General features: G+C 35.0%; 4 protein-coding genes and 1 long non-coding RNA gene across 5 annotated transcripts; 3 read left to right on the top strand and 2 right to left on the bottom strand.

The window, feature by feature from the left end:
• The first annotated feature begins 21,040 nt into the window (after positions 1-21,040).
• On the top strand, positions 21,041-25,114 carry LOC136224543 (scarecrow-like protein 3). The gene is made up of 2 exons (XM_066012904.1): positions 21,041-21,345; positions 23,576-25,114. The coding sequence occupies exon 2, from the start codon at positions 23,578-23,580 to the stop codon at positions 25,015-25,017; it is 1,440 nt and encodes a 479-aa protein (XP_065868976.1). The 5' UTR covers positions 21,041-21,345; positions 23,576-23,577; the 3' UTR covers positions 25,018-25,114.
• A 681-nt stretch (positions 25,115-25,795) lies between these two features.
• On the bottom strand, positions 25,796-35,894 carry LOC136224143 (protein trichome birefringence-like 38). The gene is made up of 5 exons (XM_066012401.1): positions 35,360-35,894; positions 29,557-29,728; positions 28,040-28,215; positions 26,919-27,077; positions 25,796-26,183 (listed from the first exon to the last, which is right to left on the bottom strand). The coding sequence occupies exons 1-5, from the start codon at positions 35,665-35,667 to the stop codon at positions 25,892-25,894; spliced, it is 1,107 nt and encodes a 368-aa protein (XP_065868473.1). The 5' UTR covers positions 35,668-35,894; the 3' UTR covers positions 25,796-25,891.
• A 7,562-nt stretch (positions 35,895-43,456) lies between these two features.
• Positions 43,457-47,018, top strand: LOC136221739 (uncharacterized). Its single transcript, XM_066009175.1, has 4 exons — positions 43,457-43,702; positions 43,799-43,920; positions 45,213-45,334; positions 46,354-47,018. Exons 1-4 carry the CDS (start codon positions 43,618-43,620, stop codon positions 46,643-46,645), a joined length of 621 nt encoding a protein of 206 aa, XP_065865247.1. The 5' UTR covers positions 43,457-43,617; the 3' UTR covers positions 46,646-47,018.
• A 2,757-nt stretch (positions 47,019-49,775) lies between these two features.
• LOC136224142 (calmodulin binding protein PICBP-like) lies at positions 49,776-52,683 on the bottom strand. Its single transcript, XM_066012400.1, has 2 exons — positions 50,112-52,683; positions 49,776-50,016 (listed from the first exon to the last, which is right to left on the bottom strand). Exon 1 carries the CDS (start codon positions 52,503-52,505, stop codon positions 50,112-50,114), a length of 2,394 nt encoding a protein of 797 aa, XP_065868472.1. The 5' UTR covers positions 52,506-52,683; the 3' UTR covers positions 49,776-50,016.
• A 13,523-nt stretch (positions 52,684-66,206) lies between these two features.
• On the top strand, positions 66,207-67,733 carry LOC136224174 (uncharacterized). Its single transcript, XR_010686313.1, has 2 exons — positions 66,207-67,040; positions 67,512-67,733. It is a non-coding gene; the product is annotated as an uncharacterized lncRNA (long non-coding RNA).
• Positions 67,734-72,089: the final 4,356 nt, after the last annotated feature.

Genomic DNA, 72,089 nt, shown 5'->3' with positions numbered 1-72,089 from the left:
TCAGGCTGAGAAACGTCTTGTGGTGCCTCTTCTTCTTCTACGTTCTGATTCGGGATCACGCGGCTAATTGGAGAGTCCTGGAAACTTTGCCAATCCAAGAGGAGTACCTCATCCATATCGGCATCCTCGGCCTCCAGCTTATCCCACTTCTCAGTCAAATCCTTCTCGGGGATGGGAACTTTGGGGCGATTAAGTACTCGATCCGGATGCCCATGCTCATAAGCGGCATGAATCCGCTCCCCATACCAATAGATACGAGCGCTATCTTCGGCTACGATCTCCTCGGCCCTCCTCTTTTGCATCTCTAGGTCCTCCTTGGATGAATTTAGATCATCAAGGGCCTTCTGCAGCTCATCGGACTTAGCCTGGAGAGATTGGAGAGCTTCCTCCTTCTCGCTCATGGCCTTCTGACAAGCACCTTCCAGGGCCTTTACCTTGCCTTGGACGTCATCAAAGAGCGACTTTTGAGTCACCAATTCAGTACCAAGACTCTCCAACTCTTTAGCGCGCTCGGCGTCCCTCCGGAGAGCACCCTCCGCGAAGTTAATAATCTGCATAAAAGATGATTCGCAGATAATAAGAGCGAATAGAAATATGCGGTTACTACGAATACAAGATCCTTGAAAGGGAATATCACAAGCAACAATATACCTCTATGGCCCGCTTCTCAATCCCCTCCATAGCAGTAGGAAGAGGTACTTGCTCCCGTACGCGGGAAGCAGAGGGGAGTCGCCCAAGGACATTGCATATGGAAGAAACAATGTCCTTACAGGAGAAGCTCACAGCCATGCCAAAGGTCCTAGTCCACCACCCGCTGATATCGGGAATTGGCTGCGAATGCATAAGGAGAAAGATCAGGAGAACAACAGATAACTCATGAGAAAAAATTAACAACATAAAAAAGGGGAATAGATCAAGATACCTCGTGGATTGGAGTACTGCTTTTTCCTTTGGCCGAGGCAGATACAGGTGTACAGCCAATAGTGAGGGACACAGAGGTGTTTTTCTTCCTGGGACGAGAAGATTCTATATCCGCAGTATTCTTCCGCTTCCTAGTTAAGGGAAGGTCCTCGGAAGCAGAAGCTGGACCTTGTGAAACGGAGGCCCTTACGGGAGAAGCCGCCTCAATAGAAGTAATCGCCCCTCCAGGAGAATTCGCCCCTGCAACAGAAGTGGTTCCCTCCATCCGCCTCTTCCTTCTCGCTAGGGCTTTCGCCTCCCGATCTGCAGCGAGTTGAGATAAAGGATCACCCCTGCAAAGGGTTAACAGAAATCATCAACTTGGGAATAAAAAAGTACCTTGTACAAAAACGCGATAAGGGATATAAACAACGCGATCTCCCTCGCGGTAGGAAATCGCTACTCGGCTCCTTAGCATGTGGAAGGCCTGATCATATGTCCATACAAAGGGAGGAGTACTCTTCAAAAACTTGATAACGACGGATTCTTCCTCGCTGGGGTAACCAAAGTTCAAACTCTTCACATTGGGTCGGCCCCAACGGCGAAGGAAATTCGGATTCCCTTCATTAAACTTGATGAAAAAATAAGATCGATCCCACTCGCGGATTTTGTTCAGCTTCTCGTCAAAACCATAGTAACCGCTCTGACGGATGAAAGTGAAATACCCCGCCGAACTTTTGAAATGATGAAGCTTGGAGAAAATTTTGAGTGAGAAAGGAACCTCCAGACAATTCGCCAGAAATTTGTCCAGAGTTAAGTCGGCCCATCCATTGGGGTGCAATTGACCGGGTGCGATTCCGTAACCGCCCAGGACAGAGGCAATCTCATCCGCCAGTGGAAACGTGAAACCGCAGATAATTTGGGCGACGAAAATGGTGAAATACCCCTTTGGGTAGTCGCCCGGTCCTCATCCTCCCCGGGAATGAGGGTTTCGAGACCTTGGAGCCAAGGATACTGCTCCCGCAAATCATCAATTGTCTCACGACAAACTAGACTTCCCGACCTGTCCTTCTTCGGTAATAAACGAGGGGTTGGGACAGGTGGCGGAATCAACTTTTTAGGGTCAAAACCTAAACCCTCATCGGTTGTATTCGCCAGGTGGAGGAAGTCGGCAGGATGAGAATCAGGCCCAGGAGAGCTGGTTGAAGCTTCATCAACCATCTCCTCGACCTCATGGGAGACCTCACGGACGTAATTTTCGTCGAACGGTGCGAAGTTGAGGTCAGGGTTCAACATATTGATGAAGAAAAATGAACTGAAGTAAAGAGTCGAGCGAGGTACAAGTTATGGAAAGGAAAACTTACATATGAAAGACGACACAGAGGAGAACGGACGCAAAAAGGTTGATGCCGAAAAATAAACGACGGAAAAGGTTGATGCCGGAAAAGAAACGACGGAAAAGGAAAGTCACAATTTTCGAATTTTGAAAATCCAGACAAAAAACGAAGAGTCCCCTATAAAAAGACCCTAAAGGGCTCTTGCCAAACTAAGGGGGAGGCATGTGATGACCCGCGAAGCCAAACCGGGCCGAATTCATTACACGGGCCCAGCCCATACTTAGACCCATGGTCTAAGATCGGATGGGACCCGAATAGAGGAAGCGGGTGAAGTGAGTAACCGCCCCGAATTCCTAAATGGAGCATCAAAACTCCCACTCAGAACAAACGATACCACGTTTGTTGCCACGAAAGCCACGAAAGGGGCATGGCCTAAAAAAGGGTAACCGCCCTCGGAACGTGGCCTGGAAGGAGTAACCGCCCTCGGCGGTTACTTAAGAGCACTTATAAAAAGCCATAAGGCCAAGGGGGAGAGGTACGTTCACATTTTTTCCCCGCAATACTATTATTATCAACCTTCCTACAAAGAAACTGAATTGATCGTCGGAGAGTTTTCCCGGAGATCCCATCTCCGGTTCTGTTTTGCAGGTAACTACGGCGGAAGTCATCAAATCGGATCTAGCAAGTTATCAAGTCCTCATCGAAAATTATTCGTTTGAACAGTTTCAGACTCTCTTCCCCAAATCTATTTTTAGCGAACATATAGATCATTATAATTCATGTCAAATAGTCACAGTTTCTAATTTTAAGATAGCATAAGGACTCACTTGGTGATTTTTGCTTAGTTCAAATACTTAATTGATGATTTTAATAGTTTAAGGTTCTAATTGACTTTGAAATTTTAGTTTAGGGATCAAACGAGTATTATGTCTAAAATAAAAATAGAAAAAGAATTTAAAGAATCAATAAGATATGAAAAAGTGGGTATAAATTAAATTAAATTAATGTTGTTGTAAGTTGTTAAACTCCCACTATAAAGATTCAACAATATCTGCTATTTATTACATGATTAAATGATGTGGTATAGCACTAGCCCATGTGATGGAAAATTTGCTTTGAGGATTGATTTTGTTTTGATTAAACAATGATTTCATATATAAATTCCATCATTAAATTTTTTATTTAGAAAATGATAATGTAACAAGCTGGTCTAATATTATGTAAATATTATCCGTTTTAATCCAAATTCAATATATTATGCCTCACGATTTTAAAATACGTATGCATCTATTGGATTCTCATCTTATTACTTTCTACATTTCTGATGTGAGATTCAATTCATTCATATCGTTATCACCATCCCTTAGAGTTGCTCCTTGCTCAAGCCTTCTACTCCGGCGCCACCTATTCTGAACCGGGTATTTACATGTCCACCAGCTTCTGCCTGGTTTGTCCCTGAACCACACATCGTACGTGGAGAGTCGGCTCTGATACCAATTGTAACACCCTAGTCTCATACCATGTAGATATTGTCCACTTTGGTCCAAATCCAACACCTTGGGCCTCACGGCTTTAAAACGCGACTGCATGTATTGGATTCTCATCCTACTAATAAGTCTTAGTCACTCTCTTTCCATTTCCGATGTAGGATTCAGTTCATTTTTGCCCCCCATCGCCATCCATTAGAAGTGCTCCTTGCTCAGGCCTTCTACCCCGTACCATCCACTCTGGACCGGATCGCTATAGATAGTGTAAAAACACTCCTAATTTTGATAGCTAAGAACAATTTTATTTATAACGTTTAAAATAGTGCAATTTAAACTCTAACGTTGATAGTGAAGAACAATTTTACCCATAATGTTGACATATTGGGCTAATTTAAGAAATAATTTATCAAACTGTCTTTTCAATCATGAATATTGTCGTCTCCACTGCACATGTGCGTAATTTTTTACCAATTAGTAACAGATCACATACATATACATATGTATACATGCAAAACAAATTAAAATTATAATGTGTTTGTTACGAGTTGGACAAAAAAAATTTAAATTTCAAATATTTAATCAAATTTAAAAATATATTAATCTCCGATTATATTATAAAAGTATAAAATATGAAAAGAAGAATATGTAGAACCAATTGAACATAATTATGTCATAATTTCTGAAATTGATGTAATTTGCCTATGTTAGGGGTAAAATTGCTTTTGTCTGTCAATGTTAAGAATAAAGTTACACTATTTTAGATGTTAAAGGTAAAAATACTTTTAATTATTAATGTTATAGATATTTTTACAGCCTACTCATTTAAAAAAGTTTAGTAACTTCCCAATTTCATAAAATTTAATAACTTATAAAATGTAATTTAGGAAAAAGTGAAAAAATTTGATGTAATTTATGGCTGGGAAAGAAAAACTAATCAGCCTCCTGAATTTACACAATATTTGGTTAGCTTTTCAAATTATTTAAAGTGACATGATTAATTTCCTAAGTCCATAGGGTAAAATAAGAAAAGATTTGAACAAATCGAAATTTATATCATTTTGGAAAGGCAAATAGTATAATTAAACCCATAAACTTTACATGTTTTAAAGATCAAACCCTTGATAAATTATTTTTCCATATTGAGCCAATAATCATTGATTTTATTATGGATTTGACCCTTATTTAACTTTTCCGTCGAGTTTAGGAGATGAGAAGATTGATTTGGCGATTCTAATGTTGAAAATCACAAAATAGGTGAGGAGAAAATCGAGTTTGGAAGAATATACTCGAAATTAATTTCTATAATTTCATTTTGGTTTTTAATTTTGTTAACAGGTGAGGAAATTCCGATCAACGTCCGTCCCTGTGGGGGGCGTCGTTGGGTTCGACGGGGGGAAGCTCCGATGCCAAAGTCAGTAAAGTGATTTAAAGAAAACAAACTGAATTGACAACGACTGTGAGAATGTGTGTGTACCTTGATAGCCTAGGGGATCGGGCTATATATAGCTGGAAAGTTGTAACCTTCAGGCAACTAGAAAGCCTCCATTAATGCTTCATTAATGGCGGTTACGAGTTATCTTTAACCTGGCGGTTTAGCTAATTAATAACTCATTAATGATCTTTTATGGCCGAGTCGGCGGCCAGCCGTTATAGAGGCGAATCAGGTGAATGGAGAGGTTCGCCTCATCGATCCGCCAGTGGATCTCTTAGAGCTGATCCATGGAGATCCGCCAGTCAGCTTCCCTTTGGGGATCACTACGTGGCGTACTTTGAGGTGAATATCCATTTTGGTCCTCAGGATAATATCTCGATGTTATCAGAAGCCTCCCCAAAATGCCCTTAAAGTCCTTTAGGGCTTTTGAACTTCCGCGCGCCGTTATAAACACTTGTATTAATGATCACACTGCTCGATGCCATTGGACGATCGACACGTGTAGTGGACACACTGTCCCAGGAAGGAGAAAACTCTTTTCTTCTTCTTACGCTTTCTCTTTCTTCCTCATTTCTTCATTTTTCTCCTGCGCTCGAAGCTTTTTTCGGGATTTCTTTAAAGTTTCGCACCGAGCTTCCGATTTCTCATGTAAGTTCATTTTCTTTCGTTTAACTTTTTCCTGGATGTTTAGAAGTTCGTCTTCATCTTCTAGATCAACTTCAGAACTTTTTAGTTCAACCTCCCATTCTGAAATAGAAGTCGATTTTAGTTGGACCACCTCGTCATCGGAGAACTCCCATTCTTCAGAGGACACGATTAATTCCGATTTAGCTGAGTTTAATAACTCGGCGCGTAATCATTGTCAGACTCATTCCACTAGAAATCCATCCCCTTTTACTTCTATCTCCGGCGCCGTTCCGTTCGGTGCCCACAGGTGGTTTCCGGGATCAATGGCATCTTCTTCGATTACTCCTAGGAAAAAGAATCCCAGAGCGGAGTCCATTCCGTCTCGTATGAGCGCCGCGGATCTAGTGGATCTGGCGAATCGCTTTCCCTGGATTAAAAACTATGAGACTCAGCTCGCTGCCTCTCATCAACGTCCTTCCTGTCCGCCTAGCGGCTTCCTTACAGTGTATTGCAGTCATGTGGAGAGAGGGTTCCGACTTCCTCTTCCAAAGATGATGGCGGACATCCTCTCTTATTTTGACATCACAGTCAGCCAGCTACATCCTAACTGCTGGTTGGACATAGCTTTAGACTGCTACCTCGCCTCGAATTTAGGAGTTGTATATACGGGCCGTGTCTTTAGAGCTTTTCACAAACCTTCAAAAAGGAAGTCTGAATCCTATCTCACGTTCGCCAAATTCGGAGTATATTCGCCCTTTAGTGACAAAATGTCCAATGTCCATTGCTGGGACGAGAAATTCTTCTACGTGAAGATAAAGGATGGCGAGCCACTGGGTTTCCCTTCAGTCTAGAATCCCAGGCCGCTACATATGGCGGGTGACATGCGTATCCTAACGGATAGTGATGAGAAGGTGGCAGAGCTCATGAAGCAAATCAAGGCGGATGCATGGACATATGCGGATGCCTTAGCCTTCATGATGAGTGATATCCCATTGATTCGCCGAGAAGGGGATCAATTCATTTACTCAAAGATTACGCAATTTGACCAAGGTACCTTTCATTTCTTCATGAACCTTGATTATTTTAATGTTTCCTTTGGCAGGGGTTTATCTAAGGCCAATCACGCTCTTGCAGAGACGCGTAGGAAGTTTTTGGAGGCTGAAGTACGCAAGAAAGATCAAGCGGCAAATCCTCAGGCTGTTACTGGCAAACGTCCTGCGGAAACGGGGGTTGACCCGCCGTTGAAGAAGAGGAAACCTAACACCACTGGAGTTCCTAAGCTTATGGCGGATGCCATGAGGTCCGCCAGACCTGTTGGGGAGATTGCACAGGTAGGTTACCTTTGATTTCCATTTGTTTATCAAGCTCTGGACCGGAGTTCTAACTCTTTCATGTTTGTGTAGACGGCAAAGCCCGATATTGGTGGATACTGGTCCGCCAAATTGGGAGCCCAAGGTTCTTTCGAGAACAAATCCATCCTAAATGATTTGGATGAGGCCTTGGGTCAAGTGGGCGAAGTGTAGAGGAACTATAACCAGATTCCTGGTTCAATTCATGCCCAAAAGGGGAAGACGGAGCTCATTTCGGTGAGTTTCTTTAGAAAGGATGTAGTCAATACTAATTCCTTAACCTTTTTTGCTTTTTGATCGAATCGTTTGTTTTTGCCAGTTGTATGCTCGCCTACGTACCATGGAAACTGAGCTCATTCAGAATGTGGCGGATAGGGCAACTATCGAGAGATTAGAGAAAGAGATAGTGGAAGCCAATTCCACTATTGCTTCTGTCAATGCAGGTCTTGCCTCTGCGAATGCAAACCTTGCTTCTGCCACAGCCGCCTTAGTTCTCAGGGATGAGGAAATTAAGAGTTTAAAGGCAAAGATTGCGTCTGATGCCAAGAGCCATGAAGACGCCCTTGGAGAAGCTGAATACACGGCGGGTGTGCAAGCTTTTTATTATGGTGAGATGCTTATGGCCTACTTTTCCTTGGCGCATCCTGAGATTAACTTCACGGATCCGCAGTTCGCCGTCCCTGAACCAGAAGATGTGGCGAAGTTTAATAAAATGCCAGACGCTAGAGAGTACCTCCGTGATTACGTTCGGAGATGGATGAAGGGGCCTGTGGAAGAAACCAAACCCTCTACTACGGTCTCGGCGGATGAGCTTGATGAAGTGCCCCTCAAGGCGGATGCAGAATCAATCCCTGATCAGGCTCTTCCCATTGGTCCCACAATTTCGGGGGATAAGGAGGTATCTCCTGATGGCGAGTCAGCGGGTGTGGAGAAGGAGAATCCCCAAGCAAGCTCTGTGGGCGAAGAAAGCTCAAATGAGGATGCTCCTATTGCTGTTTAGCTTGCTTTTATTTATGACATTGTAAAAACATTTTTAAGTACAATTTGTTTTGATCCTTTATGGAAGCTATGTTATTTTACCTTTACCTTTGCGTAAGGAAATATATAGGCATCTAGGATTTGAAGTAGGTGGCCAGCCATACTTCATTTTATGAACCTTTGTGAAGGTTTAGAAGCTGTTCTATTCCTTCTAGAGGAAGTAAAGCTGCCTAGGGGATCAATTTGCTACCTATCTTTGAGGTGAAATGATCCACCCGTAGGACTTGTGAATCCTTCTCTGGAAAGGATAAAAGAGTGTAAAGACCTTGCGTCCAAGGATCGTTTTAACTCTGTTGGAGATTGGGATCCGCCTAGAGACGAATCCGCCCATAAGATTGACTTTCTTATGTCCGCAAGGCGAAAAGAACGTAGCTATAAGATAGCGATCCGTTGTAAATGTGGAGAGCGTTGGGTGCCCCCCCTCTTTTTAAGACTGGAATATTGATATTGCTGCAATAAACGATAAAAAGAGTATAGATAATAGAACAAATGATGTTTATTAATGGGAAAAATGCCTTATTACAGCAAGTAGGTCTTATAGGTGAGCCTCGTTAAAACCTTTAATAAGAAAAACCACATGGGAAAAAGCTTATTAAAGGAAAAAGAGTACTCAAGACCATATGTACACTTTATTTTCTGACAAAATATTTGCGGAGATTTTGGAGGTTCCATGTGCGTGGCAATGTATTGCCCTCCATGTCTTGGATTTTAAATGTGGCGGATCCAATCTTGTCCACTATCTGATATGGACCCGTCCAGTTGAGCCCTAACTTGCCCTTGCCTTCTCGAGACTGGACTTTGTCCGCCTTTCGGAGCACAAGATCACCCACATTTAGATCCACAAGCTTGGCGTTTTTATCATGGTAAGCTGCAATTCTCTATTTATACGCCGCCATGCGCACATAAGATTGGTCATTGCGATCCTCTATCTGATTTAGGTGCTCCCTTAGCCGTTTGCCGTTGTCCTCTTCACAATAAAAGGCCACTCGATCACTGGGGACCTGTATTTCAACTAGGATCACGGCTTCAACACCATGAGAAAGGGCGAATGGTGTTTCCCCTGTGGCCGTCCTTGGGGTGGTGCGATAAGCCCATAGAACACTTGTCAGATGGTCCGCCCATTTCTTATCATGCTCTCCCAATCTCTTCTTTATCCCCTTTATGATCGTTCGATTGGTGACTTCAGTCATGCCGTTGGACTGGGGATAATAAACGGAGGCGAATCTGTTCAGGATGCCCAACCCTTCACAGAAAGCTTTGAATTCGCCACAGTTGAACTGTGTTCCGTTATCGGTGATGATGGTATGTGGAACACCGTATCTTCCTACGATGTTGTCTTTGACAAATTCCACCATTCGTTCTGCAGTAATGGAGGAAACAGCTTCGGCTTCTACCCATTTGGTGAAATGATCCACTGCCACTACCACGTACCTCCTTTGTCGGCGAGTCGGAGGAAATGGGCCAACAATGTCTATTCCCCAGAGGGCGAACGGACGTCCTTCTATGATTGGCCTTTGTATATGTTTGGCAGTATGTGATTCATTCGCATGAATCTGGCAACTGTGACAAGATTCTACTAATTTTTGGGCATCCAATTCAGCCGTGGGCCAGTACAAACCTGCTAACCTGGACTTTTTCAAGATGGCGGCGGATGCCTCATGTGCCCCACATGATCCCTCATGTAGCTCCTTGAGGATTTGTTGTCCTTCTTCCGGTAGAATACACTTCAACCAAGGATGACTAAAGGACTTTCTGTAAAGGCAGTCGTTGATCACGGAGAAATAAGCCGCTCTCCTAACTATCCGCCGTGCTTCTTCTTTGTCCTCAGGTAAGGTTCCATTCAGCAGATATTGGCGGATGGCCGATCTCCAATCATCTTCCACTGTTGTGAGTAGGGAGACTTCCTCTGAGGCGAATGCTGGAGCAATTTTAACTTCGAAGGGACAATCCGGATCCGCCCAGCTCTCCTCACAAGAGGCCATTTTGGCCAAATGATCTGCCTCTGTGTTGGACTCCCTTGGTACGTGAAGCAGTTCCCATTTAGTTTCCTTAGCTTCAAGGTGATCCAGCAACTTTTTGACTTCTGCTACGTATTTGGCCAGAACCTCGTCTTTTACCTCGTAATTCTTGATTACTTGGTTGACCATTAGTTTAGAGTCGCTATAGATCACAATCCGCTCTGGAGTGATTTCTTTGAGTAGGCGTAATCCCAATATCAGAGCTTCATATTCAGCAGCATTATTGGTTGCATGGAAATTTAATTTTGCTGCATACCGTAACTTTATGTATTGAGGACCCTTGATCATAACGCCTACGCCAGCTCCATCCGCCGAGGAGGCGCCATCGGTGTACATCGACCATTCCTCTATCAGTGGCTTGGGATGATCTATCCCTTCATCAGTGAATTCATTCACGAAGTCCGCCAGGACCTGACTCTTTAAGGCTGACCTGCTTTCGTACCTCACATCGAATTCACCCAGGCGGATTGCCCATTCCATCAGCCTTCCCGAAGTGTCTGGTTTTTGCAACACCTTTCTCATTGGTATATTTGTTCGAACCACTACAGTATGCGCCTAAAAATATGGCCTAAGGTGGATTTCCGTGGTTACAACAGCCAGTGCCATTTTATCAAGCTTTGAATACCTGGTTTCGGCGTCTTTCAGAACCTTGCTCATGTAATAAATTGGAAACTGCTGGCCGTCCTCTTCTCGTATCATGACCGTGCATACAGCTTTGTCCGTAACCGATACATATATGTAGAGGTCTTCTCCCTTCAAAGGTCGACTCATCATGGGTGGCTCCGTGAGGAACCGCTTGATTCCTTCGAAGGCTCTTTCACAATCCTCATTCCACTCGAATGCCTTTTGCTTCTTAATGACATCGTAAAAGGGCTGGCATCTGCGGGCTGAACAAGAGATAAACCTGCCCAAGGCTATGATCCGCCCGTTAAGGCGTTGTACTTCTCTGATATTCCGTGGTGCCTGTATTTCCAGAACTGCCTTAACTTTGTCCGGATTTGGGCTAACTCCCTTTTCGCTGATCATGAAACCTAAGAATTTTCCATACGTTGCCCCGAAAGTGCACTTCTCTGGGTTCAACTTAATGTTGTGGTGTCGGAGTACGTCCAGTACCTCCTTTATATCATCCGCGTGCTTTTCTATGGTCGTACTTTTGATGATCATGTCATCTACATAGACAGAATAGTTATCCCCTTTATTATCTGCAAATATCTTATTCATCATCCTCTGATAAGTTGCACCTGCGTTCTTAAGCCCAAAGGGCATGACTTTGAAACAATAAGTGGCTTTGTGTGTTACGAACGAGGTCTTGATTCTATCAGAGGGCTCCATAGGGATCTGATGATAACTAGACTTTACATCAGTAAAAGAGTACATTGCGTGACCGGCAGTTCCATCTACAAGCATATCAATACATGGCAAAGGATAGTTGTCTTTGGGGCAAGCTTTATTGAGATTTGTAAAGTCAATGCACATGTGGTAAGATCCGCCAGCCTTTTTCACCAAAACGACGTTCGCCAACCACTGTGTGTAAAGCACTTCCTCAATGGCATCCGCCTTCTGGAGCTTGGCGATCTCTTCCTCTATCACCTTCTGTCTTTCCGGGCCATGATTTCTCCGTTTCTGAGCCATGGGAACTGCATCTTTATCAATGTTGAGCTTGTGAGTGATCACGTCTGGACTGATTCCAGGGAGAATTTCATCCTTCCATGCGAAGACATCTTCCGCCTCACAAAGCACTTTGGTGATTGCATCTTTAATTTCACCCTTGAGCCCTTTAGCCATTCGCACCTGCTTTTCATCCGCCATAAGGTACATTTCAATTTCGCCCAAGGCCATTGTGACGTGTTCCTCTTCATCTTCCTCCTTAGATTGCGGGCGAATCATTAGTGATGCCGAATATGTCTCCTGAGCCACCTTTTGGCTACCTCTGATCATTACACCTCCCTTGGTCGTGGGAATGTAAAGTGCTAAGTGGCGAATGGAGATAAGAGCTGCAACTTTGGAGATAAAGGGCTATCCAAGGATGATATTGTAAGCTAACTGACCATCCAAGACAAAAAATTCTAGATCTCTCTTCCAGATTTGATCATCATCTGTAAGCTCACAATCCAGAGTGACTTGGCCTTTTGTTTGAATAGTATGTCCCGTCACTCCCAAGATATCAACCATAGTTGGCTCTACTTGAATAGGATCAATTATGAGTTTGGCGAAAGCACCTCTAGTGATGACATTGCATGAACTCCCAGTATCAATCATTACCCTTTTCATCTCCCAGCCTTCCACCATCATAGTGATGACCAGTGCATCTGCATGGGGTAATATTTCAGGACCTATATCGGAAAAGGGGCGATTTAACGACGTCCTGTCAAGGGCGGTAGTCTTTGCCTTTTTCAATGTTGGCTGGTACCCAGGCCCGCCTGCTATGACATTGATGGTACCCTTTCCTTTCCTCTTTGGGTCCTCCTTGGATCTATCACCATCTCCTTTCTTGTCCTCAGTTTGGATGAACCGATCCAATTTGCCCCTCTCTATGAGACGCTCTATTTCTCGAGCTAACTCCTAGCATGCGTCAGTGTCATGGCCATTTTTCCTGTGATATTTACAATAGTTTTTAGGATTTTTACCATTATTGGTGTACTCCCCTCCCTTTGGTTCGGGGTATGAAATGCTCCGTTTGTGTTGACTGTTCTCAATCCACATAAGAACTTCACTTTTAGAAGCATTGAGAGGTGTGAAAGAGGTGACAAACGTTGATTTGCCCTTAGAATCTCTTCGCCTGTTTCTAGAGGAAGAGTCCTGACGCTTGTCCCTGTCTCTATCTCGAGGACGAGATTCACCCTTGTCCTTTTTTGGCGATGATGGTGAACCTCGGCGAATGTCATCCACCTCTATAAAATCTTTACAGCGCTCCATAAACTCTGCCATGCTGGTGGGTTTCTTTCGAATGAGATCTTCTTGCAAACTCTTACAGGTGGTGTTTCTTACGAAACATTCCACAGCTACGGAGATATCCACATCAACGATTTGTATGCACAACTGGTTGAAAGTGTCCACATACTCCCGAAGGGACTCATTCGCCTTTTGCTTTAACTCAAAAAGCTTCCCAGATTTCACCACTGCAGGAATACAACCGGCGAATTTAGCGCAAAATTCCCTGCTCAACTGATCAAAGCTGTTAATCGAGCCTGGAGGTAGAGATTGAAACCACAAATAGGCTGGGCCCCCCAGCGTGGTGACAAACATTTTGCAGAGCACGGGCTCAGTAGCTCGGTTGAGCCTAGCCAGTATTCGATACTTTCGAACGTGAGCTTCTGGATTATCCTTGCCTGTGTATATTACGAGATTGGGAATCTTAAAAGCTCTTTCCATCTCCTCCGCCTCAATCCAAGCTGCGAAAGGCGAATCCCTATTGGCGAACAGGTTGTGCCTGGCATTTTCTTCATTCATACGGAGCACTAGGGCCTTTACTCTATCATCGAAATTTTCCGGATCCGCCCTGGGGCGGCCTCTTCGTGGCGATCTGCTTGGAGAAGAAGAAGAAGAAGAAGAACTTGAATCAGATGATGGATCTGATGGCGAACGTCTTCCTCCATTACCGCGTTCACTTCCTCCTCCGCCTCCTACTCCACCACCACCTCCTCCACCGTTTCCTCCACCTGGGGGAGTCGGATCGTTTCCTCCCCCCTGGCCTCCTGACGGGATATGCCCAACAGTTCCTGAAGGCGGCAGCGGTGGTGGTCCACCTACATGGGATGTTTTTTCTGGCCTTTTACTTCGTCTACGGCCAGTAGATGGGGGCGATCTACCACGATGGGAGGATCTCGCTCGCCGGGGCGAAGGTGACCTTGTCCGTCTACCTTTCTCTTTTCTATGCTTCTTGTGAGTTGGCCCTTTAGATCCGCCAAGGGATAAATTTGTCCGTGGACGCCTGGGTACATTGGACCCACCAAGATTCAACCGTGGACCCCCAGATCCGCCAGGAAGGGTCGTGTCATTTCTTTGACTCCCTTCAGCGCTATCAGGAAATAACTCACGATTGATGTGCCGTTCACCAGCCGACGTCGTGGTGGTTATCATAGAATCCGTGATGTGAGCTTGGAGGAATGAAGAACTCAGGGCACCTGGTCCAAAGTTTAACAAGGGCCGGGATGATACAGCCGATGTGGACGCCATGCTCCAGTGTGGAGGCATAGTCATGAACGACCGCAGGCGATTCCCTGTCTCGGCTCCAAACCGCTCACCAATCGCTTGTGCACACATGCTGATGAAAGCATCAGGGTTCATACTACTTTCAATGTGTGTTGCAGGAGCAGTTGTGTCTGTGCGGCCAGCACTAGATGGTGTAACTAATGGTGTTTCGATCCCTGAAGAGGGATTCTGATCTCCAGTCGTCATAGTTTCTTATTGTGAACGAAAAACCTTTTTTTTATTAAGGATCCACCTTCACCGCACCAATGTTAACAGGTGAGGAAATTATGATCAACGTCCGTCCCTGTGGGGGGCGTCGTTGGGTTCGACGGGGGGAAGCTCCGATGCCAAAGTCAGTAAAGTGATTTAAGGAAAACAAATTGAATTGACAATGACTGTGAGAATGTGTGTGTACCTTGATAGCCTAGGGGATCGGGCTATATATAGCTGAGAAGTTGTAACCTTCAGGTAACTAGAAAGCCTCCATTAATGCTTCATTAATGGCGGTTACGAGTTATTTTTAACCTGGCGGTTTAGCTAATTAATAACTCATTAATGATCTTTTATGGCCGAGTCGGCGGCCAGCCGTTATAGAGGCGAATCAGGTGAATGGAGAGGTTCGCCTCATCGATCCGCCAGCGGATCTCTTAGAGCTGATCCATGGAGATCCGCCAGTCAGCTTCCCTTTGGGGATCACTACGTGGCGTACTTTGAGGTGAATATCCCTTTTGGTCCTCAGGATAATATCTCGATGTTATCAAATTTTTATCTCTTCTAGTCAAGGAATTCTTATTTTTATTTGTCCATGTCAACAAACCGAATCGCCCTAATGATGTATGCAGTCCAAACTTGACGAAAAGTTAAATAAGGGTCTAATCCATAATAGAATCAATGATCAAGGACTCAATATGAAAAAATAAATGACCAGAGGCTTAATCCTTAAAACAGCTAAAATTCAAGGGCTTAATTATGCTTTTTGCCTTTTGAAAAAGTTCAGAGAGGCAATAGACCGTTGTAAGCAAATTTAGGGGGTCAATATGTAATTTTAAATACATTTGAATGACTAATATCTCATTTTAAGCAAGTTCAAAGAGCTAACAAAAAAACTATGTAAATTCAGAGCGTCAATCAACTTTTTTATCAAACAAAAGCCTCATGTATTTTGCAAATAGGAAAAACATGGAGATAAGGTGTAAAAATACCCCTAACGTTTATAACCAGAATTAATTTTACCATAACGTCTAAAATGGTACAATTTTACCCTTAACGTTGGCAGCAAAAATCAATTTTACCCCTAACGTTGGGAAGTTGGTTCAACTTCAGACATTATTATAAAACACAAATATTGTGTTCCTTATTCCGCCCCAATTACATGTTGGTTCTAGAAAAAAAGATTTCATATTTTTTATGATTTAATAATAGAATTTGAGACAAATATTTATAAATTCGACGAAATATATCAATTTTGTTTGTTCAATTTATACAAAACACAATATATTTTTTTAATTTTTTTTTAAACTTTTTTTTTTCACGTCTAATCATATATTTGTTATCTGTTACTGATGAGTGATAAAATGACACATATGTAAAGTATATATGATAAGATTCATGATTGGGAAGACAGTTTGATAAATAATTTCTTAAATTGACCAAATTTGTCAATATTATAGGTAAAATTGTTCTTGGTTGCCAATGTTAGATGTAAAATTGCACAATTTTAAACGTCAGGGATAAAATTGCTCCTGACTGTAAACGTTAGGAGTATTTGTATACCTTATCCAAAAAACACGGCAAGATAGGGTGTAGGATACCACATTGGGTTGATTAATGTAATATATTGATTTTGATGATGTAATAAATTGAATTTTTGTATCTTTGTGACGTGATATGTTAACATTTGTAACCTTTTCTTTCGAGGAAAACTTTTACAGCGGAGCATTTTTGTATTTATAAACGTTATTATTTAACTGAAAAAGCTGGAAATAGCAAATACAGATTAAGTGTTAATGAGTTATGGTAACTTGCAAACTATTCAAGCTCGGTTCGGTTAAAAGTTTGGCTCAAGAGGACTTACTTTGAGCTCGGATCGGCTCGAAAGATCAACGAGCCGTGCTTGCGTATCTTTAAGTTTGGCTTGAAAGTTTGTGAATAAACTCAATTATTTTTTGATTACTATATATAATTTATTAGTTTTTAATTCAAAATAAATTTGTTGAAATTATATGTTAAATTATTATTTTTTAAGTTTAAAGTTAGTATTTCCTTTATTAGAAAGCTGTAATTAAATATTAAAATATTAAAACATGTACATTTAAGTACAAATTTGAATTCAATATCATTTCTCGAGTCATTCTTGAATCGAACTATTTTAGAGTTGAGCCCAGTGGCGGAGGCAGTCCAATGCTTAAGGCCCGAAACCACAATCCTCCAGCGAATCCTTGAGTAGAGTGCTCCCTCCGCTTTAGGCCCTATTTTTTCGACCTTCTCCCTCTTTTTTGAAATCTGAACCATTTCTTTCTTTTTTTTTTCTTTTTTTAATCCTCTCTCTTTCACTGTTTACTGCGTCGCTCTGCCCCTCTCGCAGCCCCAGTGCAGAATTAAAATTAGCTCCCCTGATCTCAAATCCTGACATCACCACTGGTTGAGCCTGTGTTTATTTATCTCGACCTATTCGAGCCTGAATTTTTGAGCTGAACGAGCTTTGAGCTCGACCTCACCCATTTTTTGAGCCGAGCCGAACCAAACCATCCTGGCTCAATCTCGATTCAACTCGTTAACGTATGAAACCATAATTAAACAAAATAGACTCCAAATGACCTTAAACTTTGTTTGATTAAACAATAGAAAGAAAAGTATATAGTGTTAAACAAGAAAAGAGATGAGAAATTCCAAGACCAAAAAGGCTCCCACAAAAGAAAGATAAAAGTTGCTATCAAATTTGGCTTTTTCTCATACCCTATTTGTCTCTTTGTCTTCATTATAGGTAAGAAAGTACCAAGTGGATAGTCTAATTGGTCCCATGCTTTTTATAAAGATTAAAAACGTACAAGATCCCTTATCTTTATTTTTAGTTGTCGTAAATCATAAGCAGCATCCTCAACTTGTCACTGTTAGTCATTTTACCCTTTAAACTTATTGAATGACCTATTTTCCCATTCAACTATTTAAAAATGGTATTAGCAATCCCCTCTTTTCATTATAACGGAAACAATCAAAACATATTCTCATTGCAAATATCAATGTCATAATAAAAGTGAATTACTATTCATAGCCACAAATTCCCACATTTAGCCTATTACAAAGACGAAAATACCTTTGAGTTAAATTCCCAAATCCTGTCAAATTCTAAACTTAAATCCGGACAAAAAGTATGGATCGGGGAAGGGGCGGCAAAGGAAAGGGATTAATGGTATGTAATTTCGACTCGAACGGTTACTTTTTTTACGGTTTTGTGATTGAAATTTTTGTTTATGAATTTTTGGAATCGCGGGCTTGGGGCGTATGGGTTTCACGCCTCTACCTGTGGAGGGGCGTATGAACATCACGCCCCCACACAGGTAGAGGCGTGATACCCATACGCCTTTCCTACGGTGGAGGCGTGATACCCATACGCCCCCACCACAGGAATGACGTATTAGCAGTTTCCCTATACCCATGCGCCTTTCCTACGGTGGAGGCGTGATATATTTGCTGAAAATGTGTAATTCATTTCGTATGTGTTTGAAATTATATTTTTTTTACAGTTTGAAATAAGATTTTACAGTTTCCCTATAACCACATTACACATATCAAAAACTACTTTCAAAATATGAAAAATACAAAGTTCGAATATAGATTAAATGAATAACACTCAGTCAACCGAATTTTATGTTGAAATCTGATTTTTTTTTTCATCAGTGATTTAATGTGATCAAAAGATAAAAGATAATATATCTAAATAAAAGGATAAAGTGCAAAAATACCTTTAACATTTATAGTCAATAGCAATTTTATCTCTAAAGTTGGCAGTAAATAACAAATTTGCCCCTAACATTGGCAAGTTAAGTCAATTTGAGAAATAATTCATTAAACTGTCATCTCAGACATGAATCTCGTCATCTATACCTCACATGTGCGTATTTCATCACTCATTATTAACAGATCACAAACATATGAATAGATGTGAAAAAAATTATACTGTATTTCGTACGAGTTAGATAAAAAAATCCAAATATTTCACCGAATTTAAAAATATTAATCTCCAATTCTATTATTAAATCACAGAAAATGTAAAATATTTTTTAGAACCAACTGATATGTAACCGGTATAGAATAAGGAACAAAATTATCTCTGTTCTTACAATGATATATGAAATTGACTAAACTTGCCAAAATTAATTTAACTGCCAATATTAGGGATAAAATTACACATTGGGGAATAAAAATACCCTTAACATTTACATCCAGGAGCAATTTTATCTCTAACATCTAAATGTGCAATTTTACCTCTAACATTCGCATCATATGGCAATTTCAGACATCATTATATAACACATGTATTTTATTCCTTATTCTATACCAATTGCATATCCGTTGTTTAAAAAAAATCATATTTTTTAAGATTTTATGATTGAATTAGAAATTAATATTTTTAAATTCGGTGAAATATTCGAATTTTTTTTGTCCAACTCGTATAAAATACAATATATTTTTTTTTACACGTCTAATCATATGTTTATAATCTATTAATAATTAGTGATAAAATAACGCATATATGAAGTGTGGATGACAAGATTCATGATCGATAAGACAGTTTGATGAATTATTTTTCAAATTGACAAACTTTATCAACCTTAGATGTAAAATTGCTATTGGCTGTCAATATTAGGGGGTAAAATTACACTATTTTAGACGTCATGGATAAATTTGCTTCTGGTTGTAAACGTTATGGGTATTTTGACATCTTATCCCCGAGTATTTTTGCACTTTTTTTCTCTTAAATAAAAGATAAAGGGCTTAATAAATGAAAAAAGAAAATATGAGGGGTCTCATGATATTTTTAGCTTTCTAGAAAAGAGAACAAATTGTGATTTTGTTGGGATATGTTAGTCTTGACATTGCAATGTCCACAATCACCCACTAAGAAACAATAAAGAGTGTAGCTTTGTTTTGTTTGGGCATGTTTGGATTGATGTTATGTTTGAGCATGAAACCAAGTTTTTAGCCAGCTCTTATTCCCCATCCACTTCACTTCATGACAAAAAGGAACTCAAACTTTTATGAGAGAGAAACAAGAAAAAATTCAGAGTTTAGAGAGAGAATAGAATATGGGTTTTTCATAAAGATAATATTTTTAGAGTGAGAAACAATAAAATAAAAAAAAGGAAATTTTATACAATTCTATGATAATTGTGAGTGGTATTCTACTTAAAACTAATTAAGAGATGTATTCGTAACGTTTAAAATGGTATTACCGCTAATATTGGTAAGTTGGATCAATTTTAAATATTATTAAAAAACATTTCATATTTTTTATATTTCATAATACAATTGGAGATTAATATTTAAAAACTCGGTGAAATATTTGAATTTTTTTTGTCCAACTCCGTATAAGGATAATATATATTTTTAAATTCTTTTCACATGTAATCATATGTTTGTGATTTGTTACTAATGAGCGATAAAATGACACACATATAAAGTGTGGATAACAAGAATCATGACCAAGAAGGCAATTTGATGAATTGTTTCTCAAATTGGCATTACTTGTCAACGTTAAGGGTAAAATTGCTCTTGACTGTCATCATTAGGGGTAAAATTGCAATATATTAGACGATAAAGATAAAATTGCTTCTGGATGTAAGGATTAAGGGTATTTTTGTACCTTATCCTAACTAATGATGAATGAGGATGTTCCATTTAAATAGGTTCCATAATAAAAGAAGTGTGATCCTTTCATTATTTTAAAAATGTGTTACAGGATACATTCAAATCAAGTATACTCGTTAGTAGTGTCGAATATAAGGTTGATACGTTATGAGATTAATTTTTTTTGCTAAATCGAACTTGTTTTTTTTTTTTTTACGTATATATACATGTTATAATCTAAGTGGTCTAAAATAAATTTTTACATACCACTGTAAAAAATTTCAAAATTAAGCTAGATTTGAACTGAAAAAAAAGTAAAATCGAATCGTTTTGAACAAATGAAAATTTATCGTCTCTATCATATATTAATCACATATATTAATCAATATGAATTTTGTATACAAACTCAATAAGTTAATTAACCACTCTAATTATAATGTATCAAAAACAGGAGAGCCGAAACCAACAAAGATGCCTTCAGATCCCTCAGTCTTAATTGTTAGTTTCAAATACGATGTTACCTTAAAACTACGAGAGAATGGTATAATTTCTAATGATATGGGGTTTAGATAGAGAATATGACAAAGGGTTTTGCATAAAAGATAACATTTTTAGAGAGAGAAACAAGAAAAAAATAGAATCTAGAGAGAACATAACATGGGTTTTGCCTAAAGATAACCTTTTTAGAGAAAGAAACAAGAAAAAGAAAGAGGGGATTTATTTAGAGAGAGAATATAATATGATTTTAGTATAAAGATAACATCTTTTTTTTCTAGAGAGAGAAAGTCATAGGATTGTATTTCAAGAAATTCCATATTCTTCTGATCACTCCAAGGGACAAGAAAACAAATGACGACAAAAACAACCTCTTGTATTGTCGCCAACGCAGCCATGGAAAAAGTCCTTTAATTCCAAAAAATTTCACACTGCAACAAAACCCTAAACTTAGCCCCACTGACTTAAAACCTACTACTTTTCATGGATTAGGTGAACTGGGTTTTTCAATTTTCGAAATTTCTTCAGGGGTTTTGTTTGCTTCTCTCTGAATTTCATAACCCTTTTCTGAATTTCCATTCCCTCCTGATTTTTCAACATTAATCCTCAACTGAACTTTCTCTGGTAATTTTCCCTATCTCTGCCATTACTGTGTTTTTTAATTGTGTTTAGAAGAAACGACGAAGTACTGGTCTGCTTTATGTTCATGATTTTTCCATTTTCTGTTTGGTTGCCGAGAAAATTTGGGGAGAATATGGAATTGAAGTTGTTCAATTGGTTAAGGGTGTTTGAATTATGTTTCTCTTTGATGTACAAGTTTTTTTAATGTGTGTTTGGTAGCTGGGAAAATTTTGCCATGAATTTTCTGATTTTTTAAGTGATGAAATGATGTTCTTTATTATGTCTAATGTGAAAACAGAGAGCATTTCGGTCCTATGTTGCACGGAAACTCTTCATCGGTAGCGATTCTGCGTTTTTTGTGTCCATTTATATCTTTTCTGCATTTGAGGTCGTATGTTGCACAGAAACTCTTCTTTTGAGTAGCCTTTTTGTGTTTTTCATGTCCATTACGGCGTTCTTATTATGTCTACGGTGAAAATAGAGCATTTGGGGTCCTATGTTACACGGAAACTCTTCTTTAGTAGCGTTTTCCGTGTTTTTTGTGTCCATTTCCATTTCAATTACTGTTTCCTAGCTAAACTTTTATAGAAATAATATTTTGGGGTTTCTATAAGAAATTTTCAAAATTTCTTCAGGGGTTTTGTTTGGTTCTTTTGAATTTCATATCCCTTTTCTGAATTTCGAATCTCTCCTGATTTTTCAACATTAATTCACAACTGAACTCAACTTTCTCTGGTAATTTTCCATATCCCAGGGGTTTTGTTTGGTTCTCTTTGAATTTTTCAACATTAATTTTCCATATCCCAGGGGCTTTGTTTGGTTCTCTTTGAATTTTTCAGCATTAATTTTCCATATCCCTGCCATTACTCTGTTTTTGAATTCTGTTTAGAAGAAACGATGACATACTCGTCTGCTTTTTGTTCATGATTTTTCAATTTTCTGTTTGGTTGCCAAGAAACTTTCGGAATTGAAGTTGTTCAATTGTTTTGGATTGAATTGTGTTTCTCTTTGCTGTACATGTTCTTTTAATGTCTGTTTGGTAGCTACGAAAACATTGCCATGAATTCTCTGTTTTTTTAAGTGATGAAAAGATGTTCTTATTATATTTAGTGTGAAAACAGATAGCATTTGGGGTCCTATGTTTCACGGAAACTCTTCTTTATTAGCGCTTCCGCCTTTTTCGTGTTGGTTTTCATTTCTATTAAGATGTTATTATTATGTCTACTGTGGAAACAGAGCATTTGGGTCCTATGTTTCATGGAAACTCTTCCTTTAGTAGCATTTTCGCGTTTTTCGTGTCGGTTTACATTTCTATTCAGATGTTCTTATTATGTCTACTGTGAAAACAGAGCATTTGGAGTCCTATGTTGCACGGAAACTCTTCTTTAGTAGCGTTTTTGTGTTTTTCGTGTCCTTTTCCATTTTTATTAAGGTGTTCTTGTTACGTCTACCGTGAAAACAGAGCATTTGGGATCCTATGTTGCACGGAAACTCTTCTTAAGTATCGTTTCTGCACTTTTCGTGTCCGTTTTCCATTTTCATTACCGTTTCCTAGCTGAAATTTTATAGAAATAACGTTTCGGAGTTTCTATTTCCGTTTTAGTTTCCGTGCAACATAGTTTGGGGATAATGAAGGAAGATAAGAACATAGATCTCTTCTCATTTCGTTATTCTTTATCTCTTAGCAAGCAAAATGAATTGAATTTCATAGCATCAATCAATCCGTTTATATCTTTTCTGCTATTGTAGTTAATCTAATGCTTTTACGGATGCCGATTTTTGACACGATAACACGATTTATGGTGATGATTGAATGCGATTACTGTTTTTCTTGCATTTATGTCACGTATAATAATATGGAACATATAGATAGTATAACACGATAACGTGAATTAATCACCCCTAACTTTATTGATTTAGCTTTTAGACTATGTTGCACGGAAACTATTCTTCATTAGCGTTTCGTATCCGTTTTAGTTTCTTTTCCATTTCCATTACCGTTTCTTAGCTATATTTTTTTAGAAATATCATTTTCTGGTATCCGTTACCATTTCAGTTCCGGTTTCTGTTTCTGTGCGACATAGCTTCTAGATTAAGGATAGAATCACTGATGTGCTATTACCACTTTCTGTATATGTTCCTTTTCGGGGTTATTCGTAATCTCGGATAATTGTTAATGTCAAAATAAGTTTGATTTTGAAGTACTTAAATTTCTTTTTATTGTGAATGACAGGAATGGCTCAAGAAGATGGAGCATCATCTGTAACGTCACCACCGCTTCAGTTCTTTCCTTGGATGTCATTATCTCCGGGTTACGGGTCACCATATCCGTGGCTGAGGGAGCTGAAATCTGAAGAACGGGGTTTGTACCTGATTCATCTTCTCATTGCTTGTGCTAACCATGTTGCTGCTGGTAGTGTTGAGAATGCGAATATCAGCCTCGAGCATATCTCCCATCTCGCCTCTGCCGAAGGTGATACCATGCAACGAATTGCTGCCTATTTCACGGAGGCACTTGCCGATAGGATACTTAAAAAGGGTTGGCCTGGATTGCATAAAGCCCTCACTTTTACGAAAAAATCTTTGCTATCCGAAGAAATTCTTGTTCAGAGACTGTTCTTTGAGCTCTTCCCGTTTTTAAAGCTCTCGTATGTGATCACGAATCAGGCGATTATAGAAGCGATGGAAGGAGAAAAGATGGTACATATTATAGATCTCAATTCATTTGAACCTGCACAATGGATCAATTTACTTCAAACTTTAAGTGTACGGCCAGAAGGTCCGCCTCATTTGAGAATTACTGGTATTCACGAGCAGAGAGAAGTGTTGGAGCAAATGGCGCTTCGGTTGACAGAAGAAGCTGAAAAATTGGATATCCCTTTTCAGTTCCATCCGATAGTGAGCCAACTCGAAAATCTAGAGATCGAAAGTTTACGCGAAACTCTGCGTGTGAAAACCGGAGAAGCTCTTGCTATTAGTTCAATACTCCAGTTACATTCACTTTTAGCAACAGACAATGAAATGCTGAGACGGAGCTCTCCAACAGGCTTGAAAAAGCCGAATTCTAACCACTTCCAACGAGCAATGCAGATAAACAAAAACCAACGAACATTAGGCGAGTGGCTGGAGAAAGATTATGTCCATGTTTACAATGCAAGTCCAGATTCAGCATTATCTCCGCTATCACTACCTCCTTCACCGAAAATGGGCAGCTTTCTAAACGCACTCTGGGGTCTATCACCGAAACTCGTGGTGCTTACCGAGCAAGAATCAAATCACAACGGATGTACTTTAATGGAGAGAGTAACTGAAGCTTTGAACTTTTATGCTGCACTTTTCGATTGCTTGGAGTCTACTGTATCGAGAGCGTCAATAGAGAGACAGAAGCTCGAAAAGATGTTGTTCGGGGAGGAAATTAAAAACATTATCGCGTGTGAAGGGCCCGAGAGGAAAGAGAGACATGAGAAACTTGAGAAATGGAACTTAAGATTCGAGTTAGCCGGGTTTGGTAGAGTTCCGCTGAGTTACCATGGGATGTTGCAGGCGAGCCGGTTATTGCAGAGCTACGGGTACGACGGGTATAAGATTAAAGACGAGAACGGATGTTTGTATATTTGCTGGCAAGATAGACCTCTTTTTTCTGTATCAGGTTGGAGATTTAGAAGGTGTGATTGATATGTTTGAAGATTGTGTTTTTTTTTTCTCTTTTTGTGTATAAAGGATGCTTAAGGTTTTGTTTCAGTGAAAAAAGTTCAAATAACTTTGGCTCCTTTATTCCGTTTTCTCGTTCCCTCGGTTTTCGGGTAAGTTATAATGGCGGTGGTTGAAGTTTGAGGTTCGTTTCACAAAGGTAAATGAGATTTATTTTCTTTCAATAAAATCTATACATGAGTTTTTACGTTTCGGTGAGTCAGTCACGTGTTTTTACATTTGAAATCAGTTTTGTACAACATGTGACACGGTTAAAATAAGCATTACTCTGAGAAAGAATCTCGATAATATTAGATAAATTAGAGAACCACAACAGTTGTTCTTACATCTGACAGTACTGGTGTTGAAACTGTTGTCAAATGTCACTGTCAAATGCTAGTATTGACATTAAACCCGGTGATTCAATCACGAGTTTTTATATTTGAAAAGGGATTAAACTATTGAATAAAACAAAAATTAAGGACTAAACATTGCATTATTAAAATAAATACGAGTACTAAACAATGTATTAGCCAAAAATGCGGAACTAATAATTAAAAATAGATAAAAAGCATCTTGAGACCCTGATCTTTCTTTTTTTTTTTTGGTACATTATACCCATAATCTTTTATTTGGACACATTGAATCCCTAATTTTTTATTTTCTGTCACATTAAACCCTTTCATATCAAATTGGTTAATTGTGAATATCTAATCTCCGTTATCCAGAAAATCAAACAAAGTAAAATAAAATGTACAAAAAAAAAAAAAAAGTACCAAATCTGATTAACTTTTGAATGTTGTTGTATACATATTTGAACTAAATCTACATCAATTAATCTAAACACTGAATTAAAATTCTAATTAATAAGAGCAGTATAGAGAAGATCATTCCAAGTATCAGGAAGACCAGCAACACACCAATGAGTACAATCCATTCTTTTAAAAGCATTAAACGGTCCCGTATGAGCATCTTTTCTCAGCTGTGAAAGAGTCGTTATGTTGAGCAGATGAACTGGTTTTTGAATACTATTTATTACATCTTCTATTACTTTTAAAGCTAATGGTAAACCAGTTGGATATGTTGTTCCACTTAATGGTTCTGTCTCTTTCGCACAGTTTGTCTTTCCTGGATCATTCCATTCCATTCCGCTGTCAAAACAAATTTAAATAAGATCATGTTAGATACTAATCATTTCGCCTTTACGAATTAATCGTAATGACAGTCACCAATGGCGGATTTAGAAATTTTCGAAAGGGAGCGATTTGAGAGGTAAGAAAACACCATGTAAAGGAGGCATTCGGGTGAATGCCTTTTAACAGTAGCGGAACCACAAGGCCAGGATGACAAGGGGGGATTCCTTTTAACGCAAAACTTCAATGACCAACAATGCATTTAAGTGGTGAATACATGATTGCTCGGCTGGGGTGCCATTTTACAAGTGGTGTGTAAAAAAAAAAAAAATTACTAAATCAGTGTCTAATAGAAAAAATTCGGATTTAGAAAATGTCTAATTAGTGAAAAAATTAGAAATTTAGATTTAAGGTAAGTAAAAAAAATAGAAATTTGGATTTAATACGAGCCTAGAAATTAAAAATTTAGACTTAGATACCCAAAAAAAATGAAATTTTGGATTTGGAGAGATCGTGACCTGAACCAATTTTGGGGTACTAATATAGCACCCGAGCTAAATTTTTTGGAAACAGAGGGGCCGGAATCACCACAACCTTAAATTTTGTGGAGACAGGGGACTAAAACTACTTGTGGCTATAGTGATTCCGACGGCCAGAGGGGGCCGGGCCCCCTGTCTCCGTCCTGATGCGAATTATTTGTTATATATATATATATATAAATTAAGTAATATATTGAAGGTTTAGATTACTTACTTGTAATGGGCAGGAGAAATTCCTTGGAAAAAGACTTTAGTTTTATTAGTATCTACATCTGAATCAACCCATTTAGACCATGTTGTTAAAGCTTTATGAAATGCTTCCATACGATCCATGTCTTTCACAATTGTCTCCCCATCTAGAATATAATCCCATCTGACAAAAAAAAAATAAAAAACAAAAAACATTCATGTTAATTACAGATCCAATGGGCTGGGCCCAGGCTCAATGGGCTTTGATATAAAAAAGCTTTGGGAAATTAAATAAGTGTAATAATTAATATTAACAGACAGACGATGAGAGTTAGGACAACCCATCTTGTTTTTATATTCTCACGTCCATCTTAAAAATAGAGTTGTAAATGATTCGAGCTGCTCATGAAAAGTTCAATGTTCGGCTCGATAAAAGCTCGACCGTATTCAACTCGATTTATAAACTAGTTGAGTTCAAGAAAAATGAAACTATGGGCAAAAAACTGGGAGAGCATGTTTGGTTATATGTTCATGAATAAACTTGCTTATAATATTTATGAAGACGCTCGTGGACAAGCTTGCTTCGATTATTTTTTAATAATTGTACAATTGTATACACCCTTAGCTAGAATTCTAAATTTTAGAGTGCAATCACAGCATCCGTGACCGCTTGCCATGATAGATGCTATAAACCGATGCACTCCGTTTCTCCTGTAGAAAAATAGCTCTCTTTCAATAATCACATATTAGTTTAAAGGGAAGAAGATGGATAGTGTATATTAGTGTTCAAAGTCCCACATTGGAAAGTTATACTTTTAGGGGGAGTTTGGAACACTATATATTTGGGCTTGGGTTTTAGGCTTAAGGCACCCCACAACAAGCCTCCTCTAATTTTTAAGGCTTAGTTGTTTTCTCCTCCTTTCTCTATTGTAATTGCTCATTTGCAATAATATTTAGTATTGTCCGAGGACGTAGACAATATTGGCCGAACCTCGTTAAATTTTGGTGTTTTTTCTATTTGTTTTATACTTTAGCTTTCAATTTGCTAGTCGTTTCCGCAACATGATTACTAAGTCAACTATAATTAATAGAGTAATTAAATTTTAACCACAGTTAAAAAGGTTGTGTTTATGGAGAATATCATACGGTTGAGAAGGTCCTCTTCTGTTCCACCATAGCCAAGAATTGAAAATTAGAACATCCATTTGCTTCCAAATATTACCACCATTAATGGATTGGAGTTTCAGAACTTTTCCAATCTCTTCTTGTTCAACGTCTACTAAGAATAGAGAACTATACAGCATTACTGATACCCCATAATCCTGCAAAAAAGAAAAAATTATTCAAGCTTAAGGTTTATTTAAAAAATGTAAATGTACCTCATTTTCTTTCAAATGGTGAAAAAAATCTCTAACATTTACCGGAGCAATTTTACTCCTAATGTCTAAAATTGTGCAATTTTAACTCTAACATTGGCAGTCAGAAGCAATTTTATCTCTAACGTCTAAAATGATACAATTTTACCTCTAACATTGGTAGTCAGGAGCAATTTTACTTCTGATTTTGACAAGTTTAGTCAATTTCAGACATTATTATAAAATATAGATATTTTTTCCTTATTCTGCACAAGATGCTTATCAGTTGGTTCTAAAAAAACAGATTTCATATTTTGTGGTGTAATAATAGAATTGTATTTTTTTGTAAAATTCACCAAAATATTTGTATTTTTTTATCCAACTCGTACATAATACAGTATATTTTTTTAATTTTTTTTCTATGTCTAATCATATGTTTGTGATATGTTACTGATTAGTAATAAACCAATGCATATGTAAAGTGTAGATGACAATATTCATGACCGAGAATACAGTTTGATGAATTATTTCTCAAATTAACTCAACTTAAACGTTAAGAGTAAAATTGTTCTTGGTTGCCAATGTTAGGGGTAAAATTATACCATTTTAAATGCTAGGAGTAAAATTACTCCTGACCGTAAATGTTAGGACTATTTTTGCACGTTATCTCTAAATTCATTGAACTTCATATTTGATTTCAACAGTAGTGCTCATGATCCTGATAGACCAAATTAATTTGATCATTTGCGTTAGATCTAAACTTATTAAATCTAAATCTTGAGATGGTTTAAATCTCTATTATAAGATTCTAATAGACTTAAATCTAACGGTGAATGATTAAATTCATTTGGTTATTAAGTAGGGCTGTAATCGAGCCGCTATAAAATTAACGAGCTCGAGCCTGAGCCGAGCTGGCTATAAAATTAACGAGGCGAGCCCGAGCCGAGTTTTGGCTTTCTCAACGAGCTTGAGCCGAGCTTCGAGCTTGTTTCGAGCCCAAAGCTTTCGAGCCGAGCTTTGGCCTGCTCAAGCTTGGCTCATTTATGAACCGAGCCAATAAATCATGTTCACAAGCGGCTCGTTTACAAATCGAGCCAAGTCGAGCTGAGCTTTTATCGAGCCGATCACCGAGCTGCTCATGAGCGGCTCTGTTCATTTACAGCCCTATTATTAAGTATACAGGTGTGAACCAGTGTTGATTTCAGACTAATTCTAAGTCACGTGTGTATGACACATTGGCACATCTTAATTAAACCACAAGAATATTAAAATATAAGATTTCTCAAATTATAAAATGACGAAACTAACCTCAAAAATGACAGTAGGAATTGAGGTATCTGTTGGCTGTGAGATAAAGGAATTAGGGACAGCAGCATGAAGTGAACATAATAATGAATCATAATGGTTTAGACTCAGTGAGTCGCCTATCAACATTATCTTCTTCCCCTGAAATCTCTCCAGAAAATCTTCCCCGTCGAACCTGTTCATTTTTTCACAATTAGCCCAAATTAAATTAGTCATGTTCAGTGGCGAATTCAGAGCAGCTCCGCTCGGAGATCAATTTTAAATCTACATATACGATATAAAATTTTACTACATTTTTTAGTAGATTTGGGAGGATGTCTTGCACCCCGAACTCCTAATCTGCCAGAAATAGGGGAGTCGGAACCACACCTAGTAGGAGGTTCCGAAGGCTGGGGGCCTGGCAGGGACAGATTCAAAGGGGATCTAGGGTGGGTTTCAGCATTAACTGGTCATTTAAAATTTCTTAGAAACCGTATACAAACTGTTTTTTATAAAAAAAAAAACCAGTAAAAAAAATATCAATTTAGCATTTATAAATCACAAAAAACCACTACAAACATCCATTATCAATGAATCCTGAATTTGTCACTGGAATTAGAACCTGTGATTCCCCTATATACACCCTTGGTCAAAGCATGAATTTTTTAGGTAAAATATATTAATGGCCCATGAATTATAGTGGTAATATAATAACATTATGGCTTTTAAATTTCATTTTGTAATATAATCTTTTTTAGCACTATAATAATATTAAAAATTAAATCAAAGAAATTCGGCAAAAAAAAAAACAAAAAAATAACTTGAAAATATATATTTGGCCATAACTTGTGGAGATATGGATTAAAAAAAAAAGTTAACGCTGTAATACAATAACAAGTTAGTTTTTTTTTAATGCACGTAGTTCTAGTTTTCCAAGAATTTTAATTTTAAATTTTTGTATTTGTCTCTGTGTTTTGTAACATTTTCAAAGTTTATTTTCTAACAATTATATGAAAAATAAAAAAATTTTAATTAATCAATATATTAACTATATATTAATTATATTTATAATAACTTATATAATTAAATGGTGTGTAGTGTTTAAAAAAATGGAGTGGAGTATAATTTTGTTAATTTTTTAAATGAATTATTTTTTTCAGCTTTAGTGTTACAATATTGTAGAGTTTGAGAACTTTTATATTTACAAAATAAAATTTAAATATCATAATATTAAAAAATATTTATAGTTGAGAGGTCATGAATTTATTTTATCCCTTTCTTTCAATATTTCAAGCATATTGCAATTTTTGTTTATAGTTGGAGGGTACGTCATCGTTTTAGTTGGAGGGTACGTCATCGTTTTGTCACTTTCCTTTTTGTACGTTTTATCTTCAGCAGAAACGATAAAAGAGAGAAATGGCTTTCGTCATATTTCATTGATATTTTTTTTTTTGGAAAGAATATTTCATTGATATTTATTCATTATTTTTAATTATTTTTTTATTATATGAAGTTTTTCAATTATTTATTTTTATATAATATTTTGAATTAATATTAATAATATATTTTTTATAATATTGTTTTAAATTTTTTTGGTGGTAAGATCGAGATTTTTTTTAAATAAGCCAGTAAACGATTTAGGGGGGTGTTTGGTTGCTACTTTTCATGCTACGGTTTGCATTTTTACTTCAAAATGGAGAGTTTTATTAGGTGTTTGGTTATTGATCTCCTGTTTGTCTTTACACCTGAAAAGTAGCATTTTACAAAAGTAGAGAATTCTTGTTTTTTCGAAAAACTGTTTTTTCCAACAGCAAATAGTAGACAAAATAAACGGATCCTTAGTCCCTGAGAAGTGCAAATTTGTTCTAGATTTTTTTTTTTTTTTTGAAGAAATGTGGATTTATATTTAGGGTTGTGAAATGTTTACTATAGTTAAAAAAAATAACCAAAAATATATGAAAGTATTTTCAATTTATCAATAAATTTATTTGGAAGGTTTCGTAGGAAAGTTAAATAACTTTCAAACCAGTTGGTTCAAATTTTTCATTATGTAGAAGTAAAATTAAATTCACTTGAAAATATTAAAAGTAAATCTGTATTTTTTTTAATAACAGAGTAAATTTGGACATTATTCCTATTATATTTATGGAAATTTCAATAATGACATAGGACTGGAGGAGGAGGATACACGAATCGCTTCCTTACCGTTGAGTAGACCTGCCTACAGATAGGGGGACCTGCCCAGACCTGTAAGATCTTTAGACCGTTTTTTTTTATAGATTTAAGAATTCAATAATGACACTTTAAACAGGTTGATGTAGAGGTGGCAAAATGACACACGAACACGACACGGATTTTTAATGTTAGTGTTGAGCTTAATAGGTAATGGGTCATTTTTGGGTTGACACGAAACTGACATGCTAATTTTTGGGTTGGGTTAGTGTTGATATGTGAACCCGAAAATGACACGAAATGATACGGATATTGAAAATTATTGTTATATTCTCTCATGTTTTTTATGTCGCTTTATTAATAAAGATAATAAAATTATAATTATTAATTGCAAATATTGATTTGAATTTCGTAAATTGTTATAAACACATTATATGACCCTCTAACATGATATTATCGAACTTTTCGATAATTATTGTTAACATACTAATCTAAAAATGATATAAAATGTTTAAAAATAGTACCATATCTTCTTATATTTTTAAGAATTATTATTAATATATATACATAACAAAATTACATGTAACCCGAAAACACGACACGAAATAGACACTAACCCGAACAGGTTAACACGACTTTGACACGAAAGTTTTTGGGTTGGGTTTGGGTTTACTCTTTTTGACACGAACCCGAAATGACACGACACGAACACGACTCGAACACGATAATTGTCAGGTCTATTGATGGACTAATGAAATACTATGTAAATTCAGGGGGCAAATCAAGTTTTTCAACTAATGTATTAAACCTTTAATTAACATTAAATTGAATCTAAACTCACCATCATTAATTATATGATCCAAATTACTCTAAAAAAATGAAAATACAATATTCACTAATTAATCTTATAATTATTGTATCTTTGCTTAATTATGGTATCCCAAAATTCCAAAATGATCACTTTCCTCCTTAATGGAGTTTTCACCATCACCACATTATTAGAGTTTGACTTAAACACTCCAACAACCTTTCACTCTCAATTACAAAACAATTGATTCAATTATTTAAAATTCTTGTTATGTACTTCAATCATGGCACTAATAATTGAATAAAGATAATCCTAATTCCGTTAAAACTTATTATCGTGACTATTTACTCAAAAAAATAACAATTTAGAACAATTAAAAAATCTGACTCAGTAAATTAAACTAAACCACAAGTATTGATTGACTAAAAATTGACCTACTAATCTTTTAACTACAAATTTTATAAAGCACATAATATCTGTACAAACTTTTAAACCACGAAAACTGTCTTTACAAATCCAACAAATTATAAATTTTTTTTCTTTTTTTTTTTAATTTTGTGTTAATTATATGGTTTTTGCATCTTTGCTTAATTATAACCAAAAGTTCTAAAATGATTACTTTACTCTAAATGCTTAATTGTGTACTTCAATCATGGCACTAATAATTGAATAAAGATAAGCCTATAATGGCATCCCATTTATACACTTGAAAGTTGAAAACATGTCATATAATAGCAGCATAAACTGCGCTTGTTTGAGTTCATTAAAATACAATGGCCCCGTCCGAGGGAGGGAGGGGCGCGTGGAGGCCCCGGGGGCAGATATAAGGAAAACTTAGGAGTTTGAGTAACCATTGGTTGTCGAAAACGTTGAAAGAGTTCCATGAAAACTATATACGAGGCTTTAATTTTTTTATATAAAAACACCAAAAAAATATCAATCTAGCACTGATAAATTATGAGAGATCACTGCACTGAATCATGGATCCGTTGTTGGAGGATCCATAACACCAGTCGCTTGAATTCACCTTCCAATGGATAGTTTTAATCGAAGGGTTGGAGGATCTCATTGTCAGTTTGACATTCTACTCGATCGTATTTGGCTCGATTTATAGACGAGCCGAGGTTGAACACGGTGAAACTAGACTCGAACGCTCGCGAGCAGGCTCGATTATAGATTCATGAACATGCTCAAAGACAAACTCAATTATAATGATCATGAACAGGCTCATGAGCAAGTTCGGTTCAATTATTTTTTTAATAATGATAATTTAGGAAAGGGGAAATGTAAAAATACGTAAAAAATTTTTTATGAAACTTTAGTTTTATAGGTTTCAAAATTATGTAGATTATGAACAGAATAATGAGCTATTTAACAGCAAAGTTCATGAACAGAAGTAACGAACTTCTTGCAAACTAAGCTCGTGAACAAATAAATGACCTACTCTCGAGTGCCTCACGATTAGATAATTTTCTTAATAAACTGAGCTTGAACAGGATATTCAATTGAGCTCGAACTCCAACTCGTGCTTGTCTATTTTATGCCAAGCCGAGCATGAGCACACTAAAACTCTACTAGTCTCGGCTTGCTTATTTACCGTAATTTCATATAATTTCTTCATAGATTTGATTCTAATCAAGGACCGACTAGAGGGGCTCACGGCAGGTAAAAACACAAAAAATTATATTTTACAGTCAGAAATACGTCCTAAACAAAAAGACAGTCGGTAATAATTTGCAAGATTTGTAACAAATTCAGCAGTACGTGTGGAATTAGCGACGCATAATACCGTCACTGATTTTAATTCCCTAAAAAATCTGTTTTCTTAGTATACTTTCATCAACTGACCCTCAAGTTTTTAGTTTTGGTTCCGCCACTAATCCTAATATCAAATCAGCTACAAATTCTTAAATAGATCAAGCTTTTAGTTTTGATTCTGTCACTAATCCTAAAATCAAATCAATTACAAATTTCCAATCGACAAATATTACCGACGAAAATTATACATTTAAAAGCAAAATGTCACCTAATTCTAAATTTTCGTTATTTTATCCCTAGATTCAAGGTGGACGGACCTTCCACGACGCCCGAAACTATTACTATTAAAATCTATGCTACACAGAAAGTCTTCTTCATTAGTGTTTCTCCATTTCGTTTCCATTTCTGTGTCCTAACTATATATTTTTTAGAAATAACGTTTTTCGGTATATCCGTTTTCGTTTATGTTTCAACTTCCATTTCTATTTCCGTCTATTTCCGTGCAACATAGATATGAGTTGCTAAATACCGCTCCCTTTTTACTAGTCATCGTCCCCATTTGGACTTTTTTGCCCTTCTCATAATTTTGATCAAAAACTGAAAATTCTCTCCAAAATCACAAACCCGAACAACAATAATTAAAATAATGAAAATAATTGATATGTGACAACCTGAACCCCGAAAATTGATGATTACAAATCGGAAACATTAAAATTTACGTTTTTTTTATCAAAGAAATCATGAAAATAAAGCATATTGTTTATGACAATTTTGTATTTTTCGTCAGTAAAATTGTATGATTTCTCATCGGCTAAATTTTGGCCGATTCTCTCTAATATCCAAATTTTCAGTAATGACATTTTTTTATGAAAAGGGTAAAATTGTCCAAATGGGAGTGGTGAAAAGTAATTTGGGGCGATAAATAGCAATACCTCACGAAAATGGAAACGGACACCGGAAAACATTAATTTCTATAAAAAAATCTAGGAAACAGTAATGGACACTAAAAAAACAGAAACGGGAACAAGAACAAGAACAGACACGAAACACGAAAAAGCTATTCGAATGAAAATGAAAGAAAAGGAGTACCTGGGCAAGTCGCAGAGAGTAGGCTGCCATCTATACTGAAGATAAAGATGATCAGGACGCCCATACTTCAAACAATCAAATTCCTTCCTTATAAAAGGACAACTCGCCGAGTCATAAAGAGGATACGACGAGTCGTATACCCAACTTCCTTCATAAACATCACAATCACTACTTATTTCCTTCTGTTTTCTGCTACAATCTCCATTGCTTGAATTTGCTAAAACAAGACATGAAAATAAGATTCTGAAAATACCCAATTCAATTGAAGGAAAGCTCTTTCTTCTTCTTCTTTTGTTCTGCAATTCCATGGCTTCTAGAGAGAGAAAGTTCTCTTCTTTTTTCTATGTGTTTCTCTCTCTATATAGTAGTAATAAATGTCTTGGCATGGAAAGTGAGGTGGAAATTACTTTTTTTTTTTTTAGATTTATGGAATGTAATTATTGATTGGGATTTTGAGGGTTCAAATTCTGGTAGATCTATGTGAGAAAATTTAGGAAAGAGTATATCTTTTGGATTTTGTTTGAAATAAAACAAGATGGTTGCTTATTCAAGAGTTTTTGTAAGGGGATAGCCAAGTCAAAAACAACCTTAAAAAGAATAAATATCTGAATTAAGGGTAAAAAGGTCATTAAAATCATCGATTTAGTCCAAATCGAAATTTATGTATCATTCAGTCACCCGAATACAATCAGTTTTAATACCAAAAATTTAAAAAAATTGGGTCAATTTGTAAAAATTTGCCAACTTGATGGCTGAGTTGACATCTTCAAATTTTGACAAATTAAGCGCAACGGTAAACATTGTTGTAGTGTGACCGAGAGGTCACGGGTTTGAGTCTTAAGAGCGGTCTCTAGCAAAAAAAAGTTGACAGGAAAAGGCTTGCTCATTACATCCTTATGGTGGAACCCCTCCCCGAACGTTTGTTTAACGGGGACGCGTAGTGCACTGAACCTTCCTTTTTACCATGGAGTTATAAGTTTTAATATAAAAAAATTTACGAAATTTGGATCAATTTGTTAAAAATTACCTAACTTAAGATGAATTCATACCTAAATCTCGAATTTGGCTAAATTAATCAAAATTGCAAAGTTTGAGGATCATTTTGACCATTGATTCAAAAATATCTGCTTCTAAGATTTTTTGGTAGACTATAAATATAAACTTTGTGGTTGTAATATTTGTAAACATGCTTTCTTTAATTTAAAGTAAATAATTTATGGGATAAAGTTTAAATTTACTTCAATGGAGAAATGTTGATTTACCTTTTTAATGTATTAAATGATACAATTTTATTCTTAATATTTTTTAATATGATCAATTTTATCCTTAACTATTAAAAAATCTAAACGGATTAATTTATTATTTAATTTATTATTTAACTGACCTTCTAAACATCAATTATGCTTTTGTATTCTGAGATTATATTGATTTTAGAAAGAGAAAGTTCTCTTTTATTTTCTCTATATTTCTCTCTATATATATATATAGTAATAATAAATGTTTTGGCATGGAAAGTGAGATGGAAATTACTTTTTTTTTTTTACATTGATTGAGATTTTTAGGGAAGTAAATTCTGGTAGATCTATGTGAGAAAATTCAGGTAAAATAAGATGGTTACTTCCTTTTTTATTTAAGAGTTTATGTAAGGAGATAGCCAAGTCAAAAACTACCTTAAAAAAGAAAAATATCTACTCCAAGATTTTTTTTTTTTTGAGTTAAATACAAAAATAATTAATAATTGTGAGTTTGAGGTTTTCTCTATTTAAGATAAATAATTTATTAATTCTTATGTTTTACATATTAGATTAGTGAGTATAATTAGATAAATTATCAAATTAAACTAGACATTTACATGGAACGGGTTCGGATCGGACCAAACAGACTGTTTTATATAAATACTCAATCCAAGTTTAGCTCAGCTCGATATTAATTTAGATGGATTCGGATCGGCCTGGACTGGACTCAAGCTTAAAAATTCAAATCGCAAACCCAGTATATGTAAATCCACCTAAAAATGTATACATATTATTAATTATAAAAAATTAAATTTATACTTAAAAGTAAATAACTAATATATAAATATTTCAATTAATTAATTAGTATTAATAAGCGGGTTAGGTTGGACCATCCGTGCTATTTTTATCAATTACAAGCTCAACCAAAATATCACTTTAAGAGTTCGAGTTCGGGTGAAGGGAGTAGAATGAGATACAAAGTACGGACGAAAATGTGAAGAAAATGCACAAAAATTCCTCATACGGCGTGTCAACCCTCCCACACGTCATGTGTAGTGGATTCTGGTTCAAGTGGAGCCTGTGACAAGGCTTGGAAGGGCGGGATTCGCACGTCATTGGGCAGAAACTGACCCACACGCCTTGTGTGTTCACTCACACGCCGTGGGAGTTGAAAATCCTCCACATTTGAATCTTGAGGCAAAGCTCCCAATTTTTTTTTCCAATTTGAAAATTACTGTTTTGCCACTCATGTATTTACTGTTAATAACTTAGATGACATTTGTGTATTCCTTTTCCATTCTACCCCTATCACTTTCTATTATGTGTAACCCTAATCAGAGCTTTTTGGTCTTTTACATTTTATTTGGGAGATATATATATATATATATATATAAGCTTATTTCTTTGTAAGGATATACAACTTTTATCAAATCAAAATTATATCTTCTTTTTTGAAGTTTTGTTCAGGTCAGTCACCTTTAACAATTGGGGATTTATGATTTCCTAAAAATTTAGTCCGTAAAACTCGAGATTAACTCCTTAATCTTTTTTATTGATTTAAGATTAAAATCATCTCCTCATCTGTATCAATGAAATATCAATAGTTCAACCAATAAAAATAAAAAAATTAAGAGCCTCATTATGGTATTATTTTTCAAAATAAAATAAAATAAAATAACTCTTACAGTTTGTTTTTGTTTTTTTATAATGACTCTTAAAGTTAGTTGGACATTTCACACCATGATTAGATTCACAAAATTGGTGAAACAACAAACAAGAAATTATTTTTTTCATTTTCACATGCTACCACATGGTGAACAATTATGTAGCCAGTCAATCTCGAATTACTTTTTGGGCATAATTTTATTATTGGACTTAATACATCATTTGTAAAACTTGTCCAAAAAGTCTGATTGGCCTCTGAACTTTTAAAGTGTTTCGATAGCCCTTCAACTTGTATAAAATGTTCAGTTAGCCTCTTGAACTTGCGGAAAATGTAATCAATTGATCACTCGGTAGCAAAAAAGTAAGTTAAATATGAAAGATGTATTCCATGCATCTTAGAATGTTATTACATAATTAAAAAAATAGATTAAAAATGAAGTTATTGCTTGCTCAACTATACAACTTGTCTTCTCTAATATTAGAACCGTATACTCCGATTTTGGTCATTTTACTTTGTTTAAGACTCGTGCAATACGTTTTCCGCATTTAACTTACTTTTTTGCAACCGAGTGACCAATTGGTTACATTTTACGCAAGTTCAGGGAGCTAATTGAACATTTTATACAAGTTGATGGGGTTATCGAGACACTTTGAAAGTTCAAGGGACCAATCAAGCTTTTTGGACAAGTTTAGGGGACAAATGATGTATTAAGCCTTATTATTTTCTTTGCCATTTTACTTTTATTTAATTGGATCTTTGGGAAACATATATATACATATCAGTCTTGATCACATGCACCTTAATGAGCATGTAGAATTTGCTCATTCACCGTTAGATCTAGACTTATTAGAATCCTAAGGTGGAGATTCAAAGCATCCTATGACTTAGATTCAATAAGCCTATATCTAATGGTGAATGAGCAAATTCACTTGCTCATTGAGGTGCATGTGAAAATTTCTGTATATACATATATATTTTTTGTGGTAAGTTATGGGACGTGGCATTTAAGAAACCAGAACTAGTACTCGGAGAAAGGGAACATGTGGTGCCAGTATAGAAAAATTGGTCAATACAGCTCTTTATTAGAAACCGTGACTCGAGAAGTCTTGAAAGACGTCAATGATCCACCCCGTTAAAGCAATCGCGTCCAATCCCGTGAATCGTGAGTCTAGTGGCCTTACGGGATATCTGACCCTAATATCTGGATACACATTCATGTATCAATAGGTGAGACATAGCACATCTAGTTCCTATACTCATAACCGTCTTCTTTAGGTTGATCACAATATAAATAGAGTAAGCACAACCCAATATATCATACTTTGTTCATTCATTAAGCTTACATCTTAGCTTTAATTTACTATTTTGTCCATCTCACATCTTATCTTACATCGACTTAAGTATCAGAACGGGTAACTGGACAACGACCCCTCCTTGACCTTGTTTCTCTCCAACCACAGGTTTCCAAATAGATTTAAGGATTCAACCACATCAATGCCAATTAAAAGAAGTTTACTAACACTTTTTTTCTTGTCATCAAGTCAACATGTTAAATCATCGCGTCAATATGTCACGTCATCAAGTTTATCAAAATTCAATATTTATTGTGCCGTATAAACAAAGTCAAGAAGTCAACGTGTTATATCATTGAAATACATCATATTATCAAAGACGAACATTATTAACCATATTTATTTATTTTTGTTAAATTTGTAAAGGAAATGTTTTTTTTTTTTTTGCAAGAACAAATACTACCTTCCCCTATTTGAAAATCAATAAAATCAAATGGTTTTTTTTCAATTTTTTCTATCTTTTTTCTATATATTTAATTGTATCCCCATATACTATTTTCATCTTTTATATATATATTTATTAAATAGTGAAAGGTTAAAAGAATAATTTAAATAAATAAATAAAACAAAAAGTATACAAATCCAATCAAAATACAGAAGTACAAAAACTAAATCATTAAAAAAACAAAGTGGTATGAATAAAAATATGAGAAGATCTTTATATTATAATTAAGATTACATGGATGGAATGAAGAATCACATGAATTAATTTTATTCTGTTTTAGTGCTGGTTTGAAAATGATTAATAAATTATTAGGATATTGTTAATTTGATTCTTAATTGCTTAAAAATGTTGATAACCATAATTACTAGAATTCATTACATTTTGTGTCAAATGATTTGATGGGTAAATTACATCCATGGCCACTGAACTTTACACTTTTTTTTAATACCGATGGCCTTCAATTTTAACTAACTTCTCAAAATGGCCGTTAACGACCTCAAAATGAATATATTCAAGAATTAAAGTTGTTAAGAACGACATTTACCATGAAACCACATTTTTTATTTTCGAAAATCAGATTTTTTGGAGCTTTTTCTGTCTAAAAATTCACTTTCTCTCCCCTAACCAAGCAACACCCAAAGGACCTCAAAACGAAAATTTTCAAGAATTCAAGTTCCTTATAATATCATTAATGATTTGGAGTTTTTATTTTTAGCCGTCAACGGTCGTTTTGAAACATTAAGTGGCCACCGATGTTAAAAAGTGTAAAGTTCAGTGGCTATACTGGGAAAAAATGAAGTTCAGTGGCTATAATGTAAAAGTGGATAAAGTTCAGTGACTATGGGTGTAATTTACCCATGATTTGATTTGACAGACAATCAGATGGGCCAATATACATCAAGGAAAATTAGTTAAGAAAATGGTTTTAAATACCACTTCTTTGAAACGTGCAAGAAAGTGGAAACTTTTTCTGTCAGTGATTTCTATTTTTAAAGATATAAAAAGATGCTTCCACATGTCAACATTATATTTTGGGCATTACATCGGTTTGGTCCTAAATTAAAGCTTCAAAATTATTTAGAATCTTAAATTATCAAAACTATCGATTAGTTTTTTGAACTAAACAAAAATCATCAATTGAATCATCGCTATATCCTAAATTCAGAAACTGTGACTATTTAATATAGACTGTAATAATCTCTTTGTTGGTTCAAAATAGGTTTAGAGAAAAAAAGTCTAAAACTGTTCAATCGACTGATTTTAGATGAGGCTTCAATTGAAGATTTTTGTATATAATAGGGACTCAATTGATGATTTTTTTTAATTCAGGGATCTAATTAATGATTTTAATAGTTTAAGGTCCTAATTGACTTTGAAATCTTAGTTTAGGAATCCAAACAGGTATTATGCTTTATATTTTGAAAATTGTGATTTTTTTAATAATAAACTGATACCTATAGTTCTTACCAGGAATTTTCACATGCACCTTAATGAACAAGCGAATTTGTTCATTCACCGTTAGATATAAGCTTATTAAATCTAAGCCTGATGATGTTTTGAATTTCCACCTTAGGATTCTAATAAACCTAAATCTAACGGTGAATGAGCAAATTCTACATGCTTGTTAAGGTGCATGTGATCAAGACTGAGCTCTTAATCTTAGAAAAAAAAATTGTAATAATATTAAAGTTGAATTCTTTTCTGTTCAATCACTTTTTTTTTACCTAAATATTTCATTTTGTTATTTTTTTTCAGATAAGTTAAATAACTTCAATTGTGGTTTTTTTTTCGCTAAAAAATTTCACCAAAGAAAAGAATTTGAATTTCAATAATTATACATTAATATTTAAAGTGAATGCTTATAGATTAAATGTAATTTCTTTCTAAAAAATCACTAATGATTAACCGACATATATTGAAGCAATAAATTAACCGATATACGGTTAACGGGATAAAACCGATTGATATTTTTTATTTATGAACTGGTTAATTGATCATATACATTTTTATTGCCCCCATCAACTTCGACCGTGTTAATATTTTTTTTCTAATACTAAAAATAAGAGGAAATTACATAAAAAAAATTAGATTTTTATTTTTATTTACAATTATGAAAATCGTTTTTTATATATTTTATCAATATATGATTTTAAATTTTAAAATATCAGAATATCATAATTTTATTTTTATTTTTGTCAAATTTTCAGTCAATCAGTTGCAGGGGAAAAACAGTTTTAAAAAACCCACCAAATTTGACATTTAAATAAATTTATTTAATAGCTTGAGACACTTATAAATAATTTACCAGTCCTGATTATTATGTATTTTACCCTAAAAATATGTAAAAACCCACCAAATTTGACATTTAAATAAATTTATTTAACAGTTTGAGACACTGGTAATACCAGTCCTGATTATTATGTATTTTACCCTAAAAATACGTGCTTTTTGCAGAAAGATCATATATGAATACAAAATTACAATTAAATCATATTACAAAACTTAATTCTCAATACATCACAAATCACAAAAAAAAAAGTATGATATTATTTTATAATTTATAAATCTCAATTCATAAATTATAAACCTTAATAAATATATTTTAGATTGCTAATTCATAAAACTTAGTTTTTAAAATTAGGGATGGCAACGGGTACCCGGTACTACCCGACCCTAATGGGACTACTCGTACCCTGTATAAAAGGGTATGAGATCAAAACCATTACCCGTTAGGGTAATGGGACGGGTATGGGAAGACCCCCTAGGGTACCCGATACCCGTTACCCGCTATAAATTTTATATATATTAAAAAATATTATTGTGTTTTAGATGTAAGATGTGAGATTTGAATACTAACCTTTTGTTCTTTAACCATTAAGTGATACCACTAAACTATTTTATTTTTACTGATTAAGGTTTAATTTGTTCAATTTTTAAATCGATGATTTATTAAATTTATACTTTGTTAAATTTGTAATATTTTTTATTTTATTTATTGATTCTTAATGGGTAAGGGTACCAGCGGGTACCCGCGAATTAAATGGGAAGGGTATGAGATGCAAAACATATACTCATTAGGGTAATGGGAAGGGTATGGGTAATTAAAAAATAAAAGGGTAAGGGTTTAGGATTGACATTATCCGTGGATACCCTACCCGTTGCCATCCCTATTTAAAATATATAAAAAAAAAAAATTTGTTTAGTTTGACATTATTTATATTAGTATTTGACATAATTGTAAATAATTTTTCAAATCTGAATTTCTATGTAAATTTCCCTGGAACAAGCATACCATTTCAAATTCTTATGAAATGGGCTTCCGTTAGAGCCCAAGAAATGGGCTTCAGCTAGGCCCAATTGCGGTCCACAACTTCTCATCCAAGAATCCAAGCATCCGCATCCGCAACTTCTTTCTCTATCTTGGCCGTTCCCGCCGATAAAACTCCTCCACCACTTCCCTTTCCTTCCCGCCGAATTATCTCCGTTTTTAGTTGACCAGAAGGTTGCTCTTCAAAAGAATAAGTTCAACACTTGGTTTCTGTTCTGAATTGAAGATATAGATGGAAGGAAGTTTCGCGAAGGAGCTTTACTCGGAAAGTTTGCAGCATTCAGAAGTAGCACAGAATCCATCTCACGCCGCCATCGGTAAGCATCTCGATTCAGTGTATAATGAGTTAAAAGGTTCATTCCAGCTCTTCTTTTTGCATATGAATTTGAGCAATTTAGCTCACTCTGCTTCAGGCGGTGATGTAGCTGATTTGAAGGATGAAGATGGATCGTTTTGGGGTGGTTCCGATGAGGAATTGGATAAGGAATCTGATTTGAATAGGGAATGGGAGAGAAGAAGCAAGGAATTTCATACGGTAATCTTTCTTATTTTCAGTTTGGGATAAGGTTTGAATTTAGCTTCATTCAGTAGCGTTTTCGTTTTCATTTCCGTTTCCATTTCCATTTGTTAGCTATAATTTTTAGAAATAACGTTTTCTCCTTGTCCGTGTCTGAATCCGTTTCAGTTTCTGTTTCCGTGCAGCATAAATTTATCTCTATGTTTGGTTTTTGGGGAGAAAAGTTTTAGACTACAGCTATAAAGCCTATGTTAGTACTAAAGTTATGTTGATGAAGCAATTTCATACTCCGTTAACGAAGATCCAATAATTAATTTTCCATTAATTTAGTTCCATACTCAAATTTAGCTCCATGGTTATCAGCAGAACAAATTTAAACTCTACTTATGAAACCATGCCATGTTAGTGTAATTTAGGTGGTGCATACATGGAACTAAATTAACAGAATGAGCTTATGTTAGATCTATCGTTATGGTGTTTGAAATTGCTAATTTTTCTATCTATAAAATATTAGTATTGACATTGCACAACGTTTGGCAATTTCAGACTCCATTATGCTAGATCCAACAGTCAATTTTTTGTTAAGCTTGTTTCATATGTGCATCACCCTATGCTGCACAGACAATCTTCTTTGATAGCGTTTTGTCTGTTCTCGTTTGAAGGCTATCTTATGAAGGCTATGTTTTATAAATAACTTTTCTCACAGTCAATTTTTTGTTCAGTTCGTTTCATATATGCACCACCCTATGCTGCACAGGCACTCCTCTTTCCTAGCATTTTGTGTCCATGTCTGTTGTCGTTTGAATGGTATTTTATGAAGGTTATGTTTTAAAAATAACGTTTGTCGTATCCGTGCTACATAGGCACCACCTAAAATACAAATTTGACCCCATGATTATCTGGGAGAACAAATGCAGACTCCATGTATGAAACAATGCAACCTAAATGTAACTTAGGTGGTGCACCAAATTAATGAAACATGAGTTTATGTTGGATTTACGAAAAATGGAATCTGGAATTGCTTCATCTACAAAATACTAGTGTAGACATTGTACGGTTTTATACATGAAGTGTAAATCTGGGAAAATTTTAGACCAATCAATTCATAACACATGTATATATATTTTTTCTTTCTACCCATCATGCCCATGTAGTGGTATTCAAAACGATTTTGATTGGTCGGAAGTATTACTTCCGGAGTACTGTAAAATTTCTCGTAAATCTGTTATCCCTCAATAGCTATAGGACTAATTTTATACTTTATCCCTTCCATATTTTCCTAAAAAACTTATCGTTTTGATTGCTCTCAGATTGGGTATCGTGATGGCATTATAGCAGGAAAAGAAGCAATTGCACAAGAGGGATTCAATGTCGGTTTCAGAGAATCAGTGATTCCAGGATATGATTGGGGTATTGTTAGAGGTGTCACCAGGTAAATCAATTGTTAAAAAAAAAAAAAAGAAGGCAAAACACATATTTGAGCCTCTGATAATTTCAATTTTTATTGATCAAGTCTTGGATCTTCGAAATAAATATATTAAGCCTTTAGTCATATATTTTTGAACACATTGTCACATTTACGGAACGCTTCTTTTAACTGGAAAAACTGCTTTTAGGATCCGGTAGAGCAATATTAAACTGACCTAAATGAGTTTGGTTATTTTACTTGAGTAAAGTTAGTTCAAGGATTCATGTGGTAAGGTAATTTTAAAGCTTGACATGGTATGTTGTTAGAAAAGATTATTTGACGTCGTGTTAAAACAATGACATGTGTGCTAACCGGAGTTTGAATCACAACATAACTGGACCATGGAAGAGTACTGAAGGTGTTCAAAAATAATTGATCAAGGGTTAATGTATTCCTTTAATAGAACAAGAGTTTAATGTGTTAAAAGATAATGACGAAGGACTTGATGTATTTAACTAACAGATTATGGGCTTAATTAGTAAAATTTGAATTGATTAGATGCTTAAATACGTCTTTTTTCTTTAAAAAAGGGATAAGATACCAAAGTAGGGTTACGGTTTTTGGGGAAGTATCAAATTAAGCTCCACTTATAAAATAGCACCAATATAGGCTTAACATTTGAAAAATGGTATCAATTTAGGCCTCTTTAACGGAACGTGACACGTCATTCATATTACTCCGTTAAGTTCTATCAATTGTACGTGGAGAGAGAAATCAGAACTTAACGGAGTAATATGAATGACGTGTCTAGTCCCGTTGGCAATGCCTAAATTGGTACCTTTTTTAAACGTTAAGCCTATATTGGTGCTATTTTGTACGTGGAGCCTAAATGATACTTCCCAAAAAACCATAGACCTATTTTGGTATCTTATCCCTTATAAAAAATGAATAATCTAGTTCTTGCTATGTCTTCTTTCACCATTTTTTGTTCTAATTTGCTTGTTTTTTCTTGTATTTTGTGGATCTTTTTCTCTCTATAAAAGTGCACTTGCCTGCCTTCCCAATGGATTACAACAAAAACTGATTGAAACACAAGAAAAGAGAGATGAATATCAGGCCTTGTATGAATCTATGGCGTCTCTTTCAACAACAGATGCACTCAAAATGTTTCATGATGATTTACTGACTAAGAAAGCAGTGGATTCTGAGGCTACTTCTGATGTACAAAGCTTGCAAAATGAAAGTTCTAGCTGCACTCTGAAAAATTCTGTTGAAAAGCTTCAATCACTTCTCCTGGAATCGCCTTCACTCGAGTCTCACTTATCGGTAAAGTAAGATTTGTACATAATTGAAACATACTCGTAGCAAATTTTCCGGGCCTAATGCTCCTATCTGGGTTGTCAAAGTGTGTATAAAACTAGGGCTGTAAATGAGCCGAGCCACTCATGAGCGGCTCGATAAAAGCTTGGCTCGATTTGTAAACGAGTCGCTCGTGAGCACGATTTACTGTCTCGGTTCGTAAACGAGCCGAGTTTGAGCAGGCCAAAGCTCGCGAGCAGGCTCGATTAGAACATTTATGAACAAATTTTAGATTTGTAAAAAACTATATAGTTTTGTGTTAGTTCATAAATATCTAAACTTAATATTATTTCATTTACTATTAGATGAGTTCGTTCACAAACATAATAAATGAGTAATAGACGAACTATTTGTAAGCATCTTGTTTATTTATTTATTCACGAACTTTGCTTGTGAGCTTGTTTATGTACACAATTAAATAGTTATTATCACAAATATAATTAACGATTTACTCACAAACAATTCATGGTTAGATAATTTTCTTAATGAACCAAGTCCAAAGAGGATTTTAGGCTTGAAACAAGCTCGAAGCTCGGCTCGAGCTCATTGAGCAAGCCAAAGCTCGGCTCGGGCTCGTTAATTTTATAGCCAGCCGAGCTTGATCAGGTCAAAGCTCGGCTCGGCTCGAGCCCTACATAAAACTAGTGTTTGAAACACTGGTTTTGGTTGCAAAGCATCTGATGATTGAATCACCAGGTTCAGTGTTAGATGTTGCTGCAAAACCGGTATTAGATGTTGCTGCAAAACAGGTTTTTTTGAACATCGGTGTAAGATGTCAGGTGTTGATATCTAACACCGAACTAGTAATTGAATCATCAGTTCTTTGCATTTGAAACCGGAGATTTTTTAATTAAGCCTTAGCCTCGGAATAAGCATTATTTTGGGGGGAAAATCCTGTATTTGAGATACTTTCTGTTTTGAAAAGTTCTAGCTGCACTCTGAGAAATTATGTTGAAAGGCTTCAATCACTTGTCCTGGAATCGCCTTCAATCGAGTCTGGTTTATTGGTAAAGTAAGATATGTACATAATCGAGGCATACTGGTAGCAAATTTCCGGGCCTAATGCTCTTGTCTAGATTGTCAGAGTGTGTATAAAACTAGTGTTCGATACACTGGTTTCGGAAGCAAAGAATCTAGTGATTGAATCACCGGGTTCAATGTCTGATGCTGCTGCAGATGTTTTGACATTGGACACCGTTGTTTCAAACACTGGTGTCAGATGCTGATATTTGACACTGAACCTGTGATTGAATCATTGCATCCTTTGCATATAAAACCGGTGTTTTAAACACCGGGTTTGCACGGTTAAATTAGCATTATAGTGGAATTATTCTGAGGAAAAATCCTGTGTATTTGGGATATGTTCTGTTCTCAGAAAGTAAGATGATTTTGAAGATTTTGGCAAGCATTTTCATTCTCTGTTCCATAGTTTGATGTTGGAGCATTTTCTTTTGTATGATTTATGACTGTTTCATGTAAATTTTGGTGTAAATTTAGTAAAGTGAAATTAAGCACAAGGGTATACAAGATTTGTGAGGATCTACTTTTCAATTTGTTTAAGCGGGTAAGGGGTAAGGTGCAAAAATGTATCTAACATTGACAACCAGGAGCAATTTTATATCTAACATGTAAAATAGTGTAATTTTACCTCTGACATTAATTGTAACGTTAACGTTGACATGTTGAGTCAATTTGAAAAATAATTCATGAAATTGTCTTTTCAATCATGAATCATGTCATCTTCATATGTGCGTTATTTTAAACATATCACAACTATATGAATATATGTAAAAAAAATAAACAAAAAGGGATTATTGTATTTTGTACGAGTTGGACTAAAAAAATTCAAATATTTCATCGAATTTAAAAATAGTAATCTTCAATTTTATTATTAAATCATTAAAAATATTAATTTTTTTAGACCAACTAAACTGTATGTGTTTTATAATGATGTCTGAAATTGATCTAATTTGTTAACATTAGGGGTAAATTGTTATTGATTGTTAATGTTAGAGGTAAAATTGTACAATTTTACACGGTAAGGGTAACATTGTTCTCGACAATCAACATTAGGGTATTTTTACACCTTATCATTTGTTTAAATTGTTCCTTTTCTTAATGTCATGCTTTACTTCTGATTACTTAAACTCAAATTTTGTAGTTGTAATGTCGACATTTAGATGTGGCAATTATCGGGTTGGTATCGTGTTAATTTCAGATTAGTGTCAAAGTAAGTCAATCCTAATCTAGCCCAAAAAGTTTTGTGTCATAATTGTGTTAACTTACACGGGTTAGTGTCGATTTTGTATCGAGTTTTCGAGTTACATGTGATTTAATATTTACGTATATTAATTGTGACTTAAAAAAAATAGAAGAAATATGGTACTATTTTTAAATATTTTAGGTTATTTTGGGATTAATGTGTTGATACTAACCATCCAAAAGTTCATTAATATAGGATCATGTAATAGCAATATAGGAAGTTTGAGTTGTGTTTGCGATAACCTTGAATAATAAAGGTAACATGTAAAAACACAAGAAAATATTAAAATAATTTTAAATATTTATCTTCGGGTTAGGATTGACCTAAAAATTTGCATGTCAATTTCGTGTCAATTCAAAAACAACATATTACTTTACTAAGTTAAACTCAACCACTAAAATTACGTGTCGATTTCGTGTTATGTAACCGGATCGTATGTAAAAAAACGGTGCTTAAAGCAACAATTTCGAAAGCAAAGAACCTGGGGATAATTCATTAGGTTCAATGTTACATATTGCTGCAATCATGTAAACTGTAGCAGCTGTTTAATAAACTAATACCGGTATTAGATGTCAGGCGTGTTCGATATTTGTCATTGAACACGGTGATATAATCACCGGATTCCTTACTTTTGATACTACTGTTTTGAACAGCTGTTTCCTACATCGCTCGACAATCCAACCACAAAGCGAGCTTTACTTCCTCGAAAATAAAATTATTCCAAGAAAAAATCCGGTGCTAGTTATGACCCGAACTTCGATATTACAACCATAAACCCGAATTGAATAAATTAATCAACGTATAAACTTGATTACCGTAACTTTCACTATACGAAGTTAGACATAAAATAACCACAATCATTTAAATAAAACAAACACAGTTTATACATACTGCTATTACACATACTATTAAACCTTCATACTCTTCAATTCACACTTATTGCTAAGCTTAGGAGAAACCGGAAACCGTATATTTCGACCGACCGACCGCCATTCAGCCACCGCGCGAAGAACTAGTTAGTTGCTCTATGGAATTTCTAGTTTACTCCTAAATCATCAGCCTGGCTAGCTATTGTAGACACTGCCTGCACAAATCAACAAGAAATGATTAATTTGATGAACAAAATCGGGTTTCGTGTTTCGCGATTTTGTAACGAAATGTTGAGATATGTTGCTATACCTAGCTACATGCTTGAATAGGTCTTGGAGAGAACGGTGAGGCTCCTGTGTTGTTCCTGAAGTTATGAGTGTTGTATTTCGGGATCGGCAACACTTTCTCGAAGGCCTCGACGAGCAATGCTACCTTTCGTTTTCTGGCGGGAGCGAGTTTAGTGACGGCTTGTTGGAGTGCGTAATCAATCATCCATTCTTCGGAGTTTTTTCTGCCGTCCATGTTTTGATGCTTGAGATCAACCTTTTCTGCCGCGGGATTAGGCACAATTGGGAGGAAATTCGGTTCTTTCGGATTGAATTCGCGCTCTTCATCTGATTCGGCTGTCGGTTTCCCGCATTTGATTATCCATTTCCTGTTCTTCAACTCTGCAAGTTCCTCTCCGGAATTGATTCCTCTCCGGTATTTGCTCCCGGAACTTGTGCTGTTTCCTCTATCTGACTCGGTTTTCGCTTCAATTTCCGTGTTCTCAACTCGAGTTTCGTTTCCATCTGAATTGATGCTACTACAGATCATTGAATTGTTCTGCTCCTCCTCCGGATCCCCAAATTTCTCCAACGAGTCCTGATTCTCAATGACATTCTTAGCCGAATCGTGTTCATTCCCAAGCTCTCCAGCTGTAACATCCAGACCGGAACTCTGATCAGCTTCGATCTCCTCGAACATCTGGCAATCATTTGTGTCCGCCTTGTCAATCTCATCGAAAATCTCCGAAGAATCTTCAATTCGCCTTTGGACCAAGTCCGTTGCAACATTTTCAAACTCGTTGCTCTTTTCTGCTACTTCTAATTCCCCAATTGTATCCTCCATTGAAGTTGCAACACTCGTATCAGCTTCGATCTCCTCGAACTTCTGGCAATCATTTATTTCCGCCTTTTCAATCTCATCGAAAACCTCCGAAGAATCTTCAATTCGCCTTTCGAGCACGTCAGTTGCATCATTTTCAAACTGGTTGCTCTTTTCGATCTCCTCAAACTTCTGGCAATCATTCGTTTCCGCCTTGTCAATCTCATCGAAAACCTCCGTAGAATCTCCAATTCGCCTTTCGAGCAACTCAATTGCATCATTTTCAAACTCTGCTACTTCTAATTCCACAATTGCTTCCTCCATTGAATTTTCATCACTCGTAAAATCACCCGAATCATCACATTCTTCGCTCTTCGCTTCCCAAATTCCCCAATTCATCACCGCATCTTCCATCTCCGAATCACTCTCATTGAACTCCAAACTACAGGAGACACTTTCCTCTTCACAGAACAGCTCTTTCAGAACATCATCACCTAGAATCTCCCCGTCTTTGTCCGGTCCGACGATCTCAGGTTCATCATCGAAATGTTCTCTCTCTCCTTCCTTCCATTCCATATCAGCAACATTTTCGCCTTCTTCGTTGCCACTCCCCTCATCGCAACTTCCCGACAAGTATCCCAGGAAATCAGTAACGAAATTCTCCTCGAAATCAATCTCGGATTCCGGTGCTGACGCACCGGACAGATTCTCCGAAACTTGATCCTTATTTCCTTCTTCATCAGCTACATTTTTCTTCTCGGATTCATAGATTTCAACGAAGAATTCCTTTCCGATTTCATCAATAACTCCGGCAGCTTCATCACAGGGCGGCACACCTTTTCGCGGGGACGATCCTCCCCGCGTTTTCGAGCTCTTCTGGTTCTTCAACGAACGCCTTTTCGCCTTTAAAAAACACTTTAAAGGCGGCGAAGGTGTGTGATGATGCCCATTCAGAGAACAGTAACTGTACGGACACACCTTGACCACCGAAGTCCCCTCCGATTCCGTACCGCCGGGATTCAGCATCAGATACGCCGGAAATTTTGAATCTTTCAGAGTTGAAGAACAAGTAGCTTTCTGAACATCAACATCTTCAGCACATAAAGCATTTACAGAACTCTTTTTCGCCGGACTTCTCAGCGGTTTAAAATTGGGGGTTTTTATTAAACCCCTCACCGGAAAACTCTTCTTCGCCGGTTTTTCACTCCGATCAGAGATTCTCCTCAATCGTTCTTTCCTCGCCTCTGAACTAGAAGTCTCCTTCATGTAATTCGGCGACGACCCATCACCGGATTTCATCAAACTTTGCCTCTGTGTCACTCCTACTGTCGCCGGAGAAGCTAAAGTCACCGACTTTTGCTTCTGTAGGACTACTGGTGTCGCCGGAGAAGCTAAAGCCGGCGATTTTTCAGGTGGGGTTGTGATTTTCTTCAAAGGGGGTGGATTAAAGGACTCAAAATCTGAAATTTTGATTGATTTTGATCTTTTCATCTTCTTTTTCATGTCTGATCCTCTGTTTTTCCCATCTTGGTGTTGAAAATAAATAGGTTTCAGGTTGGATTTAAGAAGAAGAAGATGATCAGACTGATTTGATATTGATACCTTCCTCTGAACCATCTTCAATGGGAAAATCAGAAAAACATGGAAGAAAAGTTAGGGTTTCTTTGGGGGTTTGTAAATGGAAAACCAGAGGAGTAAGAAATTGAAAAGCTTGGAGAAGAAAAAGCTATGGAGATGGAGATTCCTTTTGGTTTATTATATTGTTTTTTCAATGGGGAGTCTTAATTTAATTAAAATAAATAAATTTGGGAAGAGATTTAAATAACATTTTTGAAGATTGATCATTTGGTAATATTATTAAAAAAAAGTTTCTTTTATGGAAATTATTGTAGTAAGACAGAAGGAATTGGATATTCAAAACAGTTGTATTTTTCAAATTGGAAAAATAACCGTTAAATATATTTAAGGGTAAATTCTAAAAAAAACCCCTGTGGTTTCACCGATTTTTAAATAAACCCATGTGGTTTGTTTTTATCAAAAAAAAAGAGCGTGGTAACGCCGTTACCCGAAAAACGGAAAATGGGTTAACACCGTTAGTTTTGATGACGTGGCAAAAGGTAAAACAGGAAAAATTAATTTTTTTTATTTTTTATTTATTTTTTTATTTTTCTCTCCTCCTCCTCTTCTTCTTCTTCTTCTTCTAATTTTTTTTAATTCTCTGGAAATTTCAGAACCTATGAAATCCATATGTTAAACGCAGTCCATAGCCGAAATCGCGAGATCAAAATCATAACCGAAATCAACAACATATTAGGCGATTGAAATCGAAAACAAAAACGATGAATTTTCACAGCTGTAGAATAAAAAAAATGGTGTACGCTTTTACTAATTCCTTTCAACTGTGATGTTTAAATTCAACAAATTCATCAAGCTGGCCCAAATTCAACAAATTCATCTGTTAGATCCTTTTGGGTATGCTTTTACTTTCCCTTTCAACAAGTAGAATGTCTCTTCTGCATCAAATTTCAACTGGTACTTTCCCGGAGAACAACCCCACCTTCACCCAACAAAAATTAACAATAAAAATCAAAACTTCATAGCATAAAAACCAAAACCCAGATGAAATTAAGGGAAAACTCACTTGGGCCAGCACTTGATGTTTAAATCATTGAGTCTAGATTCTGATGGGTTCTTTTCAACTGGGATTCTGAGGTTTCCATGGCTGTCGACTCCTTGACGATGGCGATTGTTCCCTTCTCCGGTGGTTAGCGATGGAAGATTAGCGGAGACTTTATGAACGGCGGTGACTCGGTGGTAAACAACGGCGAATCACAGAGGCTGCGAGATGTGAAACCGGAAGCCGTTGACGAAGCTAACACGGTGGATCGATAATCTCACAGACTATTATTTCAAATCTTCCGTTGCAGAAGAGTTCCAGATCTTCAACGACGATAACGGAGACTATTACTGAGAACGACCATCATTTCCAGAGGAGGAAGAAGAAGAAGGAGGCGGCGGCGAAGAAGAAGAAGAAGACGAAGACGAAGGCCGAAGAAGAAGATCAATATTAGTTTTAATTTTCTTTTCTTTTTTTTGTTTTTTTATTTTAATTTTTCCCAGTTTACCCTTTGCCACGTCATCAAAACTAATGGTGTTAACCCATTTTCCGTTTTTCGGGTAACGGCGTTACCACGCTCCTTTTTTTTTGGTAAAAACAAACCACAGGGGTTTATTTGGAAATCGGTGAAACCACATGAGTTTTTTTTGGAATTTACCCTATATTTAATAAATATACATATATTTATTTTTTTGTATATATGGAAATAGAAAAATGCATATTTTCCGTTACAAAAAAATTGTCTTTTAAACTAAGAATAAGGAAATTTACAAAATGTTTTATCAAAAAAAAAAAAAAAAAAAATTATAAAATGATCAATTTACATTATTGACTCATTTAGAAATCCAAAGAATGTGGTCAAATGGTAAGGGCTCTTTCACTCTTAACAAAGAGTGAGGGTTCGATCCTCACTTTCAACGTTAGTTAATTAAAACGCATATCTTGTAAAGTAATCGTTGCCCCCTCTTTTGTTCTCGGGTAACGTTCTTAGTTTGTGGAACAACAGAGATTGCTTACCCATTCCTTAGATGTTAGAGAAATCGTTATGGCTTCTCCATTGAAGCCTTTATTGGTATCAGAGCCATTTAGCTCCGTGTTCCATCTGTTAGGAACCTGTTATGCATGATTTATGATTCTATTAATATGTTTGATTGGATAAATGCATGCTTGGTTGAGTCGTGTCTCAAATTTATGTTTTTTAGTGAATCTTGGGATGATTTTGGCCTGTCGAAATTGCCCCGTGGCTGTAGGAATTTTCTGGCGCGTTTAAGTGATTTAACATGCGCCAATTAGGGTTTATTTATGCTATTATATCTATTTCTAGTTCGTGTTGGATTAGGTAGTTTAGATCATGCATGGTCTTGCTTTCAGGGATGGACGTGACGAAGTGATTGGCGTAGAGCTTAGACATCCGCTTAAAGTTGGTGATGGTCTCGGTTCGTAAGGACTCGTGCTAGTAGGAAGCATCACCTTTTAGAGTGGTGGGGAATAGGCGGAACATCGCATCATTAGTTGTCGTGGTAGTGTCCATGGGTTACCTAAAAGTTCGTCACATGAGTAGTGGGGTCAGTTGTCATATCGTACTCCTTCAATAACAGGTATTTTAACCCTCGGGGCATCGGTTCGCTCACGATTTTCTTATACTATAGTATTTTTACTTCTGTGATGTTAGGATGTTCAACGTCAATCTCCACCTCGACAATGGTGCTCATGAGCTTGTCAAAATCTTTTCCCATTGCCTCGAGTTTAGCCCCGTCGTCCTCATCTTTGATAGGGATGTCTCTTTCCTCTAGTGCCCAACGCTCTTGGGTTTGGGGCCTAGTCGCTCTTTCTTGGTTGACTGACCGAGATTCTTTCAAATAGTGGTGAGTCCATCGAGGGTTGGAATCTGGTGTCCTCTTTCTTGAAGAGGGTCGTCTTTCTTCTCTTGCCTGGATCGATCTCAAAGGAGACTAATCTGTCTCTCTTATGGTGTGCGGAGGGGGATTCCATGTCCGGTGGTGCTATACCGAGGAGAATCATTTCTCTTTGAATTAGGTGTCTAGATCTTTCCCTCGGCTCTTTAGAGAACAATCATGTCATCATTAGAAGCTTCAGACAGTGTGATGTCCGATCGAGCAGTTGGTGTCTTCGGGTTTATTCACGTATTTGAATGTTTCTTCTACTATCACTAGTTTTTCTTTCACTTCTTCCATTTGGATGACATGCTCTTGTCTCATAATGCTGACGACCTCTTGGAAAGAATCAAGGTTTTCTACCATGCGTCTTGAGATTGCGTCCAAGAGCCTTTGTTGCTAGGGCTTCAAGGTTTTCCTTTCTTCCACCATTTCCAGGATTGGGTCATCATTGACCTAACGGTTTTAGTATACTTCTTCTTCAATGTTTCTCTAAATCTCTATTGTGGGAGTGCACCGGTTCAAGAGATTTTGATATAATTGCTTAAACGATCCATCATTATATCAGGCTACACCCACCTCACCAATTTCATGTGGTTGAACCCTGAAAGTTGATGTGTCAATTTGCAACTGCATAAAAGTATGGTCAAAGGGGTCGTCTATACAACAAACTCGCTTTGATGTCTAAGTCAGTTCATGGAAAAGATTAAAGGATAAGCATAATCAGTAAATTAAACTTATAATGCAAGCTTAATGTAAATATGTATATGAACTTGTTTACCTCGAGCTGAGCTTACTCTATTTATATTGGTTGAGATGTAGAAGACGGTTTACAAATTGTGGAGCGAGGTAGGCCACATGTCTCGTGTTGATAGAATGAGATAAGTCCAGATATCAGGCCTGATATCCCTCAAAGTCATTCATCCTGCGACTCTCAAGATCGAAAATGATTACGGTAACGGTTGGATTCTTGACTGGATCTTACGAGATTTTTCGAGTCGAGTTTCTAGTACGTCGTCGTTTGGTTGTGTTTTAGATGAGCAGGAGTTGCACATTTTATCTTTTAAAGGGTAAATTCAAACATCTTATAGTTCCACTCGATAAAATTATATTTACCTGCTATTACTAGTTGTAAAATTAAAATTGATCTTCCTTGAAAACATTTGGATTAAATTTATACTAAGGTTCTATTTGGCTTGCTCTTTGTTGTTCCTATTTGCTGGTTGCTTTAAGAAAATGCTGCTTTTCAAAAAAGTAGAGATTCTCTGTTTTTGTAAAAAGCTAATTTTCAGCGATAAAAGACACATATTAGGAGTCTAATCAAACACCTAAAACGGTACTTTTTAAAGTGAAAAGACAATCTGTAAATAAAAAGTAGGTAAACGAACACCTCCTAAATCTATACTTTTTAAAAGACGGATAGGCCATGTTTGGTAAAGAGCGTTTTGGGATAAAAAGAGCGGTTTTGACCAATTTTAGAGGTTTGACCACTGAAACCGCTGATTGGAGTGTTTGGTGGAGAGAGGTTTGGGAGAGAGTTTTGGGATGAAAACGCTAATTTAGAAAAAGCTCTTAAAATTAGTTTTTTCAATTAGCTTTTTGGAATATTAAAATTAATAGACTTCTTTAACCCTAATAGATAGACTCATTCTTCTCCTGTGCCAAAATTAATGCCCTTATTCGTCTTTTTGCACAAACCGCTATTATCAATCAGCTAATTTTTACCAAACAAGTCTACAGAAACAGCTAGTCAAATCAGCTAATATAATCAGCTAACAGCTAATTCTCAAACAACTAATGGAATCAGCTACCAGTTAATTCCCAAATAGGACCTGAAAAAAATCTGAAAAAGCTTAAAAAAAAATCTTAAGCACTAAAAAAGGATATGGATGGAATTTTAAAAGTGGATGAAACCGAGGGGAATTGTCTTAGTATGGAAGAGTGGTGGACGGTGGGACTTTACAAAAGAAGGTCGGCGAAAATGGGCAGGTAGTGGGACCTCTGTGGGGGCATAATGGTCTTTTCATCTTATACGCTCCTCTATCTAGACTTCTCCATGCCCAAGACCATGAGAGCAAAACATGATTATACTATTAAGGAAACTAAATAAATAAATATATATCCACTTTTATAATCTTTAAAATTAAGACATCACCACCCCATGCCTCCCTTTGAATTAATATTTTATTTTGTTAATACTAATTTTTTAATTGTTTTTCAGTAGGATTAGTCCATATATTTTGACAAAACACACTGTTTAGTCTCTGTATTTTTAAAAACACACATTAAGATCTCTAACCTTTTTCTCAGTGAACTGTTTAGTCATTCTGTCTGTTTGTTAAATTTTTTACCGTTTATGAATTCGGAAATGACTAAATTACCCTTTACTATTTATCAGTCAAAAGCAATTCACACCTCTATATCTTTCTCTCACAACTCGCGCTCATAAAAAAAAAATGGAGAAAGGATTGAATCCCTAACCCATAATCGAATCACTCATGCTCACTCTTCCTGTTTGAATTGAAGGTAGAAATCGACTCAAATCTCTCTCGCTTACTCTTCCTGTTAGAATTGAAGGTGGAAATCCTCTTACTCTCAATGGTGAGTTTAATTTCCTTCATATTCTTAACTCATTTTTACTGCTAACTGCTTCAGTGATGACGAAAGATGTTTTTAGTAATCCAAATTGACTAACAGAATTTTCATGAGAGTCTAATGACAGTGACTAAACAGTTCACCGAGAAAAACGTTAGGGACTAAACAGTTCACCGAGAAAAACGTTAGGGACTAAATAGTTCACTGAGAAAAACGTTAGGGACTAAACAGTTCATCGAGAAAAAGATTAGAAACCTTACCGTGTGTTTTAAAATACAGGGACTAAACAGTGTGTTTTGTCAAAATATAGGGACTAATAAATTGATTACCAATTTTTTAAAAAAATATATATAATTTTGGGAATAACTACCAAATAGGGCTGAGCGTGGAACTCAGAGATTCTTGAACCGGACCGAGTATCTGAAAAAATATCCAGAATTGGATTGGACTGTTGACTTTTTCTATAGGACCGAACTGAATTGTACCATTGACTTAATTGGGTACAATTCTGGAGATTTTCAAATTCCTAATATCAATGAGTAAATATGTTGGAGATTCTAGAATTAGGCCGAATATCCGAAAAAAAAAGATCTAGAATCGGATTGAACTGTTGACTTTTTTGCTAGGACCGAACCGAATTGTACCGTTGACTTTAGTAGATACAATTTATTGTACCGAACCGTACTCACCCCTACTACCAAATTTGATCCTCATATTTTTTTATAAACTAAAGATTTAGCCCTAACATACAAAATGGTACAAATTTAACTATAACATTTTCAAGTAAGTTCAATTTTAGCATACGTCACCAAAAATTTGAAAAGATCAGTTTGATTGTTATTTAACTGTCACATCGGACCTTCCAACCATCAATTATAACTAAGATGTTTAATGTGTCACTAACACAATTATAAAAAAAAATTGTTAATATGCTAACAACTAGTCTGTCACGTACAAATTAATCTTTTTTTTTGTCAATGTGGTTAAAATATTTATTGTGTTATTAATATAGTTTCAAATAGCAACAAAAAGTGTAAAGAACTACTTCAGTTTATCGACAAATTTTTTTGGAAGTTTTGATGTGATAGTTAAATAGCAATCAAACTAGATTTCTCAAACTTATTCATTACTAAAATTGATTTTTAAACTTGAAAACGTTAAGATTAAATTTGTAGTATTTTTTTTTTGAAGTAAAGTTTCATTAATGAGCCAAAATATGGTAAAAGTTTAACATCGAAACAGAAATACAACTTGGAGTAACATCAAACAAACACGGACTAGCATTTTGGGAAGCCGCTCTAGCCAAAGCATGAGCTACTCCATTTGCTTGTCTTCTAATGAAATGGATAGTAAATCCATTGTTAGAGTTCAAAAGATTACGACATTGTGAAACCATATCCCCAAATTCCGACTGATCCAATTTATCCGATTCAATAGCATTTGTCAGAATTTGTGAGTCCGATTCAAATAACACCCGATCAAGACCAACCTCCCCCGCCCAAGTAATCGTCTGCAGCAAAGCCCAGGCCTCAGCCTCCCTGACCTCCATCAGCCCCTCCCTAACCTCCGATCTGCCAGCTTTAAAACCACCATTTTCATCACGGAACACATCCCCGCAACCCGTCTTCCCCAAAATGGTAAAAATACTTGCATCAGAACAGCAAGATATTACACCCGCCGGAGGCCTATGCCACAACTTATCGCATACCTTCAGATCAGTAGCAGCAGAACGATTCACGTTTCTTCTCTCCTTTGCCTGCTTCCATTCCGCCAAACACCTTTTACCACTAACAATTAAACCCGCAACAGAAATAATAGAATTCTTCCAAAGCTTTTCATTACGCGATCGCCACCAACTCCACAGGAGCATCATAAACATTTCCATTTGCGCCGTCCCTCCTATCCTGCAAAAGTGAAAGAAAAACGCAGCAAAATTCTCCGCATCATCGCTTGCAAAATCAATTACATTTTGTAAGCCCGCCTCTCTCAACAATTCCTTAACTTTGGGACACAAAATAAACAAATGCCATATATCCTCCGCATCCAGAGAACAGACAACACACTCCGCTTCAATAGGAATTCCCTGATTTCGTAATTTCCAGCGTGTTGGTAAACAATCCTTAACTAGACGCCAACAAAAGTATCTGACCTTATAAGGCACTTCCGCCAACCAAATAGCCTGCCATAAACCCTCACTTCGGTAAATATGATTGTCAGTAATTCCTTTCGTAGCTAATCTGTAGGCGCTTTTGACAGAATAACATCAATCTTTTGATCCATGCCAAATAAGCTGATCCCGTCTTACACCAATCCTAGGGGCTGATCTACTAATAGCCATAATATCCTGTTCAGAAAAAAGCTCTTGCAACATCTCAACATCCCATTCAATCGAATTTGGTATAAAATTTCCATCTACCTCCATTTTGAAGCAATAACTGAGAACCCCAAATGCTCCTCCAAATATAGCTAGACGAATAGCCTAATTTTGCGTTCATAAAATCCCTATCTGGATAGTATTTAGCTTTGAAGACCTTACTGATAAGAGATTCGGGAGATGACATCAACCGCCATCCTTGTTTTCCCAACATTGCCAAATTAAAGGCAGTGAAATCCATAAAACTCAAACCTCCATTCTCCTTAGAAATACACAATCTCTCCCATGACATCCAATTAATTCCACGTGAACCATCCTTCTTATTTCCCCATCAGAAAGAGTTTAGCATTTTCTGCAGCTCATCAGCAGTCAAGATAGGTAGCATAAACACACTCATAAAGTATATCGGAAGAGCCTGACCTGCCGCCCTAATTAGCATTGCTCTCCCCGCCTTTGAAAGTGGTTTAGCTCTCCAGTTCTGTAATTTTTTCCACAATCTATCCTTTAAATGAGCAAAAATCACCTTCTTCTTACGCCCAACAAGTGATGGAAGTCCAAGGTAACGACCAGTATCAATTGGTTGACAAACTTCTAAGATGAATTGAATCCCTTCAACCAACAAAGAATCAACATTGCTGCTACATAGAATACCCGACTTTGAAAAATTAATGGCTTGACCCGATGCCTCCTCATAAATGTTCAAGAGCCTTTTAAGTTCCCTACATTCCCCCATATTCGCTCGCACAAAAAGAAAAGCATCGTCAGCAAATAGTAAATGTGATACAACCGGTGCCCTTCTACACACCCTGCTTCCATGAATCAAACCTCTCCTTTCAGCATCCGAAATAAGGGCAGATAAACCTTCCACACATAGTAAGAAAAGATATGGCGACAAAGGATCGCCCTGACGTAATCCTCTACTAGGTGAAAAAGGCCCCACAATTTTATCATTCACCATTATCGAATATTTCACAGAAGTTACACATAACATAATCCATTTAATCCATTTATCAGAAAAACCCAACTTCAGCATAATAGCAGCAAGATATTCCCAACAAACTCTATCATAAGCTTTACTGATATCAATCTTAAGAGCAACTTCCCCCTTTTTTTTACCCACATTTCTTTTCATGCTATGAATAACCTCAAAGGCAATAAGTACATTATCATGAATGGACCTTCCCTTAATGAATGCAGATTGATTTTCAGACACAATATTAGGAAACAGGCTCTTCAATCTATTAGCAAGCACTTTAGCAAGTATTTTATAAACAACGTTGCAAAGGGCTATAGTTAAATATTTTTTTAAATGTTAAGATGACATAATTTTGGTATAAGGTTTAAAAATATTTATATTATTATTAAAGAGTAATTTTATTCTGAGTGTTATAGGTCTCTAATAGATATCATTTAAAGTTTTTTTACTAAATGATTATTAAAACTAGTAAAGTATTAGTTAGATTATTAAAATAAGTAAACATACTTCTTTTCTAAAACTTTATTTTCTAAAAAATTCTTTTTTTAAATATTATATTTTAATTAGAATTATTTGTATTTGTTATAAAATTAATTTAACTAAAAATTTAAATTTATAATTTAATAGATAATTAAATGTAATTCAAATTTTATATAAAGGGTAGTTTAGATTTTTTATATTTTCCGTATAAATAGTTAAGATGCTTCTAGTTTTAGGGTTAACTTTTTATATCCTCTATCAATATCCAAAATTCTCTTTAAGAGTTTTTCTTGAACTTTGTTCATTCTTCAAGTTTAATATAGTTAAAAGTTCAGTTTATATTAATATCTGACACTCCTTAATATGTGAATGACTTGAAACGTGCACAATACATACTCATATTACAATGTCCTGCAATTTAAATAACACATAAGACATAAGATTGTCAGGATTCGAACTAAACGATTCTAATATCATATCATGGAACCAATTAAAACTAAAAGGTTATAAATCTTATAATTAATTCATATTAATATCCAAACAACATTTAATACTAACCCTCTCTATGATGTGGCATATTCATTTGATGACATGATATATTAACTTTGATGATGTGTCAAATGATATTAGTCAAAATTTTTTTTTTTGCTAATCGTGTGTAACACATGTTCTCTTTTATATATATATAAAAAAAATAGATGTAAAAGATTATTTGGCCAATTTAGTATCTAAAATTTTATCATTTGACTAATGCGGTATCCTTTGTCCTTTTAGGGATTTTATATGTGACATTTAACCCATTTTGGATGAGAAACTAACCGATTTGTTATTTCTTGCTACATGACAATTCTTTTAACACGTGACCTGTATACATTACAATTGTTTTAATTGTTTTCTCCATACAGATTTAATATGTGAATAAATAAGAAAAAATTAATTCCTTATTTATCCACATATTAAGTTTATTTTAAAAAAAATTAAAATAATTGTCACATGTACATGTCACGTGTTACAAATTGTGATATGTGAAAACATTAACAAAACAAATAATTGTCTATTTAAAATGGGTTAAATGTCACCTATGAGAAATTTTAGATACCACACAAGCTAAATAGAGTTTTAATTCAAAGAAATACATATTCATCTATTTACAAATCGATAACATTATAAGCGGAGTTCTTTTTTTCTTGGATAATATGCAAAAATACTCCTAATGTGTACAACCAGAAACAATTTTAACCTTAACATTGGCAGATAAGAGAAATATTCTCTCTAATGTTAATAAGTTTGGTCAATTTCAGATCTCATTATAAAACACAAATATTTTGTTCCTTATTCTATACTAGTTCTATAAAAAGATTTCACATGTTTTTTGTGATTTAATAATAAAATCGAAGATAATATTTTAAAAATCCGGTGAAATATTTGAATTTTTTTATCCAACTCGTACAAAATAGAATATTTTTTTATTTTTTTTCACATGATGTTACTAATTAATGATAGAATGAAGTACATGTGAAGTGTAGATGAAAAGATTCCTTTCCCGAAAAAACAATTTAATGAATTATTTCTCAAATTTGACCCAACTTGTCAATATAAACGGTAAAATTGTTCTTGATTGGCAACATTGGAGGTAAAATTGCTCGAGTAAATTATATATACGTGGTGTACATCATTTGCCTCTTTCACAATTTGGTGTACAACTTTCAATTTTGCATATAAAACTGTACAATCTTTTCGTGAATTCCCTCTAAAATGTACATCAAGTAATTGTGATCGGTTAACGTGAAGTCAACGCGTCACGTCAGTAATTTGACATCCCTAAAAGTCAAAAGTTGACCGATCAACGCGGCACGTCCATAATTTTGACTTTTAGAGATGTCAACTTGGTGACGTGATGGGTTGACCGGTTATAATTACTGGGATACACTTTAGTTTTGTATGCAAAATTGAAGGTTGTACATCAAATTGTGAAATAGAGCAATTGTTATACATCACGTATATAATTTACTCAAAATTACTCATAACTATAAACGTTAGAGGTATTTTTCCACTTTATCATTTTTTTTTACTTTTCCCATTATTATATATTTTATAATTAGTTTTTGGTTGGTAGAATTTTTTTTTCTTTATTACTGGATATTTGAATCTGTCAGTCTATATTTCCATAACCTTTAATATTTCCTTTTTGGCTTAGAATTGGGTTTGAATTTCCTTTTTATTTTCATAGCTACACATTTATTTTATTATTTTCTTAAATTTCAAAGATTTGCCTGTCAAAATTAATCATACAATGCAAAGTACATTTTACAGTTATTTTACTTTTTAATAAAGTAATATTAGCTTTACTTGGTTATCAATCCTTGTCAAATTATTGATTGGAAATTAATTCGATTTTAATTACCGTAAGTCAATATTGAAATAACATAACAACAGAATTACCTCTCTATATACCTATATAGTAAAACCTCTATAAATTAATAATGGGTTAAAGTGTAAAAATATCCCTAACGTTTTGGACCAGGAGCAATTTTACCCCTAACGTTGTAAGCCAAAAGCAATTTTACCCCAACGTTAATAAATTGGGTCAATTTGAGAAATAATTCATCAAACTGTCTTCTCGGTCGTGAATCTTGTCATCTAAACTTCATATGTGTGTCATTTTATCAGTAACAAATCATAAACATACGTTGGGATGTGAAAAAAATAAAAAAATATATTGTCTTGTTGTACGAATTAGACAAAATAAATTCCAAAAAATTCACCAAATTTATAAATATTAATCTCAAATTCTATTATTAAATTATAAAAAACATGAAATCCTTTTTTCAGAACGAATTGTCATGCAATTGGTGAATAAGGAACAAAAATATCTGTGTTTTATAATAGTGTCTGAAATTGACCCAATTTATTAACGTTAGGGGTAAAATTGCTCTTGACTTCCAACGTTAGGGGCAAGATTTCACCATTTTAGACGTTAGGGGTAAAATTGCTCCCGACTCAAAATGTTAAGGGTATTTTTGCACCTTAACCCATTAATAATATTACGACATAAAATTTTATTAATTTATAAAGATATTAATAATTATTAATTTATAGAATTATGAAGCTGAGGATGATTTGATACTTTTGGAACCAGTCACAAGAAAGGAAGTAATTATAGTATCAACAACTCTTTACAATTTTTTTGGTACTATACAGTCATATTTTGCTAAATTATCCTAAGTATATATCTATATATACTTGTGATATGCATTTGAGAAATTATTAATCTACAGAGATAATAAAACAATGTATTTATAAAGGGTTGTTCCAAAAAATTATTACCTTATTAATTTATTAAAGTTGATCATTTTTTGAACTGGCCCAAGTCGGGAGTAGAAGAAATTATTATTTTAAAGAGATTATTAATTTATGAAGGTTTTACTGCATAAAGTACAATTTTAATACCTTTAACGTTGACGGTCAGGAGAAATTTTATCTCTAATGTCTAAAATGGTGTTTGTATCCCTAACATTGGCAACAAAGAGTAAATTTACCCCTAACGTTGGTAAATTGGATCAATTTCAGATATAATTATAAAAGACATATTTTATGCTTTGTTCTGCACCCGTTGCCTATCAATTGGTTCTAAAAAAAGATTTCATTTTTTTTTTTGTTATTTAATAATAGAATGAGAGATTAATATTTTTAAGTTTGAAAAAATATTTTTATTTTTTTATCTAATCGTATAAAATACAATATAATTTTTTTTTTGTTAAAAAAAATTCACATCTATTCATATAGTTATAATTTGTTACTAATGAGTAATAAATGACGCATATATGAAGTGTATATGACATGATTCATAACTGAGAAGACAGTTCGATGAATTATTTCTCAAATTGACCAAACTTGCCAACATTAGAAGGTAAATTTGCCATTGGCTGTCAATGTTAAGGAGAAAATTGTACTATTTTAAACTTTAACAGAAAAATTACTCCCGACTATCAACGTTTATCCATTTGAAATAAAAAGAAATAATTTTAAGATTTTTTTTAGAAAAACCACGTCATTTTGAGATATTACTTGAAGAATAATTAACAATAAAGAAATTTCAAATAAAATGAAATAATTTAGAAATTTTTAATAAAGAAATTTCATGCTAGAAATTTTTAATAAAGAAATTTCATGCTACTATTTATTTTTACTTTTTTTTTGGGAATACTAACATGGATTTTTTTCTTGTTAATCTATCTATATACTTAAAGCTATTTACATTTTGCTGACGTGACTTTCTCTCATTTTTTTGAATTTTTTTATTTTTTTTTGCACACAATTCTTTGAACTAATTGCTTCCCTGATCTCCCACATTGTTATTGCACTAAACTTCCAGTTATTATCAAAACCGCTTCTCTCTCTTTCTATAGAACTGCTTTCTCTCTCTCTCTTTTCTACGGAAAACGGCTCCCACTCTATTTCTTCATCTTTCTCAAATGATTTCATGAATTGCTTCAATCTCATTCTCCCGAACTCTTTCAAATTCTCTTTGAATTAAATCTCATTTCTCCTTGAAATCTTTAAATTAAATCTCCTTTCTCCTTGGAATCTTTCAAATTCTCTCTATGCTTTCCCTTTCCTATTTACTCCCATTTTTTTCCTTTTCTAATTCAAATCAAACTTTGCGATCTCTCCTCCTCTGTTTCATTTCGTTTTATTTTGCATTCTCTGACGTTTTTGCTATGTCTTACCCATTTACAACCACTATTTCCCCTTATTGATTAGAATCTCATCTTTTGATCTCCCTCCTCTTTGCAGATATCACCCACAACGCTATTCGATATTAAGATCAGATGCGTGCAGATAATAACTCTGAACTGATTTTTTTATTTCCTTTCTCTATTTTAATTTCATACGAAATTCACATCTTAGAATATGCATGCAATAAAGTAGTTCTGATTTTTTTGTTTTCCTTTTCATTTATTTCCTCTGTTAGTATGCAACCATATTGAGGTTCAAAACCTACAAGGTGACATGTCAATTTATATGTTTAAATTTTTAATTCTATATTGGCTTCCTGCATGTTTCGCTTAAACTGCACTTATATTCATAATTTTTCCTTTGTAGGTCGAGTTGCTGCAACAGGTGGCTTTGGAGATCATAATAGGCCAACCGAGACATTGATTACAACCATTGATGGAATGATTCTGGAATTGTTAAAAGTGGTACAATCTAGGTATTTTTTTTTCTAATAGTTAATTCTATGCATTTCACTATGTTTATTGAATTTTGGCAAACTGCTTGCCCTATACTTTGTTATTTGATAGTCTCCAGAACCTTCATTTTCTCTCAAATTCATGTGAACCATTCTTTCCCAAATGTCTACCATGGGATTGAGATAAAAGTTAGAGGTCTGAAATGGTTTGGTCTTTATCCGGTTAACTGAATTTTCTCTTTATCTTTCTTTGGTTGTCTCTAACCGTTATTTTTTCTATAACAATATGATTCAGATTTGTTCTATAGAAATAGATTTGAACCTCCAAGCATATGAGTTCCAATTTTGAATTTTGGAGCTTACTCTGTGTCTTTCTATTATATTTGTGACTCCAGTGCCTAACGATTCTAATTTGATTTACTAATTTCTAATTTTTACCCTCTCCTTGAAATGGTTTTAAACTTCTTAATGATCTGAACTGTTTGATTGCAGATTCCATGGACTGTAGCCTTTTGTTACTCTTCGTTACAGTCTCTTATCTATATATTATTTAAAAGCTAAGAATTTTGGCTATTTGGATTTGATGGTCTATTTGGATTTAATGGTCATGATATTTTGTATTTTATACACTCCAGACCTCTCAATTAGTTGAAAGATTATAGATATGTACAGGATCTAATTCATGAATGTTTTATGTATCAAAAGTAATTTGCACATTGGGGGGTGTTCTTTTGATAGTATAAATATGAAGTTTATTATGCTGTTGACGGATCTAAGGCATATATATCTTAATGAAAATTGAACTAAAAGTCCTACATGGGAGAGGCGTTTCAGTCGCCGGGATTGATTTACATGGAATGCATTGTTAGGATTCAGCTACACTAACCATACAATTGTGGGGAAAAGAGAACATTTTTGTTTGGACTGAAAATTCTAAATTTATGAGGCTCATTTGGGAAAAATAGTGTTCTTATTGAAAGTGATTGTATCCTACTACAAGTTGAATATAGAAAATAATGGTGTACTCATTGAACAATATCATTTGAAGTTTGATGTGTTGACATCTTAAAGTAGTGAATTACTTGATACAGGTATATAAAAACTATTTATTTAAACTACCAAAAGATGTGTTAAATGTTTTAATTTGTTGGTGGTTAATTAATAGGATAAGAATATTAATATATATTCTTGGGAGAACTCGATTTATAAGGTTTTTTCATTCAAGTGTTGAAAGTTCATAATTTCTTTGTTAAAAGCACAAGTAAATTATGATAAGGAAAATAAAACATGTAAATGTATTCTAAATGTAGTTTTTAGAGTTAAAAGCACATATAAGAGTTCTTATTTATGATAAGAAAGACAAAAACAATTAATGAATTGAACTATAATTTTATTATGCACGCCTATAATTTTATTATGTATCCCGTGCATTGCACGGGAGTTCATGCTAGTTTATTATTAAAGTTGTAAAAAAATACTAGGTGCTGAGATTTTTAGAAATTAATTGGAATTTTATTTTTTTTATTTTTTTTATATAAATGTAATTAAAATATTTATTATATTACCTAAATATAATACAATATAAAATAATTTAATATAGAAAACCATAAAAATGTGTGAAAAAATATTTCAACAACAATATCGTTGAAACAACTGAAACAAGGAAAAAGTACAATTTATAAGTAATAGTATAATTAACCGAAAATTATGAAATAATGTCCTTAAATTCTCTAATCAAATGATGGAAACAAATAGAGAATGTAATTAAACAAAAACATCCAAAAATAATTAACAAAATCTGTCAAAAACTATGGGACACGGTTCAAAATGAATTATAACGAAGCAAAATATCAAAATAATAATGAAAAAAAAAACATTTTTTGTTTTAATCGCTGCCGAAGTGGCTTCTAGGCAGCAAAAAAATGGCCGGGAGGCTAAAAAATAGTGGCAATATATTTTCATCATTTTCAGCCAATAGTTTTGAGCAATATTTAGACCCTGTTTGTTTGGGAAAAATATTATGCAGGAAAATATTTTTCCAATTTTCCAGTGTTTGTTTGGGCATGAAAATAAGTTAAAGGAAAATAAGTGGGCAGTCAATGAAAAATGAAGGAAAAAATAAGGGAAAATGTTTTACCATTTTCAAAAGGGTAAAACATTTTCCCCAAAACATACACGTTTAGAGAAAAATGGAAAAAACGTTAAAAAATGTAAAACACGAAATATACAAAAACGTGAAAAATACAAAAAATACGAAAACGTGAAAAAATACGAAAAAAATGAAAACACGAAAAATGCTAAAACACAAAAACGCGACGACACGTAAAAAAGGCGATAAACATGAAAAGACGAAAAATGCAAACAAAATACGAAAACATGAAAACACGTGAATAACACGAAAAAGTAAAAAAATGCGAAAAATAAAAAACGCGAAAAAAAAGAAATAAGGAAAAAACGAAAAACTAAACTTGAAAACACGAAAAAATGAAAAAAAAAACACAATAACATTAATAACACGAGAAAACGTACAATTTATAGTAATAGATTTTAGGGTAATGTTGTCTTTTGAATGAAAAATTATATATTCTGTTCTACACGAATCAAACATAGGAATAGCTATTCGTAAGAAATTTCTATTCCATTTTTTTTTTGCTATTCTATTCTTTTAGAATAGAAATTCTATTCTATTCCATTCCGTGAACCAAATGACACCTTACAGTTTATGTGTGTTTTTGGTGTTTAATTTGTGCTTAATACATGTGAATCTTTTTTTTTTTGTGTTATATATATATATAATTGAAAATAATAAAAAATACAGAAAATCTATATTTAGTGATTGAAAAATATTTTATTTTCCCGCATAATATTTTCCCTACGTAAAATTTTCCAGAACACAATATTTTTCTCCAAACAAATAGGAGCTTAATGTTTATTTTTTCCTCAAATAATGTTTTCTACTCTGCTTTTGAATTATAATAACAAATTTTTTCTATAAAAAAGTATAATAATTAATTTAATAAAGGTAAATTAAAATTCAATAACTTGATCCTAAAATAATATGAAGCACCTTCTAAAGTATTTTATTGAAATCTAATTATTCGATTCGATTTGATATTGATATTTTTTTTTTAATCCGATTACTCGATTTGATGTTGATGTATTTTATATTTTATTTTCTTTATCCTTTCTATAATTTACAATTTTGTTTAGAACTTGACTTTCTTCCTAAATTCCATTGATCCTGATTTTTTTTAATTAATTTATTTGATTTTTTCTATTCACAGTTTATCAGCATATAGTTTCTAAATTAATTTATTTGAAAATCTTCATTTGGATAAATTTATTAATTCAGTCGAATTCTATCTTTGAATTTTGTCTCAATTAGGTCATTCCGTCGATTTTAGTGATTAAAACGAATAGAAATAATGACATGGGTGACACGTCAACATAAGTTAACTCAAATCTCTGACCGAAACGAAATGTGACAGCCATATGTCGGGTATTTTTATGAAAAAAACTAAATTTTAGTTTTTTTTTCATAAAAATAATCGACATGTGATAGCCAGGTGGCGCATATGTGGATGTCATGTGTCATTTCGGTAAGAAATATGAGTTGTCTCATATTGATGTATCACTTATGTCATCATTCCGATGCTTTTTATTCACTGAAATCGTTATAGTGACATAATTGAGACAAAACTCAAAGTTGAATAATTTTAAGGGTTAATACACATATTTGCCCTTGTATTTTCACGGAAAAACAGATATGCCCTTATATCAAATAAACCCACAAAACTATCATTGAACTTTCTACAAACCTTCAATAAGATAAAAAGGAAAAACCAAAAGAATTGAAAGAGAAGCAATTAAACAGAAAGAGACACAGAGAGAAGAGAGGGAGTGATGTCTAGAAGTAAGAATATGAGATTCTCAAAAGGTAATGTTCATGGGGATGATCCCGTTTACGCCGTTTATGTCAAATAAGTAAATCTGTTAGATTAGGGTATAATTGCAAGTTTGTGAAAAATTTAGAGATAATTTTGTGAGTTTATTTGATATAAGGGTATATCTGTTTTTCCATGAAAATACAGGGGCAAATATGTGTATTAACCCTAATTTTAATGAGACAAATTGAAGTTGAGTGACTATTTTGAGATATCCATATAAGTTCAGTGACCAATGATGCATTTAACCCATTTGATAGGCTTATAAATAAGCTGAGCTGCCTATGAGCAGCTCGATATGTTCGGCTCAATTTATAAACGAGCTGAGTTTAAGCACGACAAAACTCTTATGAGCGGCTCGATATGTTAGGCTCAATTTATAAACTGGTTGAGTTTGTGCACCGCAAAACTCGTTTCAAAAGTTTCAAAAGCTTGCGAGCAAGTTTTGAAATAGGTTCATGAACAAGCTCAATTATAATGTTAATGATAACATGCTCGTGGTAAAGTTTGGTTCGGTTAATTTTTTTTTTAATAATAGTATTTCTATAAATGAGGAAATGTAAAACAACATAGTTTTGTGTGTTGCGTTAAAAAAATTCAAATGAATGTTAATTAAAAAATTGTTTCCAAGTGAAGTTCGTGAACACAATTAATAAGCTGTTCGCGAGCAAAGTTCGTGAACAAACTCGCGAGCAACTCACAAACAGAATGTGTAGCTTGAGCTCGTTAATTTTTGACGAGTTGAGCAAGACCAGGCTAAAACTCGGCTCAGCTCTGCTCGATTAGAACCCTACTCTTTGATCGTTGATCAAATATGATCACTTCAATAACTGGTAACTCTCAATTGCAGAGATGATGAAAATGATATTTTAAACAACTCTAATTCTTGAACTTTTTTAGTTTTGAAGTCATTTAAGTATTGTTTGGTTAGGAGAAAAAGCTTCCAAAATTGTGATTTAGAAAATCCAAAACGGTGTTTCCATGAAAAATGTGTTTAAAAACCTTTAACTCTTACACTTTTCTATTTTGAGATTGTTATCAGTCATTTTAACATTATCGATAAAGAATGAGTCATTATATTAGTAAAATATAAAGTTCAAGAATCATACTATAGCTGAATTATGAG

Source organism: Euphorbia lathyris, chromosome 3, assembly GCF_963576675.1.
Source record: "Euphorbia lathyris chromosome 3, ddEupLath1.1, whole genome shotgun sequence".
In the NCBI taxonomy this organism is placed as follows: domain Eukaryota; kingdom Viridiplantae; phylum Streptophyta; class Magnoliopsida; order Malpighiales; family Euphorbiaceae; genus Euphorbia; species Euphorbia lathyris.
This window is presented reverse-complemented; position numbering and strand designations above follow the sequence as displayed.

Excerpts from the sequence above, each read along its gene's own strand:
- LOC136221739 (XM_066009175.1), top strand. The coding sequence starts at position 43,618 with ATGGAAGGAAGTTTCGCGAAGGAGCTTTACTCGGAAAGTTTGCAGCAT. Across the intron at positions 43,703-43,798 it reads TCCATCTCACGCCGCCATCG|GCGGTGATGTAGCTGATTTG; the intron begins GTAAGCATCTCG and ends ACTCTGCTTCAG. Across the intron at positions 45,335-46,353 it reads ATTGTTAGAGGTGTCACCAG|TGCACTTGCCTGCCTTCCCA; the intron begins GTAAATCAATTG and ends TCTCTATAAAAG.
- LOC136224142 (XM_066012400.1), bottom strand. The coding sequence starts at position 52,505 with ATGGTTCAGAGGAAGGTATCAATATCAAATCAGTCTGATCATCTTCTT.
- LOC136224143 (XM_066012401.1), bottom strand. The coding sequence starts at position 35,667 with ATGGAATTGCAGAACAAAAGAAGAAGAAGAAAGAGCTTTCCTTCAATT. Across the intron at positions 29,729-35,359 it reads ACTCTCTGCGACTTGCCCAG|GTTCGACGGGGAAGATTTTC; the intron begins GTACTCCTTTTC and ends AAAAATGAACAG. Across the intron at positions 28,216-29,556 it reads TTCCTACTGTCATTTTTGAG|GATTATGGGGTATCAGTAAT; the intron begins GTTAGTTTCGTC and ends TCTTTTTTGCAG.
- LOC136224543 (XM_066012904.1), top strand. The coding sequence starts at position 23,578 with ATGGCTCAAGAAGATGGAGCATCATCTGTAACGTCACCACCGCTTCAG.